The sequence below is a fragment of the Bufo bufo genome, chromosome 2 (genome assembly GCF_905171765.1).
Source record: "Bufo bufo chromosome 2, aBufBuf1.1, whole genome shotgun sequence".
NCBI classification, from domain to species: Eukaryota; Metazoa; Chordata; class Amphibia; order Anura; family Bufonidae; genus Bufo; species Bufo bufo.
This window is the reverse complement of record NC_053390.1, coordinates 550,103,825-550,175,913: the sequence shown is the minus strand read 5'-3', so window position 1 is coordinate 550,175,913 and position 72,089 is coordinate 550,103,825. Positions and strand designations below refer to the sequence as shown.

General features: G+C 43.9%; 1 protein-coding gene across 1 annotated transcript; it reads left to right on the top strand.

Annotated features, from left to right (window-relative positions):
• Window positions 1–19,139: 19,139 nt before the first annotated feature.
• LOC120989782 (integrin binding sialoprotein) lies at window positions 19,140–54,543 on the top strand. The gene is made up of 7 exons (XM_040418101.1): window positions 19,140–19,200; window positions 25,706–25,763; window positions 35,356–35,406; window positions 38,817–38,897; window positions 46,362–46,403; window positions 50,800–50,922; window positions 53,870–54,543. The coding sequence occupies exons 2-7, from the start codon at window positions 25,710–25,712 to the stop codon at window positions 54,269–54,271; spliced, it is 753 nt and encodes a 250-aa protein (XP_040274035.1). The 5' UTR covers window positions 19,140–19,200; window positions 25,706–25,709; the 3' UTR covers window positions 54,272–54,543.
• The last annotated feature ends 17,546 nt before the right edge of the window (window positions 54,544–72,089 follow it).

The following is a 72,089-nucleotide window of genomic DNA, read 5'->3' as shown; positions in this document are numbered from 1 at the left end:
AAAACTTTTGAGAATCCAGTGTATAGGAGTTCAGCTATCCGTTTGTCTGGATAGTAGCTTAGCCATGGGGTTAATTTTGTTAAACTCACTGGTGTCGTGATTTTTTCTGTGAGTATCTTTAGAATTGGCATTTCCCGTAATCCCCATTTTTTTGTAACATTTAAATACTGGGTGGGAACCATTGCAGAAGGTGCATTCGTGTCGATATTTGCAATTGATTGCCCATCTGCATTGGTTCTCATTAAAGGCGAAACAGATGCCTCTTTTTAAAAGTTGTGTGTTAGAAAATTTACGAAATTATGGTTTCTTTGTGTTAGCATTAAATTGAGCTGTAGACCTACATCTTTGGTACCCCACTGAATGTGCGGGTAAACAGCCAATATTTGTCTGAACATTTCATCATATGTATTCCATGCGTTACTGCCAAAATTGCGATAAGCCACGAGAATTCAATCCATATCGTAAAAAAGACCTACATAGTTTGGGGTGTTTTTCACCCATAACCGCTGAATATATAGCAAATGCCTGAATCCAGTTCAAAATAGATCAGTTTTTTATGGTCTCCTCATTGTTTTTTGACTCTTTTTTTTCTTATTTTTTTTAACTATCTTTAGCAGATGGAAGCAAATTATATACATCAATAAATTCCCTCTTCCATATTTTTTTCTTTAATGGAAGGGGTAAGGTAGTTACCCAGAGGAGAAATGTGACAGATCATGGCTTCTTTTAAGCAAGAATCTGATATTCCATCTGTAATTTGAGGTAATTGCTTAACAGTTGAGTCATCTGACCCAGCATAAACTGGATCAGATATGACGTGAATTTTAGGATTTAAAATATTTATTGATTTATCCGAAACATTTTATTCGGAATTTAAGTTCCAAATGTTGGATAAAGGGGTTTCGTTTTTATTCTTTTTTTGTAGACATAAAGTTAATGAATTTGTTAAATAGAGTAATTTTTTCTTTGGAAATTTTTTGAGTGGTAGTGGGAAAAGGTGAGGTGCACGAAACAGTATTGTCACTAGAGATGTCGCGAACATAAAATTTTCTGTTCGCGAACGGCGAACGCGAATTTTCGCAAATGTTCGCGAACTGACGAACCGGGCGAACCGCCATAGACTTCAATAGGCAGGCGAATTTTAAAACCCACAGGGACTCTTTCTGGCCACAATAGTGATGGAAAAGTTGTTTCAAGGGGACTAACACCTGGACTGTGGCATGCCGGAGGGGGATCCATGGCAAAACTCCAATGGAATATTACGTAGTTGACGCAGAGTCTAGTTTTAATCCATAAAGGGCATAAATCACATTCCTAAATTGTTTGGAATAACGTGCTTTAAAACATCAGGTATGATGTTGTATCGATCAGGTAGTGTAACGGTTACGCCCGCTTCACAGTGACAGACCAAACTCCCCGTTTAACGCACCGCAAACAGTCCATTTGCACAACCGCAAACTCCCCATTTGCACAAGGTTGGATACCAAGCTAGCCATGTCACGTTCCTTGTCCTCACTGATGTCATTGAAGGTCTCTTCCTCCACCCAGCCACGTACAACACCAAGGGTCCCCGAAAGGTGACAACAAGCCCCCTGGGACGCCTGCTGTGGTTGGTCTTCCACCTCCTCAAAGCCACCTTCGTCCTCTGACTCCTCTTCTTCAGACTCCTCTCTCTGCGTTGCCTCTCTTTGCGTTATTATAAGGTGTGTTAAGTAGTACTATTCCTATCAGTTTAATCCCTGTTACGTCCCCTATCAGGGCACGTGTATATGGCATTGATTTTAGGAACGGGGAGATGGAAAAAGATGCTTGGTCGGTCCTCCTACTTCAAATTTGGGGCACTGCGCGTGCAATCTAATGTGCCGCCAGATAGTTGTGGTGTGTTATGTTGTTCTATTCTTATCAGTTTAATCCCTGTTACGTCCCCTATCAGGGGACGTGTATATGGCATAGATTTTAGGAACGGGGAGATGGAAAAAGATGCTTGGTCGGTCCTCCTACTTCAAATTTGGGGCACTGCGCGTGCAATCTAATGTGCCCCCAGATAGTTGGGGTGTGTTAGTTGTTCTATTCTTATCAGTTTAATCCCTGTTACGTCCCCTATCAGCTTTCAGGCAAGTCAACCCTAAGACGGCGTGACACTGCCGTATCCGGGATGTGGAATAGCCCCTGGGGAGCTGGGGGGTGCCGTTGATGTGGAGCAAGACGCAGCAGCAGAAGAGGACTCAGCCGAGGAGGTTATAAAAGAGGATGGAGTTGGAGGAGTAGAGGAGGTGGCAGCAGGCCTGCCTGCAAGTCATGGCGGTGTCACCAACTCCTCTGCAGAACCACGCATTCCATGCTTGGCAGCCGTCAGCAGGTTTACCCAATGCGCAGTGTAGGTGATATACCTGCCCTGACCGTGCTTTGCAGACCAGGTATCAGTGGTCAGATGGACCCTTGCCCCAACACTGTGTGACAGACATGCCATGACTTCCTTTTCCACAATAGAGTACAGGTTGGGGATTGCCTTTTGTGAAAATAAATTTAATCCGGGTACCTTCCACTGCGGTGTCCCAATAGCTACAAATTTTTTGAAGGCCTCAGACTCCACCAGCTTGTATAGTAAAAGCAGGCGGGCTAAGAGTTCCGACAAGCCAGCTGTCAGACGCCGGGCAAGGGGGTGACTTTGTGACATTGGCTTCTTACGCTCAAACATTTCCTTGACAGACACCTGACTGTGGGCAGATGAGCAGGAACTGCTGAAGGTGAGAGGCGGAGTGGCGGATGGTTGAGAGGGGGCAAGGAGGACAGCAGTGGTTGACGTGGCTGAAGATGCTGGACCAGGAGGAGGATGGCGGCTTTGAGTTTGTGTGCTGCTTGTACTCATGTGTTGATCCCATAGGCGTTTGTGATGTGCGATCATGTGCCTTCGCAAAGCAGTTGTACCTAGGTGGGTGTTGGACTTCCCACGACTCAGTTTCTTTTGGCACAGGTTGCAAATGGCATCGTTGTTGTCAGAGGCAGACACACAAAAAAAATTCCACACTGCTGAGCTCTGCAATGACGGCATTCTGGTGGTGGCAACAGCATGCGTTGATTGGCGTGCTGTCTGGCTGACCCCGGGTGCCGATGCATGCTGTCTGACTGTGCCACTAGCTCCTTGCGACGACCTCCCCCTGCTTCCAACTCGTCTCCTCCTCTCTGTCTCCCCATCGGAACTTTCCCCCTGTTCTTCTTCTCTTCTAACGGGCACCCACGTGACATCCACGGACACATCGTCATCATCAACCGCTTCACTTGTATCTGAAAACTCAGCAAAGGAAGCAGCAGCGGGTACATTATAATGGTTGCGCATCACTCATTTCTTCCAACTGATGTGTAAATAACTCCTCTGACAGATCAAGTGAAGCGGCTGTGGTGCTAGTGTTGGTGGTGGCGGCAGGCGGGCGAGTGGTAACTTGAGAGGTGCCCGAAGCTAAGCTGGAGGAGGATGGTGCGTCAAGGTTTCGAGCGGAAGCTGTAGAAGATTGGGTGTCCTGTGTTAGCCAGTCAACTATGTCCTCAGAACTTTTCGAGTTCGGGGTACATGGCCTCTGAACACTGGGCATTATTCTAGGGCCAAAGGGAATCACAGCACCACGACCACGACGGCCCCTGCGGGGTGGCCTGCCTGTCATTTTTTTTTAGATTAGTTAAGTTGTACTATGCGTGCAAGCTACTGTGACACCAGATATGAGTGGCACTGTGCACTGGCAGAAGTTGGCAGAGTAGACGCTGTAGGCCTGACACACACGCTTGCAGACAACTAACTGCTATTCAATCTATTACAGTCAAAATTGTATTTTTTTTTTTAAATGTGCACTACTGTTACACCAGATATGAGTTGCACTGGTGTGACACTGTGCCCTGGCAGGCCCTGAAACGCACACGTGTGAAGGAAACTGACTGATATTATTTCACAGTCCAAAAAGTTTATTTTTTTTTTTTAATGTACACCACTGTTACACCAGATATGAGTTGCACTGGTGTGACACTGTGCCCTTGCAGGCCCTGAAACGCACACTTGTGAAGGAAAATGACTGGTGTTAAGGCCGATTCATTGGCCTGTATTTGTGGGAGGGGCTTGGCCACCTACTTCAACGGCCGGCACCCTCCCACATGCGTACGACGTGCAGAGTTTCGCAGGAAGCGTGCGCTCGTACCTGGCAGTCCATTGTCGGCAGACAAGGTGAGTGGACGTCCGTGCGGTGGTCGGCCCTTTGGTGAGTAGGGGCCGCCAGGCGCCGGGTCACTGCGTTGCCAGCAGACAGCAGGGAGCGGGGCCTCTACAGTCTGGGGACCTCTCCTGCTCGTTCACAGCGGCGGTACCTCTTCAGCCGCCGGCGGGGGGGATGGAGCCCACGGATACGGCACTCCCCTCCTCCGCCGCCCAGGTCCGAGCACGGCATCTCTCTCCGGCGGGGGGCGGGGCTAGCGATCACGAGAGGACCTCCCCCCCCGCCCGCCTCCCCGCCCGCTTCCGTCCGCTTCCGCCCCCTTTCGCCCATAAACACAGCCAATGCTGCCCCGCTCCCTCACGTGGTGGGCTGCGCAGTCAGCTGTGGGCCGGCCCCCTAGCTAGGGGAGGCACCCCTGTAACGAGCGCCCTGCCGGGGGGCGGGGCGGCATCACGTGGCTCCGCCCATCAGTTGGGATAAGCGACACAGGCTCCCCCCGTTATCTCAAGTTGGCCAGGGGGCAGCACCGTTTCCCCACGTGGTGGGGGGGCCCAGCCGGCGGTGGGTAGTGGTCTACGTCAATCAAAAACACCTACACTCATCAGTCGACCATACTTTCTACTCACAACTCACGTTCTGTTAATTGAGCCTTACGCATTGACTGGTTCTTTTTGTGTTGTTCTGTCGTTGTTTTCTAGGTTCAAAGCAGTTGTTAGTCAGAGAGGAGTTGGTTGGATCTCAATTGATTTTCCTTGTCAATCAAGGTAGTGGGGGTACACGTTGGGGCACGGGAAGATGCTGCCTTTTTAGGCTTTTGTCTCATGCATTATTTTACGTACAGGTTGTTCTATTTTCATTAATACTTTCGTGGAAATCAGAGTATAGTGCTTCTCAGTTGGTAAGTACGTCAGGTCTCCTTGCATGGACTTCCGGGTGGCGGTTCCTGGCCACTCCTTCACGGCTCTTCTGGTGTTAGTGTGCAATACCTCACGGGGATAGTTCACCCTTTCGTTACATGGTCTAGACAGCTGCACGGATACCAGTGGTCATCTAGGCTAGTCGGTCATGTTACGTTACTGTTTTCACAGCTGCGATGTCACGCGCATCAGACATTGTCGAAGCGTCAGTGGACGAGATCGTAGCAGAGACATCCGAAGGGGGCAGTATACCGTCCCTACGTGCTTGGACCATTCCCAGGCTCATGGCGGAGCTGACAAAGCGGGGCGTCCCTTTCCCGGCATCTGCCAGAAAAGCGGAGCTATATCGGCTGTGGAAAGACTCCCTGGTACCCAGTACCAATGATTCCCCTGCGACCACGATGCAAACATCGCTGACTCAGATACACGTCATGCTAAACAGTCTGAAGTCTGCTGTCACGTCCATGCAGGCGAGGTTGGAGTCTATCGAGGCTCGCAGCGCAGTCTTGCCAGTTTCCTCCCTCGAGGTTCCGGTCGCCTCCACCTCTGCCGCAGCAGACATTCGCTCTGTCCAGTCCGTCCCCAACGTGACTCCCTCCCACTTTGTCCCGATCAACATCAGGAAGGACATCCTGGAGGGTAGGGATGTCAATCTTGCGTCTCTACTGATAGCCTCCAGGGACCTATCTGACAATAAGGTCATAGCTTGCGGGGAAGTGTCAGTGGTACTGAGAAGCCGCGACCACCGGCTCAAACGCAAATTGTCCATTCCGGAGTTCGTCATGGCGTTTAGCCTTTTTAGGGATGTTATTTGCACTGCCAGGCCGGACAGGAGGGAGGAGCTAGACCTGTATCTCTTTAGGGTCACAGAATTGGGTCATAGGTATGGAGGGAACGCATTCTATGACTACCACTGTTCATTTTAAGCTAAGGCGGCAGCGGCTCTCTCCCAATTCCAACACGTTACTGACTGGTCCAACCTGGACACTGAGCTTTTCTGCAGACACTTTGCAGGCCTGAAGGCTCCCTCCTGTTCCGCCTGTCAGTCTATCTTTCACTCTGTCGAGTGGTGCGATAAGTCCGCCGTCAGCACGGCGTCCTACCCCTCCAGCTCTGCAGCTGGTCCACTCGACGTCTTCAGACCCCCCAACTCAGTAGACAAGCTGGGCCGACCCATCGTTCAACTAGGGAGGGCACAGATATGTAACAATTTCAATTACGCGTCTTGTAATTTCGGGCAATGCCGTCTGTTACATATCTGTACCAACTGTTTTAGGGCCCACCCCCGAGTAGCATGCTCATTAAAGTCGGTGAAAAATTACATGATTGTGGTCAATATTAGCCGTCTACAAGAATACTTGCAAGGTCACCACAATCCAGGGTTTGTACAGTTCCTGGTGTCAGGATTTCACGAGGGCTTCCATACGGGGCTGATCACGACTCCAGAGTTCACACATGAGTGCAGGAACCTTCTGTCAGCCGAAAGAAATCCCGCTTCGGTAGACGCACTAATAGAGGCCGAGTTAAACAAGGGGTTCTTAATCGGTCCCTTTGATGTGCCCCCTTTTCAACGCTGGAGAGTCAGTCCCGTAGGGGTAGTCACAGGCAAGTTCAGCAAAAAGGAGAGACTCATTATTGACTTGTCGGCCCCACACGGCTCCCAGGTCCCCAGCCTTAATTCCCTCATTCCTTCGGAGGAAGTGAGCATGAGATATGCTTCGATCGACCAGGCTATCGCCATCATCATGAAAACGGGCCCAGGGTCCATGTTGTCCAAAGCCGACATATCGGATGCCTTCAAGTTGCTTCCCATCATGCCAGCCCTCTGGCAGTGGCACGGCATCAAGTGGAAAGGCCTGTATTATTTCTCCACCAAGCTCACCTTCGGTTCCAAGAGCAGCCCCTGGCTCTTCGATCAGTTGGCTCAGGCCCTCCACTGGGTCTTGGTACACAAGGTCCTCTGTGAGTTTGTCATCCACTACTTGGATGACTTCCTGCTGATTGAGAGGCCAGGGGCAGTCCCCCTAGGGCTGGGGAAGTTGCTGAGGTGTTTTTCCCAGTTAGGTGTCCCGGTTTCCTCCAAGAAGGTAGAGGGCCCGGCCACAGTCATCACCTTTTTGGGCATTGAGTTAGACTCCCACCACATGTTAGCTAGGTTGCCTGCGGATAAGTTAACAAGAATTAGAGAAGTCATCCACAGGTTTACAGTCACAACCGTGGTCACTAAGGCTGACCTTCAGTCTCTACTGGGCATGTTAAACTTCGCCATGCGCATCATTCCGCAGGGCAGAGCGTTCATATCCCGCCTACTGACGCTCTTAAGTTCCGCCCCGGAACAGGACAGCCCAGTATGCCTGGACAGTCAAGCCCTAGCGGATCTCCTCATGTGGGATCATTTCCTGAGCCAGTGGAACGGGGTGTCCTTATTCGTACCTGAGCTGTCCTGTCAGTCGCCTACGGTCTTTTCAGATGCAGCTGCGGGCTCAGGGTTTGCCGCCATTTCCGGCACCCGATGGGTTGCAGGCGAATGGCCTGCCGAGGTGGGACAAAGCCCGGGGTTCCTCCAAACCTCGGCGCTGTTCGAGCTGTACCCCATCGTGGTGGCCGCCCACATATGGGGCAGTCTTTGGGCGCGTCAGTCTGTTCTGTTCGTAACTGACAACACAGCCGTGGTAGACATTCTTAACAGTGGGCTGTCAAAGTCTAGCCAAGTCATGTGTTTTCTCAGACGGTTGGTACAGCTCTCCCTACGTCACCACTTTTATGTTTTCAGTGCACATGTGCCAGGTGCGCAAAACGGGGCTGCTGACGCCTTGTCGAGGGCTAACTTCTCCCGTTTCTTTCAGATCATGCCAGAGGCAGATGCGACAGGCGCCACTGTCCCTCCTCACGAGTCCTTAATGCTAATATAACCGACCACCTTGAGACGGCTCACGCTCTGATACGCAATTCCCTCTCGCCTAACACAACCAGGGCATACAACACCGGGTGGAAGACGTTCTGCAGGTTTCGAGGGGAATGTCCTCAAGGGGACTCCAGTTTTCCAGAGTACATCCTGGCGTTCATTGGTTACTGCCACTCAGTGCGCAGGCTCTCCCACGGTACAGTGAGGTCGTACCTGGCGGGAGTGCAACACTTCCTCTCTATTAGCCATCCCGAACTAGCATCAGTGTTCACCATGCATGCTGTCAAAGCCGCTCTCAAGGGTTTGAGCAAGTGCGGGCCTCAAAGCCAAGTACGTAGGCAAGCGGTCACCGGCCCTCTTTTCCGCAAACTGTCCGACGCCTTGGACGGTAATCCTTTCGGGGTTTTGCCCAGCTTGGTACTTAAATCCGCCATCTATCTAGCCTTTTACGGCTTCCTAAGACCTGGGGAGTTCACCTGTTCGCCAGGCAGTAGCAGGTTCCTCACGGTCAGCCAGCTGGTCCAGAACTCCGACGGGTTCATACTACTGCTCAAAACGTCTAAGACCTCCCAGATGGGCCCCCCTGTCCCGGTATCCTTCTTCCCCACAGCACACCAATGGTGTCCCGTCACGGTGCTTCGTCAGTTACGGTCTGCCTTGTCCGAGGCCGGACCGAATAGTCCATTGTTACCCTTTGGGGTGGTTCCGCTCACCACCCACCAGTTTATATCCCATGTTAGGTCGCTAGTGGCCAGCACGGGCGGTGACCCTGCCACAATTTCGGGACATTCGTTCCGCATAGGTGCGGCATCCGCGGCCTCCAAAAATCGAGTGCCGGCGCATGTCATTCAGAAACTGGGGCGTTGGCACTCGTCTTGTTTCAACTGTTACATATCGCACCCCGTAACTGAAATGTCGGCAGCCTTTCAAACTTTAGCTTTGTAACGACTTTTGCAATAAATTACTTCTGCCTATCAGTATGTCTTTTTGCCCTCTTTCAGGCGTCCCTCCACGACGCGGTTACGGCACAACTCTGACCGCTTAGGGGTAGGGTATCCCAGGTAGGATAGGTACGTACTCGGTTGCCACGACCACAAGTGTTAAGGCCGATTCATTGGCCTGTATTTGTGGGAGGGGCTTGGCCACCTACTTCAACGGCCGGCACCCTCCCACATGCGTACGACGTGCAGAGTTCTCCCTCCCACCCACCCTTTTCTCCTGTTACTCTCAAAGGGGATGCCCTCTTTCAGGCGTCCCTCCACGACGCGGTTATGGCACAACTCTGACCGCTTAGGGGTAGGGTATCCCAGGTAGGATAGGTACGTACTCGGTTGCCACGACAACAACTATTATTTCAGTCCAAAAAGTGCTGTTTTTTTTAAATGTGCACCACTGTTACACCAGATATGAGTTGCACTGGTGTGACACTGTGCCCTTGCAGGCCCTGAAGCGCACACTTGTGAAGGAAAATGACTGATATTATTTCACTCCAAAAGTGCTGTTTTTTTTAAATGTGCAGTGCACCACTGTTACACCAGATATGAGTTGCACTGGTTGACACTGTGCCCTTGCAGGCCCTGAAACGCACACTTGTGAAGGAAAATGACTGATATTATTTCACTCCAAAAAGTGCTGTTTTTTTTAAATGTGCACCACTGTTACACCAGATATGAGTTGCACTGGTGTGACACTGTGCCCTTGCAGGCCCTGAAACACACACTTGTGAAGGAAAATGACTGATATTATTTCACAGTCAAAAAGTTTAGTTTTTTTTTAAAATGCAAGCTATTGTGACACCAGATATGAGTGGTGGCACTGGGCAAGTGGGCACAGTATACGCTGTGAGCCTGACACACACGCTGGCAGCCGCAGGCAGGCAACTGCAATTAGATTACACAGGAAAAAAAAAAAAAAGCAGACTGATGTTCTAGCCTTAAAAAGGGCTTTTTGGGGTGCTGTCCTTACAGCAGAGATCAGATGAGTCCTTCAGGACTGTAGTGGACACTGAATACACTAGCCTAGCTATCGACTTCCCTATTAAATCAGCAGCAGCTACACTGTCCCTCCTCTCACTAAGAATGCAGCTTTCGAATGAATCTAAAATGGATGCTGTCCAGGAGGTGGGAGGGTCTGGAAGGGGGGGTCTGCTGCTGATTGGCTGGAATTGTGTCTGCTGACTGTGAGGTACAGGGTCAAAGTTTACTCAATGATGATGAATAGGGGTGGACCGAACATCGCATACGTTCGCCCGCCGCGGCGAACGCGAACAAGCTATGTTCGCCGGGAACTATTCGCCGGCGAACTATTCGGGACATCTCTAATTGTCACCATAACTGGTTAAATTTATCTCACCCTCTTGTTGAAGTGGTAGGGTGAGTGGTTGGTTCGGCTGGCTCAATCAGATTGTCCTTCTGAGAGGAGGATCTGAGATGATCCATTGGGGATTTGCGGATCCCAGACTTTTTGGATGGTGGAGGAGGTGTATAGAAGATCCTGTCCCGGCGATTCCTCTTTCTTCTGTCTGATAAGCTTAAATCGTCACCGCGCATGTGCACGCCTGTGACATCAGGATTGATCTTCTCTGGGATTGCGCTTTGTACTGCGCAGAAGCCCAAAAGAGAAGATCCTGGAGCATCTTCTGTCGGTTAAGTGGCCTGAGATAAACATTTTATCAGACATTCTTCACCTCCTCCTTCCTCCGCCTTGTATATGAGTTGTTTTAGCAAGTCTTCCATGCTGCCGATTGACATAGTGGTGCTCAGATGATTATCTGCGCCGTGAGTGCGCAGTAACCGTTTGTTTTCTTCTTTTATAAGTCTCCCCCGCCTTGACCGTTAGGCTGCCATTCAATGATGGAGATGATGGTGAAGATGAGGATAACAGCTCCAATTCTTCCGTTGAGCTCCGTGAATGACACCTATTACCCTGCAAGACAACTTTATTGAATATATAACCAATACAATGAACAGAACCATGACACCATGCGTTCCCTTAATTGTATTATGTAATGAGTTAGGGCACTTTCAGAGTCTCTTCAGGCACAGGGGCTGTGATTTGGGGTTTCCTGAAGAGAAATCCACAGATGCTTTTATGGCACTAAGCACGTCAGTCCCCAGTAAATTGTATGGACTATCTGAGCTTACCAACACACGTGTGACAATAGATGCAGCATCATGAATGTTAAGATTAACAGGCTTTGTTAGTGGGAGTTTAACAGATGTTCCTTCAACCCCTTGACAATAGATGTAATCTGAGGAGATAAGCTCCTCAGGCACATATTTTTCTTGTATTAGGGTATGGGCTGCTCCTGTGTCTACCAAAAAGTCAATTAATTTTCCAGTGTCCTCACAAGTGGATGTAATGATTAATTATGGACCTGGGGTTGTGTCAAGGGGGTAGTTAACGTTGAGGGAACTCACAGGATTGCCATCACTTCATTGAGAGGTCTGAGCAGTAGCCTGACCTCTCCGGGGACATTTGACTGAATAATGCCCCTTTTTCCCACAATTCCAACATGCTACTTGGTCCCAGTTACGTACCCTTTTCTGGAACCTACTCTTTGGTTTGAAGGGTTGGTTAGCCATTATTGGCTTCTTTTTATTTTGTAAGTCTAGCTCAGCTCCCTTTGCTATGGCCACTAGGTCAGGGAACTAGCAGGTCCGCCAATCAGGGCGAATCTTTTTTATAGCATCCTGTATGGGTGCTTTTAATCCAGACATTAATGTATGTTTTAGTAGTCTCATGTCCTTACTGTCTCCTGTCTCATACCCATAGTCAAGCCAGAGCTGTTCTAAAGCTGTGGAGTAGTCAGCTACAGTCTGCTTAGAGTCTTGTGTTTGTGTCATAAAGGTATCAGTCTGATTGTCCTGTTGCTCTTTCACCCAGGGTTTAAGGGCCAGGATAAATTCCTGGTCTGACTGGTCTGTGGCCTTATCTATAGGGACAGCACCAGGAGCCTTTGCCAACATTTGATTCTTAAGTACCTCCCCTCCTTTTGTCTCTAGAAGACTCTCCAGATCCACCCAAGTGGCTTTATATGCGCTCTGGATACTTTCCAATTTACGAAGGAAAGTACTGGGGACAGTATGGGGGTCTGGCAAAGTGTTACACATGGCCAGCAACTCACTAGGAGTCCATGGCCGATAAACATTATAATCATGTCTTTCCACTTGCCCAGCTCTGACTGTGGGGAGGGTCTTATTAACCAGTGGGTACAAGCCCACACAGGAGTCCACCCCTCCGGGCCATTATATGGAGGTAGTGCCTTTGGAGAGAGAGATTTTTGTGGGTTTTGGTGGCAAATAGACCGTACTTCATGAGGGATGATTAATTCTTTTGTTGGCAATTTAATCACATCCCATATTTCATACACGGTCCCTTTGTCAGTGTCTTTTGACTTATGGGCAGTCATAGTCATTCCCTGGGCTACATCATACCACATTGTGGCCTGGTCATATTGGTCATGGTCCTCCAACCACCCCTTAAAATTTGTAAGAAATTTCTGCCATACATTCATCCAATGTTCCATTCACACCTGCTCCCAATTTCTTTAGCATTTGTCTACAGTCTTTGGTTGCTTCAGTGCCCTTTGCGCATGCTGCAATATCAATTGCAGAGACCCATTTCTCTGCTCCCTTCTCAGAGGAACGCTTACTCTGTGTAGCCCCCATCCCGTGGGTGCCTCCTTGTAATTCACTATCCAGGTACTCACACACCTGGTGAAGTACAACAATGCTATGGACACACTTCCGAGGCAGCACTATCAGTGGTGCCGTGGACACACTTCCGAGGCGGCACCACTTTTCTCTACTACCAGTGGTGCTGTGGGCACGCTTCCGAGGCAGCAGTATCCACTGGTTGGCAACACTACAGTATAGTCTTGCCCACACACAGAGTAACTCACACGTCCTCTCTGGGGTTACGCCCTGGAAACCCCTAAACCCCTCTACGTTCTTTCTATGGCACAGGAAGCAAACAAACACTGCTATGCAAATTATTATAACTGCAACCACCCAATCCAAACTGGTATCATAATACCCACGCATGTATACACTATACAGCACAGGAGTTAGCAGCAATGCAGTAATTCTTCCTCTCACAATATCTGCAGGCACTCAGTACATGGAAAATCACACAGCATGACAAACATTGGAACAACCCCTGACCTAGGGCGCCTTTTTCAGATACCAACAAAGAACTGCAGGGCCCCTATCCAATTTTGCTGGACAGCTTTATACACTGCCACCTCTCACAGCCTACTCTAGGATAGGTCCGTCAACCTATTTCTCCACCAGAACCAGAGGCCTCCAGAGACAGGGACCGGACAAGCCAGTCAGCTCTGGACTTTTAGCTTGGCTCAGGGGAGGCAGGGTCAGACCCTTCCTAGATTCAGCTTATCTCAGCCACTCACACATTCGTGCATTCATACGCCTAGAGACAGTTTTGCACATATAGAGGAAATAAGCAAACATACACCAGAACACGTTACAGGCACCACGTTCACACACCACACTGCAGAACAGCGAGCAGAGCTCAGGAGACAGGCAGTAACACAATGGGTTACTTACCGCGGTCTTCCAGGGTCCTGGTCTCCATATAGGGGTCTGAAGCTAGGAGCGTTGTTGTAGTGCACGCATTTTCCACCAAAAAATGTTGTGGCAGACCAAGGGTCAGTCACGTGATGATCATTGCCACGTGTTCAGGTGAATGACGTCGACGGAGGAAAATGACAGAGGTAAGCGCATAGTCCAAAATTCTGCCAGGATCCCAAAGAGGAAGTGTCCTTGGCACTTTATTTATACACAGTTCAAAGGGTGTAACCTCTCAAAGTAAAACATGATTGGTTTACAGATATTTCAATAATGGCTTCTGATTGGTACACATATAGTACTTCTAATTGGTTAGAACTGAATCCATCTATTGATCGGTTAATAGCCTGTGGGCTTTTTAATATTCCACTATCGGGTTAATAGCTAAGACTGTGTTTTTAGCAAGGAATACATATTTGGTTATTAGCACGCACACACCTTATCTTATCTCAACACACATGGCTAACTTCTATAGTTTTTAGCTTACAGATCATTGTCATCCTCTTGTTTTTCAGCTATAAGCTGTCGCCATTTTCTATTGCGCACACAGAGAAATGGAAACATAAAGTCCTTTATAATATCCACTTTCAGAATAACTGTATAATTTCTTTAACAACCCATTGATTGCCTAAAGTTAATCTGTATCATTGAAACCTTTTCCTTGCCACATTACATTACGGTTTTTTTCCTTGTCTAGGGACAGTTAGTGATAGGTGGAGGAGGGGCCGGTATTGTAAGTGTGTGTGTGTGTTAGATAACTGTAATTTGGGTAGGAGTATATTTAGAGGGTATTGTGGGTTTTGTATACAGTTGCATAGCATTGTATAGTTGTTGTAGTGATTATATAAATAAATATAAATATATATATATAGTAAAATAATTTACTGTAAAACTTTTTTGTGTTTCAATAAATACATTTTATTAGTACACGCTGTGTAGAGTCTCGGTTGTAGGTGTAGTCCAAGTACGCACACACAATCGGTTCTGTAAGGAAACAGAGCATTAAGGAAGAAGGCGGAGTCACAAGAAGCCTCTCATTTTCATATTGATTATTAATATTCAATATAGATATTAATAATTAATATTTTCCAATAACATAAATGCAGCGGTCTCATTCACTGACGAGCGGGTGCTTGCTGAGAAGGAACACTTCCTTCCCGACAATCGCCTGCTAAATTGTTCAGTGTAAAGGGGCCTTAAGAAGTGATCACCCCTACTATTTCACTGTCCCACACCATATCACCTTATCTGCTTAATGAACTTCCGGTCCACTGTAGAAACCTAGCCTACTGTAAGGGTTGAGGATAAAAAAAGAGATTTGGATCTGCACAATGGAAAGTAGTTCACATTCTGAGCATACAACCCTTGTTCTTTCTCAGCTTCAAGGGAGCAATAGAAACTCATTTGCGACCAGAAAACCACTTGCAGTGTCTACTTCAGTTAAGCGGAGGAGTGCAGTTTGGGAACCTTGGGAATGAGTGGAGTGTGTCTTGAGCTAAAGCATTCTTTGTCTTTGTTTTTTATTTTAGTGTGTGACTTGCGATTAAAGGGAACCTGTCACCGGGATTTTGGGTATAGAGCTGAGGACATGGGTTACTAGATTGCCGCTAGCACATCCGTAATACCCAGTCCCCTTAGCTCTGTGTGCTTTTATTGTGTAAAAAAAACGATTTGATACATATGCAAATTAACATAAAAGAGTCATATCTTACTTGTGTGACCAGAGAAGAGTCATATTTTCAAGCTCTGACTCATCTCAGGTTCCTTTGCATATGTATCAAATAGTTTTTTTCCCACAATAAAAGCACATAGAGCTATGGGGACTGGGTATTGTGGATGTGCTAGCGGCCATCTAGCAACCCATGTCCTCAGCTCTATACCCAAAATCCCGGTGACAGGTTCCCTTTAAGTGTATAGTATAGGCAATGAAATTGCAGGTTTAAGTCCCATAAGGGGACTAAGATTTTTAAAAATATTAAGCATCTGTGTCATTTTTTCCACACCTGCCTTAATCAATTTTTATCACAGTACTGTGTGTGTATATCTATATATGTTTCTCTGTATATATATATATATATATATATATATAGATATATATATATATATATATATATATATAGAGAGAGAGAGAGAGAGAGAGAGAGAGAGAGAAAGGATATACAAAATCCATAGTCCAACGCTGCTCCCATGAATGCTCTAGATATAGTGTAAAGCTGCAAAATAACAGACAGAATGTCCCCCAGAGGTATCTTATAACCTCATGTGGGCATATTATATCATAAATATATTTCTAAGTTTAAAAAACATATAATCTAATATATAAAGCTGAGTGTATGTGTGTATGTATGTATGTCCGCTAAAGGAATCCGTACCGTTGCATTTACTATCACGAAATTTGGCACACATGTACATCAGGTGTCCGGGAAGGTTTTGGACCAGGTCTCAGCTCTCTAGAATGTACCGTTCCTAAGATATTCCCAAAAAATGCATTAGCCAATAGAAGCCTGGTCCCATAACCCTTATCAGCCAATAGAAGCTCGCAGGTCCTCCAACCTCCACATACACAGTTTTACTCCAGGTTTCCATAACAACCCAGCCATTTATCTTCACTGCTGTAGGAGAGCTTTAAAGGAAATCTGTCACCAGGATAATTGCTATTGAAGTAAAGCCATGGCCTAATAGCACTTAGTACCTTATTTCAAGATGTGACTTTGTTCCAGCAATAGATGTTTTTATCCTCTGAAAATCCAGTTTATTTGGTATGCAAATGAGCCAGTAAGGTGCCCAGACACGGCCCCTGCCACAATGTGTCCACCTTCAAAAGACTTAAAACCCCGCCCCCAGGTCCCACTAAGCCACGCCCCTGATCTGGTTAGGCCGCGCTCCTCCCACTCCTAAGCCAACGGGGATTGAAAAAATAAAGGTGACTTTCTCCCTGCAGCTTACACTCAGACAGCACAGTGCTGCTGTCTTAGAGTGAGCTGTTGACAATTACACGCCCCTGATCCTCTTAGCCCATTATTCATCAGCTCAGCTTCTATTTTGCTACAGGTCATTAATATGAGCTCTTATTGGTTGCTATAGGCAACAAAGGATATTCTTAGTATAAGACAGCTTATGTGTGAGTTAATATGATTTCAATTGCGACGCTTAGCCAATGTTATTGTAGAGGCTGATGTAACGCACATTACCTTAAGTGTATACTAATTCTGTGGAGTTATATATACTGTCAATTAAAGACAATAATGCACCGTAAAAAAAGGAATTCGATCTCTTATATATATAAAAATGAATTTCTGTCTCTCTGTTCTTTATTCACGACCAAATGACTGGACCAATCTGCACCAAATTTGGCACATAGGTACATCGGGTGTACAGGAAGGTTTTAGCTCTCTAGGATATACCGTTCCTGAGATATTCCCAAAAATGCAAATATGGCACCATCACATGACCTGCATTAGCCAATAGAAGCCGACAGGTCTTTCACTCATACCCCAGCTGCCACACACATGGTCACATGACCCTTATCAGCCAATAGAAGCTCGCAGGTCCTTCAGTCTCGACATACACACAGTTTTACACCAGGTTTCCATAACAACCCAGCCATTTTTCATCACTGCTGTAGGTCACCTTTAAAGGGGCAGGGCGCTGTGGATGAGACTGTTAAGGGAGTGGAGTGCTGTGGAGGTCACAGTTAAGGGGGAGGTTGATGTGGAGGTCACACTTAAGGGAACAGTCCGCTATGGAGGTCAGTGTTAACAGGGGATGGGTGCTGTGGAGGTCACTGTTAAGGGGCGGGTGTTGTGGAGGTCACATTTTAAGGGAATGGAGCACTGTGGAGGTCACTGTTAAAGGGTTTTATGAAAATCATTGTTAAGGAGACAGGATACTGTGGAAGTCACTAATAAAGGGGCGGCCGCTGTGGAGGTCACTTTTAAAGGGGTGGATGCTGTGGAGGTTACTGTTAAAGGTGTAGGCACTGTGGAGGTTACTGTTAAGGGGGCTGGGGACAGTGGAGGTCACTTAAGGCAGCGGGGTACTGTGAAGGTCACTGTTAAGGGAGCGAGGTACTGTGGAAGTCCCTGTTAAAGGAGTGTGCGCTGTGGAGGTCTCTGTTAAGGGGCAGGGAACCGTGGAGGTCACTGTTAAGGGGGCAGGGTGCTGTGGGGGTCCCTGTTAAGGGAGTGGGATGCTGTGGAGGTCATTGTTAAGAGGGTAGGGTACTGTGAAGGTCACTGTTAAAGGGGCAGTGCTGTGGAGGTCACTGTTAAGGGATCGGAGTGCTGTGGAGGTCACCATTAAAGGGGCGGGGTGGTGTGAGGGTGGTCACTGTTAGGGGGGTGGGGCTCTGTGGAGGTCACAGTTAAGGGGGTGGGGTGCTATGGAGGTCAACATTAAGGGGGCACGACCCTGTGGAGGTCACTGTTAAGGGGTAGATCGCTGTGGAGGGTCACTGTTAAGGAGGCGGTCCGCTGTGGTGGTCTTTGTAAGGGGGACGGGTGGGGTGCTGTGGAGGTCACATTTTAAGGGGGCGGGGCACTAAGGGGGATCAGTGTTAAGGGATGGGCTGCTGCAAAGGTCACTGTTATAGGGGACACTGTGGATATCTTTTAACGACACACACAAACATTAAATGAAATAGTGGAAATATCTTGCATTTATATTTAACTTTTCATAGAATTTCTACCTAACCAAGCTAAAAAAGAATATAACAGGTATGAACCAATATAAAGTGACTGCTATACCCCTCTACCTACACTGTCACAGGATGGATTGGTGGCTCCTCTACCTGCTCCCCCCCCCCACCCCCCAGAATGAAGAGGGAAGGTAATAACATCACCTACTGTTCTCACTAGCTCCTTTCAATACTGTAGATTCTCTTGAAATCTAATCAGCATAGTGTAGGGGCACATCTCAGACTACCACTTCCTTCATCTATCTCATCACTGGAGTGAAGTCAGAGCCTTAAAATCAGCTAGACGTATTAAATTATGACAATGAAGATATTTCAACTGAAAGTGAATATTTTAACGATATTCTTATTAATATAAGTAGTTTATTTGTAGATTTGCCAGAATCATATGAAAGGAAACCCATAGCAACAAAATACATATACAAATGGGACTGTGCTGTTTATATCACTTTGATGAAATGGAGTGTTTTCCCAGAATCGGAATATTTAGATCAAAAATTATTCCTTTAGTGTATAAACTTGGTTCTTAAGCGTTCCTTACTTAAAATAGTTTCGGAGGGAGAACAAGATGAAAGATTTTTTATTGCTCTCTGTTATACTCTGGATCATCATTATATGTTGGCATTGCGGACCAAACCCTTCCAGTAAACTTAGACCTTCAATTATATGGAATGAAACAAACATGCTGGCATTGTAGGGACATTTTTTGTAAACTGTGTGGCCATAGCAAGTATTGACATTACAGGTTCTTATGGTGGGAACGTGCATGATGACGTCACTTCTGTGGTTTGATTGGCTAGAGATGAACAAAGAGGGAGTTTATATTGCAATATATCCAACAAACCCAACAAACTAAATCTGTGCTCTTCACTCTTAGCTTCAGAACACTTTGAAAAAGGTAAGAAGGATTCTGTCTCTTTCTAACTTTATTCACTTATCTTCTATTTCCCTTTTATGTGTTAAATATTTTATCATTGTATATTTTTTTTTACCATGAAGTGGACAAGAAGAAATAGTATTACATATGTGGCTTAAATTGATTATCGATTCCTAATTTCCCCAACTGTATTGATATTTTACAATGTCCTGTCCTAGCTCCCTGACGACCATATGATACTCACGTATATATTTTTTATTCCTTTTATTAAAACACTAATTAAGTTTATATATTTTTTTATTTACTGTGATTTTGGATGTTATTAAAATGTTATTGGCATTCTGAAGAAAAATCTTTGAGGGCTTCTATGGACCAAAGGCCTTTAAGATGTTCTCAGGACACTCAGGGAGGTTGATGAGACTAAAAAGGAGTTCACAGTTTTTTGATCACTTATTTACATCAGTTATTGTGAGTCAAAAACAGCAGTGAAGCCTACTTAGAGATAAGGTATAATGGAAAGATCTGCACCTGTTCTTTGTTTTTGACCCGGACCTAGTTTTGGCTCACAATAACTGATGGAAATAACTGATCAAATAACTGAAGTGTGAACTCAGCCTTATTATTTTTTACCAATGACAAAAGGTGTTAGGGTACTTTCACACTTGTGTTGTTGGATTACGGCAGGCAGTTCTGTTGCCGGAACTGCCTGCCGGACTCGGCAATCTGTATGCAAACAGATACCATTTGTAGACGGATCCGGATGCGGATCCGTCTCACAAATGCATTGCAATACCGGATCCGTCTCTCCAGTTGTCATCTGGAAAAACGGATATAGTATTTATCTTTTTCACATATTTAAATGCATTTCAATGGAAATTAATAATGCCGGATACGGCATTCCGGCAAGTGTTCCGTATAGTGACGGAACTGAAGACATCCTGATGCATACTGAACGGAATGCTCTCCATTCAGAATGCATTAGGATAAAACTGATCAGTTTTTTTCCGGTATTGAGCCCCTAGGACGGAACTCAATACCGGAAAACTTTAATGCCAGTGTGAAAGTACCCTTAGAAGTATAGTAACTGGGTACAAGCTTGATTTTCACTTATTCAAAAAGGTTATTCCAACTAAAACAAGATATTTGGCCTAAATACACACAAACTTGTTCTTCTGAAATGTCTTAGATGCAGTCCATAAGCTGGGACCAGCATACTTTTTAGAAGGCTGGCCCTGAAGAGAACTCTAATACCTAGTAATGTCTGACACAACACTTTAAGAACACAGCCAGACAAATCAATGGACATTTGTTTAGAAAATTGCATAGTAAGTTTTCATTGAGTGGTGCGCTTTGGAGGGTCTAGGCCCCCTGCACACGATCAGGATTGCGTGCGGATTTTCCGCACGGATTTGCGTGCGGAAAATCCGCACCGTAGGTCATGTCCATTGTATTCTATGAGAATTTGAAATTCTCAATGCACACGATGCGGATTTTTTCCGCGCGGATTTTGACCTGCGGTGCGGATTTTAAAATCCGCGACATGTCAATTAATTTTTTTTTTCCTGACCGGATTTTCTTCATTCACTTAGTGAAATCCGCATGCGGAAAATCCGCACCGAATCCGCACCAAATCCGCACGCAAATCCGTATGCAAATCCGCACCAATTAATGCGGATTGACCGCACAGATTTGCCTGCGAACACCTGCGGATTTCAGTGCGGATTCTCCGCACATGAATCCTGAACGTGTGCATGTACCCCTACAGTTTGGGAAATCAGGTACACACCATAAGACTGGATGATCTGAACAGATCTCTATGGTATATCAATATATACATTTAGATTGAGGATTCAAATTAGAGATGTATACATATAGATGTACTATAGTTAATATAATTTTCATATACAAATGCAGTAGAAATTTATAATTGCTCTTTTTTAAGTATAAGTAATCAAGTGGAAAGGCTTCTTGCAGCAATGCAGAGCAAAATTACAAAGTGTCTGGTATGTGCTTGTGCATATCCTACTGTGTGCTTTTTAATGCACAAAATAAATGTTAATGGATTGTATTACAATTTATCTGTAGCTGCTCTTCATAATTTATAAATACTATAGGTTAAAGGGTATTTGTCACCAGAATTACCGTATTTATCGGCGTATAACACACACTTTTTCCCCCTGAAAATAGGGGGCAAATCATGTATGCGTGTTATACGCCGATATTCATTGCGCTGTATGAGCCGGGAGAGAGGAGGGGCTGGAGTCCGTAACTAGGGGCGGGGCCCGGTGCAGTCACTGTACTCTTACACCGGGCCCCGCCGCTCACCAAAGTATTTATAAACGTGAATCCTTATCCTGTTATTAAGCTGCCCTCTCCCATGTTCCCATGTCCCCCCTGTATCCCCATAGCACTTACTAAGGCTTCAATAGCAGGCAGAGCGGACGGCAGCAGTAACGTCACTCACTGACGTTGAGCGCCTGCTCCGCCCCCTTTATGAATGAAGCAGGCGGAGCAGACGCGCGACGTCAGTGAGTGACGTTACTGGTGCTATCCGCTCTGCCTGCTATGGAAGCGTGTGAATCGTAAGTGCTGTGGGGATACAGGGGAACATGGGAAAATGGAAGAGGGCAGCTTAATAACAGGATAAGGATTCACGTTTATAAATACTTCGGTGAGCAGAGGCCCGGTGTATTGGGGGACACTGTTATGAGGGGGATCTGTGGATGACATACACTGCGTGCAGAATTATTAGGCAAATTAGTATTTTGACCACATCATCCTCTTTATGCATGTTGTCTTACTCCAAGCTGTATAGGCTTGAAAGCCTACTACCAATTAAGCATATTAGGTGATGTGCATCTATGTAATGAGAAGGGGTGTGGTCTAATGACATCAACACCCTATATCAGGTGTGCATAATTATTAGGCAACTTCCTTTCCTTTGGCAAAATGGGTCAAAAGAAGGACTTGACGGGCTCAGAAAAGTCAAAAAATGTGAGATATCTTGCAGAGGGATGCAGCACTCTTAAGATTGCAAAGCTTCTGAAGCGTGATCATCGAACAATCAAGCGTTTCATTCAAAATAGTCAACAGGGTCGCAAGAAGCGTGTGGAAAAACCAAGGCGCAAAATAACTGCCCATGAACTGAGAAAAGTCAAGCGTGCAGCTGCCAAGATGCCACTTGCCACCAGTTTGGCCATATTTCAGAGCTGCAACATCACTGGAGTGCCCAAAAGCACAAGGTGTGCAATACTCAGAGACATGGCCAAGGTAAGAAAGGCTGAAAGACGACCACCACTGAACAAGACACACAAGCTGAAACGTCAAGACTGGGCCAAGAAATATCTCAAGACTGATTTTTCTAAGGTTTTATGGACTGATGAAATGAGAGTGAGTCTTGATGGGCCAGATGGATGGGCCCGTGGCTGGATTGGTAAAGGGCAGAAAGCTCCAGTCCGACTCAGACGCCAGCAAGGTGGAAGTGGAGTACTGGTTTGGGATGGTATCATCAAAGATGAGCTTGTGGGGCCTTTTCGGGTTGAGGATGGAGTCAAGCTCAACTCCCAGTCCTACTGCCAGTTTCTGGAAGACACCTTCTTCAAGCAGTGGTACAGGAAGAAGTCTGCATCCTTCAAGAAAAACATGATTTAGATGCAGGACAATGCTCCATCACACGCGTCCAAGTACTCCACAGCGTGGCTGGCAAGAAAGGGTATAAAAGAAGAAAATCTAATGACATGGCCTCCTTGTTCACCTGATCTGAACCCCATTGAGAACCTGTGGTCCATCATCAAATGTGAGATTTACAAGGAGGGAAAACAGTACACCTCTCTGAACAGTGTCTGGGAGGCTGTGGTTGCTGCTGCACGCAATGTTGATGGTGAACAGATCAAAACACTGACAGAATCCATGGATGGCAGGCTTTTGAGTGTCCTTGCAAAGAAAGGTGGCTATATTGGTCACTGATTTGTTTTTGTTTTGTTTTTGAATGTCAGAAATGTATATTTGTGAATGTTGAGATGTTATATTGGTTTCACTGGTAAAAATAAATAATTGAAATGGGTATATATTTGTTTTTTGTTAAGTTGCCTAATAATTATGCACAGTAATAGTCACCTGCACACACAGATATCCCCCTAAAATAGCTAAAACTAAAAACAAACTAAAAACTACTTCCAAAAATATTCAGCTTTGATATTAATGAGTTTTTTGGGTTCATTGAGAACATGGTTGTTGTTCAATAATAAAATTAATCCTCAAAAATACAACTTGCCTAATAATTCTGCACTCCCTGTATAGCAGTGTCATCCACAGATCCCCCCCATAACAGTTCCATCCACAGATCCCCCCACCCCATAGCAGTACAATTTGAAATGGACACTGTTATGAGGGGGATCTGTGGATGACATATAGCAGTGTCATCCACAGATCCCCCCCATAACAGTTCCATCCACAGATCCCCCCACCCCATAGCAGTACAATTTGAAATTTAATTTTTTTTCCTGAAATTTCCCTTAAAATGAAGGGTGCGTGTTAAACGCCAGTGCGTGTTATACGCCGATAAATACGGTAACCTTATTAAACTGGCTGACATTAGCGATGTGCTAATGTCAGCAGACCCTAGCTCTCCTAATCTTATGCTTATGGATGCCTTGGTTACTGCACAATTTTAACTTTGATGATATGGAAATTAGTCTCTAGGATTGGGAAGGGGGGGGGGGGGGGTTGCTCCTGCTCCTAGAGGCTCCGTTCTCCCACCTCAAGTCACGCCCTGCCGTCCTTGATTGATAGGGCCAGGCAGCGTTCGTCTCCTCCTTCCGGCCCTGTGTGCTGGGACTGCGCAGGCGCAAGATTTATCCAGCACACAGGGCCGGCAGGAGAAGACAAACGCTGGCCCTGCCAATCAAGGACAGCAGGGCGTAACTTGAGGTGGGAGAACGGAGCCTCTAGAAGCAGGAGCAATGCCCCCCCCCAATCCTAGAGGCTAATTTCCATATCATGAAAGTTAAAATTGTGCAGTTAACGGGGGAACCCATAAGCATAAAAATAGTACAGTTAGGGTCTGCTGACATTGGCACATCGCTAATGTCAGCCAGTTTAATAGGGTTAATTCTGGAGACAGAAACCCTTTAAGAGGGATAATTATCATTAGAGATGAGCAAATTCATATTTTACTGTTAAAAGGTGAATTGCATTATGGATTCCGTTGCCACGGACTATAACGCAATTGTATGATAGAATACCTTTAGAGGCATTCCGTTATTCATTCTGTCATAATAGAAGTCTATGGCCTGCATAACTGATCCGTCCCGATTCCGTTATGCAGGGGAGTCTCTGAACAGAGATAATTTTACTCATTTTGTGTCGTGAACTTCTTCTTGTGATCAATGGGATTTTGTTCTATACAAAGTAGCACATGTTAGCCATTGAAAAGAACTTGACATCACAACATGCAGTGCAGTATGCAGGCAGCATGTTATAGAGCAGGAGGAGCAGAGCAGATTGATATATAGTTTTGTGGGAAAAGATTCAGTAAAACTTGTAATTTATTCATTTAAATTTCTACTTTTTGGGGATGACCTACACAGAGGTAAAGCAGTACTATATCAAAGGTTTAAATAGTCCCCCCCCTGCCAGTGCAGGTTAAGGGTACAACTCCTCTAATCATCCGAGTCAGCAGAACTTGATGCTTGATACAAACTTGAGTTTGCATCTTACCTCCTTCCAAGACCCTTAAGCTGGCCATACACATAAAGGCCCCCATACACATTAGTGAATAGTTTGGAGAACCGCGAGTTTGGCCGACAGTCTAATGCATATGGGAATCTCCCGACTCTCTCTCGACAGATGATGTAGGGGAGAGAAGGATCAGGTGAAGTGAATATTTGTTCCCAATCCATTTGTTCTCTCTGGAGTTAAGCCACCTTCAGAAATGTTTGGCAGGGACTTTCTCCTATCTACTAGTGTTGAGCGAACTTCTGTTTTAAGTTCGGCGTCTAAAGTTCGGCTTCCGGTTAGCGGCGAATCCCGATATGGATTCCGAATTCCGTTGTGGTCCGTGCTAGCGGAATCTATAATTGGCCATTATTGATTCCGCTACCACGGACCACAACGGAATTCGGAATCCATATCGGGATTCTCCGCTAACCGGAAGCCGAACTTTAAACGCCGAACTTAAAACAGAAGTTCGCTCAACACTACTATCTACCTATTTAATACACACTGGGGCAGATTTATGATGCCTTCATTCCAGAATTATGGCTTCAAAAAGTCACAAAATAGGGCTTTTGTGACTTTTTGCACCATTCACTCCAGTTTTACAATGTGGGTGGGAAAGTGGGCGTGGTTAAGCTGTTAATGAGTTAACATTAAGACTTTTTTATAAAGCCAACAGCTATCGCTCCCAATTCCCTGGTACACATGCCTGCTCAGCTTAGCCGAAAGCATGTGTTCTCAATACCCAAACTCCTTTAAATCTAATAAATTTGAATAATTACAAGTTTGTGCATTTCTTTTTCATTGACAGGAAAATGAAGGCGGCTCTCATATTCATCTTTCTCTGGGGTCTCAGCAGTGCATTTTATGTGAGTATGAAACCTAAAGTGGTAGCCCTTTATATAGATTGTACTGTATCATTATCTCAAATACTACAGAGGTTGTACCAAGATAGAACCATATTACACACCCATAAAGTAAGGGATAAGCATCTAATGAGGGAGGGTTCGACCACTATGACCTCAACAATTATGAGAATGGGAGTCCCGAACTCCCAAATGGAGTGGTGGTTGAGCATGATCATTGCCGCTCAATTCTTTCTGTATGGGAAACTAAATAACTGACCATTATTGAAGAAAAACAATATTATATTCAAGCGCTTGTAGATGGGAATTTACTTTATTGTGTGTCGATACTTACTTCATAAAGTACCAAGTCTCTGACAGGGAGCTTCACTTCCAATTTGTGCTGTCCTCTAGAGACAGGGGCCAGACTGTTGTAGATGACATTCTTCTGGCTGCCTCCAACATTACCTAGACTGTGATTATGTTTCCAAGAGGCTTCAGTAGAGATTATGAAGACAGGTGCTTATTATTTTATCCATATGTACAATGTGGGGAAGTCATGTGGACATCCAATTTTTATAACGATTTTCCAATTAGTTAAGGTAGGCCTGTGACCAGGCAGTACAGGCGATGCTGCAGTCAGGGCCCCCAGGCTCAGCCACCTGGACATCTTCATTTATATTCACTTCACTGCAGTGAATAATACTGAGGCTGCTTGGTCTGACCAGTGGCTTACCACCGAGGTTAGAGAGGGGCATCTGCCAGGACCTGTGAAGACATCATCATAGGTCCTTCAACCCTCAACAGCAATTAGAAAAACTGCAAGATAAGTACTCCAGTGAGTCTAGAATGGAGTGGTAAAAGGAGGTCCTCCCCTTTTTCTTCATTTACCCCCACTCCCATTCTCTTTTTTTTTATACTCAAAATGAGTACCTCATGCCTCATTGATTTTCATACTTCAAAAGAGCCACATTATACATTATAATGATATATATATACACACTGCACATATTAAATGGTATATAGATGCAGTGGGTACATATCATATATCCAGCACTGTACTGATATGTAAGGTACGAGGTATAATAGATTCAGTGTGTACAGATATATAGTATACACAGCAGTGTACTGATATGTGAGGGACAAGGTATAATGGATGCATTGTGTACAGATATATAGTATACACAGCAGTGTACTGATATGTGGGGTGCAATTTATAATAGATGCAGTGGCTACAGATATATCAGTACACTGCTGTATATTTTACATGTGAGGTATGAGGTATAATAGATGCAGTGTTTACAGATATATTATATATATATATATATATATATATATATATTATACACAGCAGTGTACTGATATGTGAGGTACAAGGTATAATAGATGCAGTGGCTACAGATATATTAGTACACTGCTGTATATATGTGAGGTATGAGGTATAATAGATGCAGTGTGAACAGATGTATAGTATATACAGGAGTGTAATGATATGTGAGGTATGAGGTATAATAGATGCACTGTGTACGGATATATATTATATACAGCAGTGTACTGATATGTGAGGTACGAGGTATAATAGATCCAGTGTGTACAGATATATAGTATATACAGCAGTGTACTGATATGTGAGGTACGAGGTATAATAGATGCATTATGTACAAATATATAGTATGTACAGCAGTGTACTGATATGTGAGGTACGAGGTATAATAGATGAAGTGTGTACAAATATATAGTATGTACAGCAGTGTACTGATATGTGAGGTACGAGGTATAATAGAGGAAGTGTGTACAGATGTATAGTATATACAGCAGTGTACTGATATGTGAGGTATGAGGTATAATAGATGCAGTGTGTACAGATATATAGTATGTACAGCAGTGTACTGATATGTGAGGTATGAGGTATAATAGATGCAGTGTGTACAAATATATAGTATGTACAGCAGTGTACTGATATGTGAGGTACGAGGTATAATAGAGGAAGTGTGTACAGATGTATAGTATATACAGCAGTGTACTGATATGTGAGGTATGAGGTATAATAGATGCAGTGTGTACAGATATATAGTATGTACAGCAGTGTACTGATATGTGAGGTATGAGGTATAATAGATGCAGTGTTGTACAGATATATAGTATGTACAGCAGTGTACTGATATGCGAGGTACGAGGTATAATAATCATAGCGGTCACAGATATGTAATATATATAGCAGTGTACTGATATGCGAGGTACGAGATATAATAATCATAGCGGCCACAGATGTGTAATATATATAGCAGTGTGCTGATATGTGAGGTACAAGGTATAATTATCATAGTGGCTACAGATATGTAATATATACAGCGGTGTACTTATATGTGACGTACGAGGTGTAATTTATAACTTGTACCCCATGTCAGTACACTGCTATATATACTATTTGTGGTAGGAGCTAATCGAGGAACAGAGTAGGCATGCCTATGTACTGCCCTGAATCAACTGGCTGGAGTGTGCCCGGTGCCAGTGACGAGGTAAGGCCTAGATAAGTGGGCCACCCAGGAGGAGTGAATGAAAAAGGGGATGGGAGGGAGGGGCAAAGAAACGAGCGCCCTCCTGCTTGGACTAGGGGGTTTAAATGGGGGAGGTCGCTCCACCCACAATTACAGGCTGCACGCAGCCTTAACTATTTGTGGTAGGAGCTAATCGAGGAACAGAGTAGGCATGCCTATGTACTGCCCTGAATCAACTGGCTGGAGTGTGCCCGGTGCCAGTGACGAGGTAAGGCCTAGATAAGTGGGCAAAGAGAACCGGCCCGGAGTATGGTGCAATGTATCTATTGGAGCATCATGGAACCCATAAAGCTCAAAGAACGAAAGGCTCTGACAATCTCAACTCGCGGATTGTGAATGTACCCTGCGTAGCAGGACGACCGCTAACGACCCCCCCTGCAGGTGACGTGTGCCGGTACCTGATGACTGGATTCCGCGGAAGCGGCCCCTACGCGAGAGGAGTGCCAGAATACTGCGCTAGGGTTGAACCCCAACCCTGCCGTCAGGGTGCGGACATTGGAGACAAACTGGGCTGAAGAAGAGGGCCTACCGTTGATTGGGAGCAACGGGTCGACTAACGCGGGAAACTGGAGTGAGGCCAGAAGCTCTTGGAGCGTCTTGACGGGACACCGACAGTTGGCCGAAGGGAAGAACTCTACCTTGGTGGGAGGACCAGCCTGATTGGACTTAGTGGCTGGGATGGACATTCAGGCAATGCGAACCACCTGTGGGAAAAGACCTGAGCGATTCAGGGAATATGCAACCTGAGTGAAACAAGAAAACACACAACCTGGAAATACCGCCAAACTGAAGACAGGAAAACAAAACCTGGGTGATTCCGGAAAATACGTAACCTGGGTGAATCAGGAAAACATACCACCTGGAGATACCGGCAACCTGAAAGACAGGAAAATACAAAACCTGAGCGATTCAGGGAAATACCTAAACCTGAGCGATCCCGGAAATACCCGACCTGAGATTCAGGGAAACGTAAAACCTGAGTGACCTGGGCACATACATAACCCGAGCGACCCAGCAAACATGGACCCGGGCGGTTCTGGAAACATAACCCGAGGAACTCAGGTAAATACATGCATCCGGGCGACCCAGGGAAAAGCATGGACCCGAGCGATCCAGGAAACACGTAAAACCCGCGCGACTCCAGGAATTAGACCTGGGTGAAATGGGCAAAAAAAAAACATGAATTCTGAGCTAATCCGGGAAATACATGAAACCTGAGAATCAGAAGGAAACAGAAATGAACATGGTATGGAAAGGATCGCAACCTAACCGAATCAACGGACAGTGCTGCCAACTCTCCGGCGATACTGAAGACCTAGGAATGGAGGCTTGTGATAAATGAAGGAAGGCTCTGAGCTGCGGAGAAGCGTCACGCCGCCACTCGGCTGGAACTTACCTGAATCCCGGCACCGTGGAGTGACCGGGCATGGGGGAGCCCTGCAATACAAATGAGGATGGATCGACATTCCGGTGGCCTGAGGCCCTGCTCACAGGAAAAAATAAGCTTGCGTCGGTACGAGACCCGGAGAGAGGTGCTATCTGGTGGCACTGGAAAGAGGCGATGGAGAATCGGGATGCAGCCTGGGCGGCATGGCCAACTGCTGGGTGACCCTGGACAGCCAGAATCAGAGCCCGAAGTCGCGCCGCATGCAACAAACCTGCGGAAACAGAAATCCAAACACACAGGACACAAATCGGGTACCCAGGAACCAGCCGGACGCTGCTGAACAAATCCCTGAGCGTTACAGGTTGATGCATAGAACCTGCGTCATTCGGGCGATGCACTGACTCCTGAGCGGTTCAGGCGACATGGAATCCTAAGCAACGCAGGCAATTACATGCACCTTCATGAAGATGACGGACACCTGGGAGGGTCGGGCAGTACCTTGAATCTGGTTGGACCTGGCCACTACCTACTCCCTGGGAGACCAGGGAAACACAGGAGCCTGAGCGAATCAGGCTAACCTGACCTTCGTGAATCAGGGGAATACATAACCAGACTGTTGAGGAAAATATGCAACCTGGGAACAACCGACCTAGAAGAGGAAGGAAAACAAAACCCGAATCAGGGAGAACATGACACCTGAGCGATTTCAGGGAAATACATGACACCTGAGCGATTCAGGGAAATACATGACACCTGAGCGATTCAGGGGACACGCAAGACCCGATCGATTCAGGGAACCTAACCCCTAAGTGACTAAGGGAGGCATAACACCAGAGCGATTCAGGGACCTGGCCCCTGAGTCACTTAGGGAAGAAATGGCACATGCGATTTTGGGAACATGACCCCTGTGAATTGGAGAAAACATAATCCTGAGTGATCCCGGGAAGACATGACACATGCGGTTCTTGGGTAAATGACACCTGCAATTTGGAGAAAACACGACGCCTGAGCGAATCAGAGAAGACAAACCTGAATGATTCAGGGAAGACATGACACCTGTGACTCCGGGAACATGACCCCTGCGATCTGAGGAAAAACATGACACCTGAGTGATTCAGGGAATATTACCCCCGAGCGGCCCAGGGACGACATTACCCCCGAGCGATTCAGGGACGACATTACACCCGAGCGATTCAGGGACGACATTACCCCCGAGCGATTCAGGGACGACATTACACCCGAGCGATTCAGGGACGACATTACACCCGAGCGATTCAGGGACGACATTACACCCGAGCGATTCAGGGACGACATTACACCTGAGCGATTCAGGGAAGACATTACACCTGAGCGATTCAGGGAAGACATTACACCTGAGTGATTCAGGGAAGATATTACACAAGCGCGATTCAGGAAAGACATTACACACGAGCGATTCAGGGAAGACATTACACTAGAGCGATTCAGGGAAGACATTACACTAGCGATCCAGGGAAGACATTACACTAGCGCGATTCAGGGAAGACATTACACTAGCGATCCAGGGAAGACATTACACTAGAGCGATTCAGGGAAGACATTACACTAGAGCGATTCAGGGAAGACATTACACCAGAGCGATTCAGGGAAGACATTACACCAGAGCGATTCAGGGAAGACATTACACCAGAGCGATTCAGGGAAGACATTACACCAGAGCGATTCAGGGAAGACATTACACCTGAGCGATTCAGGGAAGACATTACACCTGAGCGATTCAGGGAAGACATTACACCTGAGCGATTCAGGGAAGACATTACACCTGAGCGATTCAGGGAAGACATTACACCTGAGCGATTCAGGGAAGACCTTACACCTGAGCGATTCAGGGAAGACATTACACCTGAGCGATTCAGGGAAGACATTACACCTGAGCGATTCAGGGAAGGCATTACACCTAAGCGATTCAGGGAACATATGACACCCGGTGGTTACCGGGACGACATAACATCAGAGCGGATCGGGGAACAAGTGACACCTGAGCGGTATCAGGAATGACATCACGCCTGAGCGATTCAGGGAAGACGGGACCCCTGGGCCATTTTAGGGCAGCCGTAACCATGAGAGGTTCAGGGAAAACCTGGCCCCTGAATTCAAGGAATACCACAGCCCCCCAGCCACCCAACGGGTGAAGATTTATAAATGTAATAGCGTGATTGGCATAGAAGCCCAGGGTGACCGGGGCCTGCACCTGGCAGTAAATCACAAACCTCCTTTCCTTCAGCAGTCCGGGGGTTAAGGGCAGCAGGCCAAACAGCCAGGCAGCCAGCGACTCGCCCGCACGGAGAAGCGGCGCCCACTGCAGACAGGGCGGCTGTGCTGCTAGTCCTGCCGCCCGGGACCCCCGCACCGGGGAACATAGTCAGGAAGAAGGCATGACCGCCACAGTGCCAACCTTCCCTGGCAGCCACAACAACCCAAAACTGGTCAACAGATGACTTAACCACAGTAACCACAGTGCCGCATCTGAACTTCCTAACCTTGGTTGGCTTGCAGGCGTCTGAAGTATCGATGTGAATTGTCTTCTTTAGTGCAGGTAGAGGGAAATGAGGAAGGGTACTAAAAATGTTTGTAAGATAACGTACTTACTGTATATAGTAGTGCGTTTGTGGTGTACTTCTACAGCCAATATTAGGTATTATAATGGAGAGACTAACATATGTGCAATATACATAAAATATATAATATAAGGGGGGTGAGTGCATTATAAGCCTGTAAGTAATCTCCCTTTAAGAGTATATTGCCCAGATCATGTTAGAGCCTACAACAACAGCCCCATCATTCATACCAGCGGCGCCTTCCCCGCCTGCCCCCCTTTCCGGGTCGCGCCGCACCAACTTGCGGCGCATGCGCCGGAGGTGCCCGGTACCTGGAGGGGGGAGGCGACTGGGCGATGCAAGCTCCGGCAGCCGGCGTGAGGCAGGGGGCTTGACGTGGAGCTATCGGCTGGGCCGCGAATCGGTGGAACACGAGGTGCCGGTGGCAGGCGCGTCTGCCCGGGCCGCAGAGCGGTGATACTCTGCTAGGCTGCAGGGAGAGAAGCGGGGGTGCGTCCGCACTGCCGACAGGGCTCGGCTACCCAGCCGGGACCAACTTACAGGAGGCGCCGTGGTCTGGATTCCACGAGGACGCGAAACCGGAAGTGACGTCACAGCAGGTAACGAAACCGGAAGTGACGCCACGGGCGGGCGGAACTGCAAAGAAACGAGCGCCCTCCTGCTTGGACTAGGGGGTTTAAATGGGGGAGGTCGCTCCACCCACAATTACAGGCTGCACGCAGCCTTAACTATATATCTGTACACACTGCATTTATTACACCTCTTACTATCTGACCATTGTGACCTGCGACGTCACAACTCCCTTTACCCTCTCTCCCTTCAAATCCAGCTTTAATGCTACTGTCCTGGAAGTCCCAAACAGAGGTGGGGAGAATGGTGCTGCCAATGAGGGGAGGGGTTGTCAGGGAACAATAATCCTGAGCATTCTGTACTTTATGATGGTATTTATTTAGCGCTGTTGGGGAGATATTTTGTGCTGGAATGTTGTATTTATATGGTGAAGTTGGAGAAATATTTTGGGATGCACACTGGTATCAGATGCTGCTTGGAGGTATTTTGAGCTTTATCATGGTATGTGTTGCTGTTGGGGAGACTAACATATGTCCCTGACCACGTGATTAGACATTTTTGTGTTCCACTTTTATTTTCTTTCTTGTATTGATGGTTTACATTGAGACATGGCCAAGTAAAGGAAAATTCACCTCCGCAATATGCATTGTGCACCATTATTTTTATGTATATTCATATGTGGGCTGGTGGGGTTTGTGTGCCGGGGTTGTTTTGTAATCCCAGTCCAGCCCTGATGGCACACTATATAACACGCAGCAGCAAGCACAGTTCATGGAGCGGGGGGGGGGGGGGGGGGGGGGGGAAGAATGGGTAGTGGGTGGGGCTATAATAGGGGCATAGGGGGCCTAATTTAGATTCTTGCTATAGGGTCCAATGATTTCTATTTACGCCCCTGTGTCTGGCTCTTCCCTTCATGTGGGTTGGAAGAGGAGCTCTCTCCCAGCACATATGTATGACAGTAGAAATTTCTGTGGCTAAAAATCAGTAATAGTAATACTATTTATTAGCTTTTTAAGCACAAAAATGCTCTATTCTTTATAAACCACAAGGCTATAGAATTGTGGTAAACTCACTGCCTAACATAAATAAGACCTAGGATTAAATTCCCAGCAGAGACCTATGTGACAGTTTAAAAAATAAAGGTTAAGGCAGGAAATGTAGCTTAATTTTCTTTAATGGTAAAAGTAAATTTTTTCTGCAAAGTTAATGCTAAAAATAAACAAACTAATTAAAGATAACAGAGCAAAAACCATCACAGTGAATGCATTTTTGGAACATACTTACATCTAATACCATTAATAGTGTATGTAAAAAAAAATGTTTGATAATGCCTCTGACTTCTGACTGTTTTAGAATAAAAGAAAAATCTGTGCTGGTCATGTAATGGGCACACAAATGCAAAGCTTGTTATATAGCTCTGAAGAATATTGGAAAATTACATAATTCTGGAGATAATTAGTAGTTGTATTTGCTGAAACTGTATATACCACGTTAACTAGTTCAAGGCCAAGCCCTTTACTTCAATTCCTGTCCCAAACCCTTTTTTTGTAGTTTTTTTAAGAACATGCGTCCTCGAAAGCCATCATTTTTTATGTTTGGTTATTTAAATAATTTTTGTGTCGTTTTTGGTAATACATGTGGCTTTATTTTTGTCATTTTAAATTTTTTGGTTTTATTTTTCATGCATGGGAAAATGTTAAAAAAAGGTAAAGTCTTTTTTATATTTTTTCAATTTCTTTCAACTAAACTACTTTTAAACTTTTTTTCCCCCATATGGTTGTTGTGATATATGGCAGATATATTGTTTGTGGTTGCAGTGTGGCAGGGCTAAAAGCTGCTATTTGAATTAGTGCTGGTGTTTTTTTTAACATTTTGTTTTTATATATATATATATATATTTTTTTTATATTTTTTGTCTTTATTCATTTATTTATTTGCTTTACACTTTGTGCCTCCATAGGGTCATACAAAACTTTAGAAGAGCATTATGACATTCCTTTTTTTTTCTATTCCTGAATTCTCCTCTAGATGACCTATTAGTCCCAGTTACAGGGGAGAATACATCCACCAGAGGCTTTACAAGGCTGTTGAGCCTAACTTCAGAGGCTCTGAGTCTTCTGAAACCCAGCAGCTTGTGTATATACTCAGGACCCATCAATCTCATGATCATTAGAACCTGATCTGTATACACAGTGCTTATTGAGCACAATATATACAGTGATAGGGAAGGCATGGATGGTAAAACAAATGTCTTTCCTTCTCAATGATAAGTACAATGGGCTCCCCGCTACCACATGTGCACAATCTCTGTGTAGCTGCTACCCCTGCAAGGACATTCAGAAATGTCCATGCAAGGTTAAATGTGGAATACCTCAATGTTTGTCACCCACAGGTGGTCCAAAACTGATTAAGAAAGAAAATCAAGCATACAAACAGACATGTAAAGCTGCAAATATTACATAGACAAAAAGAATTTTAGTTAATATGTATGCTTTCTGTTCAAGATAAACCGCTTCCAACAGAAATGGAAAGGGGATGATTCTGAAGAAAAAGGGGTAAGTGATTTGTCTTATTCTCAAAGCTATCATAAAAACTTTATTATATTATATAGGTTTCCATTATTTCATTATTCCAAATGACTTTGTGCACAGTCCATAATATGGTACACAAAACAGGATCATATTGCACATTAGATTGCGGATGGTACAGTATGGATTTTGGTGACCATTTGAAATATAGGAAAGTCATCCTAGCCTCAGGTTGTAATCGGATGAGAACACCTCCATCTATATGTAGTCTGTGACAAACTCTTTAAAATTGGTACAGTATATAAAAAAACACAAGTAGCAGCATTGTATAAAAGGTGGATGTCTTGGCTGATGGATATGATTGTGATGGATTATGTTATTTTAAAGCCTGTGTTCCAATGCCGGAAGTGTATGTGTGGGATCACAGCTATATATGTTTTGGCAGAGAATACCTGCAATTACATAATTATAGAGGAACACCACATAAACGTCCTTTCGCACAGTAAATTATCATTAAAGTGAATACATAGCCTGGTAAAAATGTGATGGTGCTTATTTTGTAGGCATGCAAAATCTATTTTCAAAGCCAAGCCTTTTTGATAGACTAGACCTTTATTTCACCCCAAACACTGCTTTACTTGCTATATAACTTGTTAATGTTATATGGTTAGATAACTATCCCTTTCTCTACATAGCCAGCTGATGATTGTGTCATAATCACTGAAATTGATCATTCTGTCTACATAAAACCAGGCATAGACAGAAAGCAGCAATGAACCTTGAGCACATACTCGGATACATACAGAATACATTTACTGTACCAAGAGAAACACGGATTTAGGCCTCATTCGCACGACTGTATTTTTGGCTCGCATCCGTTCTGCATTTTTTTCTCCATTCATTTCAATGGGTCAGCAAAAACTGTGGACAGCACACCATGTGCTGTCCGTATCCGTATGTCCGTTCAGTAGCCCCACAAAAAAGATAGAACATGTCCTATTCTTGTCCGTTTGTGGACAAGGATAGGCATTCTTACAATTATTCCGCAAAAAAAATGATGCAACAAGGACGTCATCAGTATTTTTTGCAGATCCGCATTTTGCAGACTGCAAAACACATAAGGTCGTGTGAATGCATGCTTACTAATAAGCTAAATGCACCAGAATTCTGGCCAAACTTAGCACTACAGTACATTTAAAATGTGTTTAAGATTAAGACACTTTATGAGCCCTCATGAAAAGGGAGTGTGGTGCAGCATCAAAAGGGCAATGCTGCACCAACATGTACCAAAATCTCATAAACAATTTGGAGCAATGTTAGATAACCATTAGTTAGTGTAAAATTAGACAATGGGGGAGATTTACTAAACTGGTGTAAATTAGAACTGACTTAGTTGTCCATAGCAACCAATCAGATTCTACCTTTCATTTTTCAGAGCTCCTTTGGAAAATGAAAGGTGGAATCTAATAGGTTGCTACATGCAACTAAGTCATTCTTTTCCAGTTTTAATAAATCTTCTCCATTGTGTCTAAAGATTCATCAAATTTATTTGATATATTTGGTGCATCTTTAGACTGTCTGGTCTGAGTTTTTGCTTAGTTTAAATATTAGATATATGCCCCATTTTGTATTGAGCTACATTACTTAGTAGTCGCTCTATATGTTTTGTACATTGACTTAGTATAGCAATATACAGTATTACTACATTACTATAGCATGGTATGGCACTTTCAACACTGTTACTCAACATAATTATTTAGCCATTCACAATCTGTAGCTCTACTGGCAGAGAAGAAAAAGGTATCCCATTGGGCCTCTCTGGCACCTGACTCTAACTTTTGCCAGAGTACCAAGAAAAGAGGATTCCTCAAAGACAACTGCTCAATGATCATAAACATCATAAACATCACCTCCAGTGGTAATCTGCGGATGCAATAAAGGTCTGTTTTTGGAATACCCCATAAAAAGATGGCATTGAAACAGACATCTGAAAAAACAAATGTGAGGTCAAATATGATATACAACACAATATAGGATAGGCTGTCATGCCTGACAGACTATCTGATTACTCAGTGGTCTAGACAATTTTTGTATGCTGAACTGAGTATACCTTCATAAGAAATAATAATACGTAACTTTTATTTTTTCTAGTTAAAATAAATGAGACAAAATTAATGTTAAGATTCTTCTGAACACACTGCTGTGTGCCTTGCTTTTGGAAGGGGGGAGGGAGGGGTTTTGATGGTCTTGTACCCTACTCAAATGTTGTTGGTTTGTTGGCAAATGCTTCTATTAACACAGAAACTCTGCCACTGCACAGACACTCTGCAATGCACAGATCGCTCCCTGAACGCGTTGGATGGTGCTTTTAGTCAGTTGAAGGAGAGGGACGACTAGGTCAGGCCCGAGGTTAATGCGGCTGGGGGTCGCTCTTTTCAGGGTGAGTGCTCCGACTACAGCCAGTCAGCCATTCCCCCCGTTATAGACTAGACGATGAGGGTCAGAAAAAATTAGGCTGAGCTGAGAAGACAGTAGGGAGCACTCTACGCAATACTTACCCTAAGAAGCTACCCCCACTGCAAACCAACAACATTTGAGTAGGGCACAAGAACATCAAAACCCCTCCCTCCCCCTTCCAAAAGCAAGGCGCACAGCAGTGCGTTCAGAAGAATCTTAACATAAATTTTGTCTCATTTATTTTAAGGAGAAAAAATAAAAGTTACATATTATTATTTCTCATGAAGGTACACTCAGTTCAGCATACAAAAATTGACCTAAAAAAAGTTGCTGATGATATGCAATTCTCTAATATATTCTATAAAGTGGCTACAAGTGGGAGCTTTCTTTTCAAAATGCCGCAAAATGTAATCCCTTTAACAGTTTCAGAATTTACAGTTAGTTAAAGAGGACCTTTCACTTGTATAAACTATGTGAACTGAGTATGCTGCCATATAGAGCGGCGCCCGGGGATCTCACTGCACTTACTATTATCCCCGAGCGCCGCTCCATTCTCCCATTATAGGCTCCGGTACCTTTGCTCCTAAAGTTATTGTAGGCGGGTCTTCCCTTGTCCTGTGGGCGTCTCCTTCTCCTAGGCTGCAGCGCTGGCCAATCGCAGCGCACAGCTCACAGCCTGGGAGGTTTTTTTCTCCCAGGCTGTGAGCTGTGCGCTGTGATTGGCCAGCGCTGCAGTCTAGGAGAAGGAGACGCCCACAGGACAAGGGAAGACCCGCCTACTATAACTTAAGGAGCAATGGTACTGGAGCCTATAACGGGAGAACGGAGCGGCGCCCGGGGATAATAGTAAGTGCAGTGAGAACCCCGGGCGCCGCTCTATATGGCAGCATACTCAGTTCACATAGTTTATACAAGTGAAAGGTCCTCTTTAAACACACTCAGTTACTCACATTTACAGTATTTTCTTTTTCATTCTTCAGGCAATAAGAAATAGATATAGCAATACCTTTTTCCGAAATGTTTTCTTCCACGCACCTTCAAAATACATAAATCATGCTAAGGTAAGAACATGCTCTCCTAGGTATCTTATTTCAGCAGTGTTGCATTAAAAGGGTTGTCTCACTTCAGCAAGTGGGATTTATCATGCAGAGAAAGTTACTACAAGGCACTTCCTAATGTATCGTTATTCTCCATATTGCCTCCTTTGCTGGCTAGACTCATTTTCCCATCACATTATACACTTCTTGATTCCATGATTATGACCACCCTGAAATCCAGCAGTGGTGGTCGTGCTTGCACACTATAGAAAAAAACGCCAGCTTCTCAGGTCGCCAGGACCGTAGGAGCATACATAGGCCACTGCTTTTTCCTATAGTCGGCAAGCATGGCCACCGAAGCTGGATTGCAGGGTGGTCATCTCATCACCATGGAAACGAGCAGTGTATAATGTGATGGAAAAATGAGTCTAGCCAGCAAAGGAGGTAATATGGTCAATAACGATACATTAGGAAGTGCCTTGTGTGTCCAAGGTGCAGGAGGGATGATCCCTCCTGGTTTCATAATACAGCTGACACCCAGCAGCAATGACCTGGATCAGAGATAACGCCATACTGGTCATTTAACGCCTCAGAAGTCATGGTCACTAGTCTGAGGGGTTGGATAGAGAGAGGAGGCTCCCTCTGTCCTTCAATCTCAGCCCTCACAACAAAATTGCAGGGTTCTATTTGGTTACTATGGCAGCCTGGGGTCTTGTAATGGCTTCCAGACCTGCCACAACAAACTGCCTGTTAAGCATTGCCTGCAGCAGGGTTTAAAGGGAACTCGTCACATTGAACATGGTGTTTGAGCTGCAGGCAGGATATTTTAGAGCAAGAGGAGCTGAGAAAGATCCAGCATAATTTTTATAATTTATACATTTAAATTCCTGCTCATTCTGGGCTTTCAAGTCAAGGAGGAGGTCCAGTGATTGACAGCTCTCTCTGTATACACAGCCATAGAGGGAAGGCTGTCATCACTGATAGGACCGTCTCCTTGTCTTCAGTCAGTGACTGACAGCCATCTCTGTATACACAGTTATAGAGGGAAGGCTGTCAATCACTGATAGGACCGTCTCCTTGTCTTCAGTCAGTGACTGACAGCTATTTCTGTATACACAGTCATAGAGGGAAGGATGTCAATCACTGATAGGACCGTCTCCTTGTCTTCAGTCAGTGACTGACAGCTATCTCTGTATTCACAGTCATAGAGGGAAGCCTGTCAATCACTGATAGGACCTCCTCCTTGTCTTCAAAGCCCAGAATGAGCAGGAATTTGAAAATATGAAATACAAGTATAAAATCTTTTCCCATAAAACTATACATCAATCTGCTCTGCTCCTCCTGCTCTATAACATGATTAGAAAAAAAGAGACCAAAGGATGGCCTAATGGTAGGGGTGGAGAAAAGTGTCCACCCAACAAAACCATGGGTCACCTATACAAATGACTCGGTACCAGCTCCCAAGTATAACAAGGGAATAAACAGAAAACGGAGCTCCCAGTACCGTTATAAAAATATAATTTTTATTGTGACATGATTAAAATATATATAATATATATAGTAAGCCATTAAAAAGTAAAGGCGAGGGACAGAAAAAGCGCCATCGTGGCGCTGCACACATGTCAAAAGAATAACAGGCGTATCCAAATGTAATATCATTACCAAATGTTTAAATATTTAGTAAGTTGTACATATAGGGGATATACAAGATGAGTCTCAATAACAATGGCTGCATGGCTGAGGGATTAGGAACCACATGCATGTGCTAAAGTGCATAAACTGGAATGAATTCACAGTGATGACCAGGTATAAAAAATCACCTATATCCAATGCCAGTAGGGCCAAAAAATAGAGACTCACCTAATAGTGACAGCGTGCTGTACCAACCAGGAAGGCGCTACCCCGACGTCTGGGGGTAACGCCATCACTGTGAATCACATATTTAAATGCTTCTTCCACCAATTGGATGTTAAAAAATAATTATGCTTATCCCCACCTGTGTGTGTGTATCGGCGCACAGAGCCCCAGTCAGGCCATGCCCAGCTCTCCTCCCAGCCGGCGTCCCGCCAACACGCCCACAAGCACATGACCTAGTCATGTGATGGGACAGTCTCGGCTCTATAACATGCTGCATTCAGCTCAGACATCATGCTTAATGCGACAGGTTCGCTTTAATAGGAAGCCTGTCAAAATTCCATAGACTATAATAGTATTCTATTGCAGTCTATAGTACAAGCTATCAGAAAATTACATATTGAAATACCTGAGATGACTAAAAAAAGGAAAAGTTTTTAAAATGATAAAACACTATACAGTTGCAAGAAAAAGTATGTGAACCCTTTGGAATGATATGGATTTCTGCACAAATTGGTCATAAAGTGTTATCTGATCTTCATCTAAGTCACAACAATAGACAATCACAGTCTGCTTAAACTGATAACACACAAAGAATTAAATGTTACCATGTTTTTATTGAACACACCATGTAAACATTCACAGTGCAGGTGGAAAAAATATGTGAACCCTTAGACTAATGACATCTCCAAGAGCTAATTGGAGTGAGGTGTCAGTCAACTGGAGTCCAATCAATGAGATGAGATTGGAGGTGTTGTTTACAGCTGCCCTGCCCTATAAAACACACACACACCAGTTCTGGGTTTGCTTTTCACAAGAAGCATTGCTTGATGTGAATTATGCTTTGCACAAAAGAGCTCTCAGAAGACCTACGATTAAGAATTGTTGACTTGCATAAATCTGGAAAGGGTTATAAAAGTATCTCCAAAAGCCTTGCCGTTCATCAGTCCACGGTAAGACAAATTATCTATAAATGGAGAAAGTTCAGCACTGCTGCTACTCTCCCTAGGAGTGGCCACCCTGTAATGAGCAGACTGCTAAATGAGGTGAAGAAGAATCCTAGAGTGTCATCTAAAGACTTACAAAAGTCTCTGGCATCTGCCAACATCCCTGTTAGCGAATCTACAATACGCAAAACACTAAACAAGAATGGATTTCATGGGAGGATACCACAGAGGAAGCCACTGCTGTCCAAAAAAAACATTGCTGCACATTTACAGTTTGCACAAGAGCACCTGGATGTTCCACAGCAGTACTGGCAAAATATTCTGTGGACAGATAAAACCAAAGTTGAGTTGTTTGGAAGAAACACACAACACTATGTGTGGGGAAAAAGAGGCACAGCACACCAACATCAAAACCTCATCCCAACTGTGAAGTATGGTGGTGGGGGCATCATGGTTTGGGGCTGCTTTGCTGCATCAGGACCTGGACAGATTGCTATCATCGAAGGAAAAATTAATTCCCAAGTTTATCAAGACATTTTGCAGGAGAACTTGAGGCCATCTGTCCACTAACTGAAACTCAACAGAAGATGGGTGTTGCAACAGGAGAACGAAGCAAAGCATAGAAGTAAATCAACAACAGAATGGCCTAAACATAAGAAAATATGCCTTCTGGAGTGACCCAGTCAGAGTCCTGACCTCAACCCGATTGAGATGCTGTGGCATGACCTCAAGAAAGTGATTCACACCAGACATCCCAAGAATATTGCTGAACTGAAACAGTTCTGTAAAGAGGAATGGTCAAGAATTACTCCTGACTGTTGTGCACGTCTGATCTGCAACTACAGGAAACGTTTGGTTGAAGTTATTGCTGCCAAAGGAGGTTCCACCAGTGATTAAATCCAAGGGTTCACATACTTTTTCCACCTGCACTGTGAATGTTTACATGGTGTGTTCAATAAAAACATGGTAACATTTAATTCTTTGTGTGTTATTAGTTTAGGCAGACTGTGATTGTCTATTGTTGTGACTTAGATGAAGATCAGATCACATTTTATGACCATCTTGTGCAGAAATCCATATCATTCCAAAGGGTTCACATACTTTTTCTTACATACTTTTTCTTGCAACATAAATATAGAGTCATAATATAAAAACAATTCCAATCACCTCTTTCCCAATTTTACATATAAAACAGTAAACAATAAAGATAACGAGTATCGCCATGTCCAAAAATGGTCGAACGGTTAAAATATAAAAATGTTTATGGTGAGCGCCTTAAAGGGGTTCTGTCACCCCCCCAAACACCAATTTTCCGTTTTTGACTTAATATATTTGCTAATGTAAGCAGATTCCATATATACCCCTCTTACCTCGGTCTGTGCAGTAATTTCAATAAAAAACGTACTTTTGTGATATGTAAATTTCTTCACTACCAGCAAGTTGGGCGGACTTGCTGGTAGCGGCCGCATCCTCTGTCTGAAAAAACGCCCCTTCCTCCACTTGATTGACAGGGCCAGCGAGCGCTCTCATCCTCCAGCTGGCCCTGCCTGCAGCTCAAATCTCCCGCCTGCGCCATACAAGTCCTCATTCGGCGCAGGCGCTCTGAGAGAAGGACGCTCACTTGGCCGCTCCTTCCTCAGTGCGCCTGCGTCGATGACGTCAGCCGTACACCAGGAAGAGAAGACGCCGGCATCGCTGATAAGGAGGCGGAGAGTCCGGTGACGTCGCTGGATGCTTGATTTAGGTAAGTATTTGCCTAATAATCATGCAACCACCAACGAAATGGGGTGCCAATATTAAAAATATATATATATTTAGACACACTATACCACCAACGCTTATAAAAAATATAGACCCAGAATAAATATATATATATATATATATACACTCACCTAAAGAATTATTAGGAACACCATACTAATACGGTTTTGGACCCACTTTTGCCTTCAGAACTGCCTTAATTCTACGTGGCATTGATTCAAGAAGGTGCTGATAGCATTCTTTAGAAATGTTGGCCCATATTGATAGGATAGCATCTTGCAGTTGATGGAGATTTGAGGGATGCACATCGAGGGCACGAAGCTCCCGTTCCACCACATCCCAAAGATGCTCTATTGGGTTGAGATCTGGTGACTGTGGGGGCCATTTTAGTACAGTGAACTCATTGTCATGTTCAAGAAACCAATTTGAAATGATTCCAGCTTTGTGACATGGTGCATTATCCTGCTGGAAGTAGCCATCAGAGGATGGATACATGTTCTCATTCTGTTTACGCCAAATTCGGACTCTACCATTTGAATGTCTCAACAGAAATCGAGACTCATCAGACCAGGCAACATTTTTCCAGTCTTCAACAGTCCAATTTTGGTGAGCTCGTGCAAATTGTAGCCTCTTTTTCCTATTTGTAGGGGAGATGAGTGGTACCCGGTGGGGTCTTCTGCTGTTGTAGCCCATCCGCCTCAAGGTTGTGCGTGTTGTGGCTTCACAAATGCTTTGCTGCATACCTCGGTTGTAACGAGTGGTTATTTCAGTCAACGTTGCTCTTCTATCAGCTTGAATCAGTCGGCCCATTCTCCTCTGACCTCTAGCATCCACAAGGCATTTTTGCCCACAGGACTGCCACATACTGGATGTTTTTCCCTTTTCACACTATTCTTTGTAAACCCTAGAAATGGTTGTGCGTGAAAAATCCCAGTAACTGAGCAGATTGTGAAATACTCAGACCGGCCCGTCTGGCACCAACAACCATGCCATGCTCAAAATTCCTTAAATCACCTTTCTTTCCCATTCTGACATTCAGTTTGGAGTTCAGGAGATTGTCTTGACCAGGAGCACACCCCTAAATGCATTGAAGCAACTGCCATGTGATTGGTTGACTAGATATTTGCATTAATGAGAAATAGAACAGGTGTTCCTAATAATTCTTTAGGTGAGTGTGTATATATATATATATATATATATATATATTAATTCTGGGTCTATGTTTTTTTATAAGCGTTGGTGGTATAGTGTGTCTAAATATAATTTTTTTTTAAATATTGGCACCCCATTTCGTTGGTGGTTGTAGTGGCTGCTTGATTATTAGGCAAACACTTACCTAAATAAAGCATCCAGCGACGTCACCGGACTCTCCGCCTCCTTACCAGCGATGCCGGCGTCTTCTCTACCGGGTGTAGGGCTGACGTCATCGGCGCAGGCGCACTGAGGAAGGAGCGGCCAAGCGAGCGTCCTTCTCTCAGAGCGTCTGCGCCGAATGAGGACTGGTACGGCGCAGGCGCAAGATTTGAGCTGCAGGCAGGGCCAGCTAGAGGATGAGAGCGCTCGCTGGCCCTGTCAATCAAGTGGAGGAGGGGGCGTTTTTTCAGACAGAGGAATTTACATATCACAAAAGTACGTTTTTTACTGAAATTACTGCACAGCCCGAGGTAAGAGGGGTATATATGGAATCTGCTTACATTAGCAAATATATTAAGTCCAAAACTGAAGATTGGTGTTTGGGGGGTGACAGAAGCCCTTTAACAGAAAAAATGTTTTACTAAAAGTTATCAAAAATTCATATGTACCCAAAATGGTAGCAATAAAAAACTACTGCTTGTCCTACATAGAACAAGCCCTCACACTGCTCTGTAGAAGGAAATATAAAAAAGTTATGCGTGTCAGAATGCGCCAAAAACAATAATGAAAATTGGCCTGGTCCTGAAGGGGTTAATATCATAACAACCAAGTGTAGTAAGTTGAGGGCATTGGATAGCTGCATGGTCTTTGCAGACCCTGATCAGCTCTATGTACAAATCTCCCCAGAGGGGGCTGTTTTCCCCTGTAACTTGGACTCCATTAGATGCCCTAGTTACAGTGGAAAAAGAGGAAATCACAAATCAAAGTGTCAGTGTCCCCCAGAGGTCTTTGAAGGACATCTGTCAGCAGATTTGTACCTATGATTCTGGCTGACCTGTTACATGTGCACTTGGCAGCTGAAGGCATCGGTGTTGGTCCCATGTTCAAATTATGTTTCAATATATGCAAATGAGCCTTTAGGAGCAACAGGGCCGTTGAAATTACTCCTAGAGGCTCAGCTCACTCTGCAACTGCCACTCCTCTGCACTTTGATTGACAGAGCCTGGCAGTGTAAAAGTCATCACTCCTGACCCTGACTGCAGAGGACGCGACAGTAGCAGAGAGAGCTGAGCCTAGGAGTAACAACCACGTCCCCTGTTGCTCCTAAAGGGTTTTGCATATAATAAAACAGCAATGCGGCCCCATATGAACATTGGACCAGCACAGATGCCTTCAGATGCCAAGTGCACATGTAACAGGTCAGCCAGTTTTATAGTTACAAATCTGCTGACAGAGGCCCTTTAATGAACTATTGATGGGCATATTATGTGTGATAAATACAGTACATTTAAAAAATAATTTCAAAAATAATAAAATAGAAATGATAAAAATACCCGCACCAACCAAAACCATTGCCACAAAATAGAGAACTCAGTTCAAACTCTCATTTTGGTGTCAGTTTGAATATTTAAAGATGACTTTTTAATATTATTATTTTTGAAGTTTTACCAAAATAAAACTACAAATCGATATTAATTTCTTTAATAAAAAGCCCTAGGTGTCACATTTTTGCAAAAATGATGCATTTTTAATACAAAAAAAACAATATTACAAAATGTGCTTTATATTTTAGGCAAGTGATTCTTCAGAGGAAAATGAGGATAGCTCTGATGAGGTAAGAAAATTCCATAACCTACAGTTTTTCATTTTAGGATGCATCTAATATTCAAATAAACATGTAAAGACATGATTTCATGATGAAGCTGTATTATTTAAGCAAAGGGGAGTCTGCACTACTCATTAAATGGTTGGTGCTATTGAAGGTGTCACGAGGGTGTCAAGAGCCACGTCTGACTCCGTTATACCCGGGGTCAGGAAGTCGCAGAGGGTGGCTGCGCACTCTATGTCTAAAGATAGCGCTGTTACTTAATGGTAGCTTCCTGTGTTTGCCTTGCAGTCCTTTTTGTCTCACTCAGGGATCCGTAGCTTGTCTCCTCAGCTGTTTCTTGTCCAGCACTCCCAACCTCCTTATATTCCCATCTCCCACTTCTCTGGTTGCCAGATATAGAGCTTCCTGCCTGGACTTCTATACTGACCCACTGGAGCTGAGTTGCTGTTATCCCTGGTTGTCGTACCAGGGCATTACCCTCCGGATCCCTGTTGGTTGTTTGTTGTCCCCCAACTGGGACTATTTTTGTCAGTATTGTCTGTCCTCTCCCTAGTGTTTTCCTTTAGTGTTAGTGGTGCGGACTAGTGATCCCACCGCCCTGTTCACTACATAGGGCTCATCTTAGGGAAAACCAGGGTTTAGGCATGTGATCGGTGTACGGGTGAGAAACCCGTCTAGGGACGTCAGGGCAGTCAGGTGCCAGCCTCAAGGTGAGCTAGGGGTCACCACCTTGGACAGGGCCTTCCTTTTCCCTCCCTTTTCGTCACGTATGTGATCGGCACGCCGGTCGTGATAGAAAGATTTTGTAGTCAGTGTCAGAGTTGAAAAATTCGCTGCAATTCGATGCAATTAAAGTGTCAATTTATTGTACACATGACATCCAACGTTCTGATCCAGACATATGTATAATAGCTTGAAATATCCACAATCTAAGACACAGGATGTTTCGGTCCAACAGGACCTTCTTCAGCGGTATTATCTGTGGTGTGACCCAGTGCCCAATTTCCACACCACAGATAATACCGCTGAAGAAGGTCCTGTTGGACCGAAACATTCGGAGTCTTAAATTGGAGATATTTCAAGTCATTATTCATACTATATGTCTGGAAGGATCAAAACCTTGTATACAATAAATGAACACTTTAATTTCATCATACTATCTGAGTGCAGCAAATTTTTTGACCGATTAAGTTTTATGCTTCTAGAATAAAATTATTGGTTTATATAGTATGTTGTCATAGCCACTTATAATATTCTCTTTCCCATAGACTACTGAACACTAATGAGACGATTTTATAGAATGTTAATAAGGGCTGGTTTAACAGCTATACTTTTAGGCCAGGTTACCACAGTTATTTTTTATAACCTTTATATATACCGTAGTTTTTAATTCATGTTCTCATGAAAGTAAAAAATAGTGAAATCCTACACATTTACACTTTTTAAAATAATTTTAATTTTTTTAGTCATTAGTGGAATTTACTTGCCATTCATTATGTTCATTTTCAGATATACAGTGGTGCTTGAAAGTTTATGAACCCTTCAGAATTTTCTATATTTCTGTATAAATTTGAGCTAAAACTAATTTTCACTAACACTAAAAGCAAATAAAGATAACCAAATCAAATGCGAGTAAAAAACTTTAGATATTTATTTATTCAGGAAAATGATCCAATGTCACATGTCTGTGAGTGGTAAAAGTATGTGTACCTTTGCTTTCAGTCTCAGGTGTGACCCTTGTACAGCAGTAACTGCAACTAAACATTTCTGGTAATTGTTGATTAGTCTTGCACATTGGCTTGGAGGAACTTTAGCTCATTCCTCCATACAAAACAGCTTCATCTCTATTATGTTGACGGGTTTCCTCCCATGAACGGCTCATTTCAGGTTCTTTCACAACATTTGAATTGGATTAAGGTCAGGACTTTGACTTGGCCACTCCAAAACTTTAACGTTATTCTTCTTTAGCTATTGTGTGGTAAAACGACTTGTGTGCTTAGGGTTGTTTTCTTGCTGCATGAAGCACGTTCTTTTGGGATTAAACTCACAGACTGATGTCCTCACATTTTCCTTTACAATTTGCTGACATAATTCAGAATTCATTGTTCCATCAATGATGGCAAGCCATCCTGGGCCACATACGGCAAAACAGGCCTAAACTAAGATATTATCACCACCATGTTTCACAGATGAGATGAGTTTTTTATGCAGAAATGCAGTGTTTTCGTTTCTCTAAACATAAAACTTTGCATTTAAACCAAAAAGTTCTAATTAGTCTCATCCGTCCACAAAACATTGCTCCTATAACATGTGATCAGTGATATATAGTGATTATAGACCACCATTGTTGTAATCATAGAAAACCTATTTAACACCCATAATGACCTCTACTTGGCATCTTGAAATTAAACATTTGACTCCCCTAAAAAAAACAGGCAGGAATCCTTACATTCACTGCCCAAAAACACTAGGGATACTGAAATGAATTTGATCACTGTACTAGACCACATGGTATAGTGTCATTAACCACTTCCCTGCCATAGGCCACCAGGAATACAAGAATAAACACTTTCACTGTCCTAGAATACTAGGTGTACTAAAATGAACTCCTTCCCTGCAATCGACAACCAGGGATTCGGGCATTAACCTCTTTAGTACGCTAGACCATCAGGAATATTGACATTAATACTTTCACTCTCTTAGATCAGTAGGCACAAGCTCTGTAACCCCATCACTGCCTAGATCAACAGGGATACAAACAATAATTCATTTAGTTAGACCTAAAAGTCGTTTCATACTATTATCCTGTATGCTGTATGGCCATGTATTTCTGGCTACTTTATAGCTATTACAATGCTGTACATATGATATTCCTGGCATGTGACCGCAGTAGCCAGTCACTGGCCTCAGCAGTGTTGCCAGTATGTATTGCACATGATCAGCTGGAATGTCCCCCTTTAAAATTCTGCATTTCCCCTTGGGCTACTAATGATTTTTGTATCTGTTTTTATATGTACAATGCATTTGCAAACAACATCGAATAACCTTAACAATAATTGCACAAGATAATCTGGACCATTGATGCAATTCAAGGTGATACATGTTTTAAATGTATCAAGTAATTTACTCCCATGATAAAACTTTTTTTTAATTTACAAAATTTGTATGCCCAGTATACAAAATGTACGTGTGCAATCTTCCAGCATACAAAACAATGTAGTGTGCAATCTTCTATCCTGTTTTTAAATCTTGTGGTTTTATGACTCATTTAAGAATCTTTTCCCAGCAATGTATTCTTGCTTCTAAACCACCATAGAGGGTAACCTCAAACACAACAAAAGGCACAGAGATACACTGTCCTGGCTGTATAGATTCCAGATGACTCTGCTAAGCTAATATGAAATACTTATATCTGGTGTAATATTAAACGCTTAATAAATAGTAGTGCAAATATAATTGTAAATGCAGAAGTAAAAGGACATGGTAAAAAAGGCAAAATAGGAACAGGTGGAAACTGAAATTGGGGGGTACTATCTCTCCTTGGGGAGAGAGCGCCTTAATCGGCATGAGGAGACTTATAGGCTATACATGCTGCTCTGGAATTCTGGGAAGAAACGGATGCAAATAAGCTCCTGACAAGCTCTTCCTCTAAGGCCTCATACACACGCACGTATATTCTTTCTGTGTCCGTTCCGTTTTTTTTGCAGGCCGTATACGGAACCATTCATTTCAATGGGTCCGCATTACGGACAAGGATAGTACTGTTCTAACAGGGGCCAACTGTTCCGTTCTGCAAATACGGAATGCACACAGACGTCATCCGTATTTTTTGCGGATCCGTTTTTTGTGGACCGCAAAATACATGCGGTCGTGTGCATGAGGCCTAATGCCACCAGATGTAGGGCAGCTATCCTATGAGTCAATGTTCAACCTTTTAAATAGGCCTTGAGACATGACTCTGATATTAAATAAGCCAGCACCCCATCTGCAGACAGCTGTTTCGGTGTGATTGTCCCTCATGAGTGCAGAGCAGAGAGTACTGGCTTAACTGGGTAAGAGGCCTAAGTCAGGATTTGGGGGGTACTATCTCTCCTTGGGGGAGAGAGAGCATTAATCGGGGTGAGGAGATTTACAGGCCATACATGCTCCTCTGGAACTCTGGTAATAAAGGGATACAAATGAGTTCTTAACAAGCTCTGCCTCTAATGCCACCAGATGTAAGGCAGCTATCCTATAAGTGGAAATGGAAGAATATGCCATGATATTTCTTCTGCACATATATATCATGTTGTATCACAGTTTACCAGTTTTGCTAAAGGGGTTTTCCGATCTCAGAAATCCCTTTTAATTACAGTAGTATTTTTCTGGTTTTATATCAGTATTTTGACATATTTGATTATAGCAGGAGGAATCAGTGGATGCTAGCAAAAATGGAAACAATACTGCGTCAGAAGAAACAGGAGCAGAGGAAGAGGAAGAGTCTGAAGGTGCCGAAGAGGAGAACGAAGGAACTTCTGCTCCAGAGGTAGTAACAGCTTATTAAAGGGGTTGTCTCATCTTAGCTGTTCCTAAGGCGAGATGAGACTAACCCCCGGCCACCAGGTGATTGCAGCACTTGTAGTACATGGGAGCCACATTACGGAAACAGCAGAGATGGATGTGCTATGCTGCTCCTGTAACTCTCATGCACTGCAATGGGAGCCACTGAAACAGCGGAGCATCAGACCGCTTCTCTGTTTCCCGGCCACATGGTGGTCGGTAGGGATTAGCGAATCGACTTCGGATGAAACATCCAAAGTCTATTCGCATAAAACTTCATTCTAATACTGTACAGAGCAGGATTTCCGTACAGTATTAGAATGTATTGGCTCCGATGAGCTGAAGTTATTGTACTGTAAAAAAACATTTCCCGAACTCCGGTTCGGTTCCAAGGTACCACTTTTTACAGTACAAATCAATTTCTGAAGTTATTATGAGAAGTCTCGCGAGACTTCACAAAGTAATAACTTCGGCTCATCGGAGCCAATACATTCTAATACTGTACGGAACTCCTGCTCTGTACAGTATTAGAATGAAGTTTTATGTGAATCGACTTTGGATGCTTAATCTGAAGTCGATTCGCTCATCCCTAGTGGTCGGGCTTAGTCTGATCTCATATTAATAACGGCGAGATGAGACAACCTGTACAAGCAAGTGGGACAAGTGTCCGTAATAACCAATCAAGTTGCTGGTTTCATTTTCCAATAAGATTTTAAAAGATATAAGAAAGAGTCTGATTTGCTGCAACAAGCAACTGCTACATTTTACCTATGCACAGCATTTAATACTGCCTCACAGTGAAAGCGTGCATGACTACATTTTCTTATATTTATGCACATTTGTATACTAACTGTTTATATCAATTTTATAGACTCGTTAAGGGTACATTCACACGGCAGTTTTCAGAACCGTTGCAAGTCTATGGGGGATCTTTATCAAAATGGGTACAAAGGAAAACTGGCTTATTTGCCCCTAGCAACCAATCAGATTAAACCTTTAATTTTACAAAGGAGCTTTGAAAAATGAAAGGTGGAATCTGATTGCTTGCTATGGGCAACTAAGTCAGTTTTCCTTAGCACCAGTTTTGATAAATGTCCCCCAATAGATCTATTCACATGACTTTTTTTTTTTATGGATCGTAAATAATGTTTATCAAAAACTGGAAATGTCCTATTTTTTACCTTTTTTTTAATAATAGACAGCCCCTATTACAATGCAATAGGGCCGTTTTCAATGGCCTTTTTTTTAGAAAGGCATTTGTTAGAAAACAGCTGAAAAAGGACTGTTTTTCAGTTTTTAAAGGCCATCTTTTTTCACGGTTGTGTGAATGTACCCTAAGATCAATGACAACGAATGCAAAACAATATGGAGGTAGAGTAATTACTTATATCACATATATGTAAAGTCAGCTTTGACAAGACTATCATGCTCTACAGTCTTTGCTCTATACACAGTTCCCTGTCAGTTCATCCTTCATATTAGTGTATGAAAGAGGACTTGTCTGCTCCCCTGACATGTCTATTATAGAAAATTTTTGCATTCCCCATAATATAACAGTTGTGGAGCATCTTTTTGTTGATATACACATTGTGCTGTTCCCCTGTTATTCCCCATAATATATTTATAGATAAATTGACAACAGGATGTTACTAGTGGGAGGTGTATTCTTTGACACTGTTAAGCCTGTATTAGATTATGCAGGCGATTGTTGAGGAGGAAAGCGTTCCTTCCCAGCAATCGCCTGCTCCTCAGCTGCAATTACATTCAGCGATCGCCTCCACAGTATGGGGATGAGCGATCGCTAATGCCATCACTCGTCCCCTTACTGAAACATTGTTTGCCGGAAGCAGAGTGTGATTAGACGCCACAATCTATCGCCATTAAACAATGCTAAAAGACTACGATTTCCCGATGAATGATGCTCATTTGCCGGATAATCGGCGGCAGTATTACACTGCCAGATCATCCCTAATGAGCATTCCTACAAACGCTCGTTAGCGAAGATCTGGCAAACTATCTGCCATCTAATACACCCAGATTGTGAAAGAAAAAAACGGGAAAAGGGGTGTGGTAACACCCAGTTGCCAATATATTTATAAGTTCCTAAGAGGAATAACAGAGGCATGGCACAATGCATATGCATTCCCCTGTTCCTAGCAGCACTGCATCCTGGCAGGATGTATACATGTGGAACTTCCTGTTCTATCAGCTTCCTGTTGGCTTTGGTAACCCATCCTAGCATGCTTTGCACTGTAATATTTCTCAGGTCTTGCTCCGCCAGCCACACTGTTCTCTGTGCAGTAGCTACTCCCCCCTATATGTTCGCTAGGTGGAGCAAGACCTGAAAAACATTACAGAGCAAAGCATTCTGGGTTTAGTTAGCAAATAAAAGCCAATAAAACAGGAAGTTTCACATGTAAACATCCTGCCAGGATGCAGTGATACTGAAAACAGGGAAAGGAAAGTGTTAACAGGATAAACAGGTACTGCATATGGGACAGAAATATGCAGTGTGTACGGTACTCTGGGGACATGAAAAACATGTCATTATCAAACCAGAGAACCCCTTTAAGTGATTAAAGAGCAAAACCATGCAAGCTAGATTTCTTTAGTAATGGAATCTGTATTTAGGCATAAATAGTAGTTAGAGATAATTAAAATAATTGGAACCATAGTGCAATTAGTTGCTAAAATTAGACTTTGGCACTTCACTACAGTAGCATCCGTTCACCATTGTAAAAAAAGTATACTTTCTTTTTTTACCAGACTGTGCAGGATACCACAATGTGGTGTGCTGCGTTTTTGTCTCCTTTGTTTTGTAATGTATATGTCGAACGGAGGCAGAAACCCGCCCTAAATGATGGCTCTCCAACATGATAGAGCAGATTGTGCAGTGGGATTTTAATTTTTATTGTTTTCTTCCTTGTTAATAGGTAGAAGATAGTACTGCAAGCCAGAATGAGACGACTACTGATAACGGAGAGCAGTCGAGCACGGCCCAGGAAAGCAGTACTGAAGTACAACCTACACAAGTCGCTACCATTGAATCTGCAACTCAGCAACTTGAAGAAACAGCTAGCATTCCCAATGAGCTCCCTAACCGTAATGACTATGATAACGTAGGTACTGAGGAAGGTAGCAATGCAAGCACTGCGCCTGTATATGAACCAGAAAGCAACGGGTATTATGATGAACATGGATATTATTATCATGGGAATGAAGTGGACCCTAGAGGAGTCAAAGGAGAAACTCACGGAAGGTATGAGGATGATTATCACTACAGAAACCACCTGTATCAAATCTACGCCCAACAATACTATCAGCATTATCAATAGACAAACCAATGGAAATGAACACATTTCATGATGAGTTTTATGATGTGTTAATATGTTCTTTTTAATTATTGAATTGAGTTTTAGCACTTCGGAAAGATCCTAAGCTTTCATCATACACCAACACTACTCTGTTTATATTAATGTTTTTATATTAATAACTAGCCATTGGATCAGTCTAGTCTAATTGCCCAACTCAGGTATCTCCCTTTTCTTTCTCTTGACTATTACTGGTGCCTATCACTGGAAGTCTGTTTCAGAGGCTAGAAAGCCATGATTTCATATGAAAATGTATATGCATTTTTACATGTGTAACATTGATAGAAAACTTCAGTATATTGATTTTTTTTTTCTTATAAAATAACAGGATTATTATAATATTTTCATTGACATACAGTGAATAAAAACATTCTGCAAATTCTTTCCATATTGTGAAGACATCTTGGTGAATCACATATTGAAAATGAACCAATTGATATTTCTGTGGTGAACCATTCTGTGCCGTAACTATTAGCAAGCACATCACTCACATGACATCTGGTACTTATCTATTGATAACTTAAAGCTCAGAGTGACTTTGCCTTCACCTCCTTGAAACCTAATGATGTGTCATATAAACATTTAAATTTACATTTGCTGCTTCAAGTACATTCTATAAAATATGTAATAATAATAATAATAATAATAATAATAATAAAAAAAAAAAATTCTCTGTATTCAAAAGTTGTGTTTCCATCTAAATGCAATCAAAGGAAGAAATCTTGGAATAAATATGGTTCAATTTAATTCTATTTCAGAGCAGGAAAAAGATGTCCCATAAATTAAAATTAGATGTAATAATGCTTTTTTTTTTTTTTTTAATCTTTTGGATCCATGGAGAATAAGTGATAATTCAGCGAAATATGAACTGAAAATATAAATATATTGTGACTTATTATATTTTGAAAAATAAAAGTTTGGCATAGGTTTCCGTGTTCTGTATGTCACCATGTTTTCTATATTACGTATCAATTATTAACGGAAAAATCAATAGGTAGAACAATTACGATGAACATATTAAGAGAAGACATCCAGCAGTGATGGTTAGAGATGAGTGAAGCTTTGAAAAATTTGATTCGGCAGTTTTGCCGAAGTTCGTCAAGAAATTAGATTTTTTTGCGAATTAATTTGGTATATCCAGCCCAATCTGACTAATAATATTCTTCCCACTTGGTGGCCCAATCTCAGTGTGAAGGCTAGGAAGTTAAACTGCAGGGAGAGTGAATGAGACTGCTGAACTACAATTTATTGCCATGTACATAACTGTGCAGTGCACCAATATTCAAGTAGTGGCCACATGACAGATCGGGGAGGGTGCAAGCAGCAGTAATGGCAGCAACAGTGACAATAGTGGCCCCATGACAGAGTGGTGAGGGTGGCAGCAGCAGTGGCAGTAACAGTGACAATAGTGGCCCCATGACTAACTGAGAAGGGTGAAGCAGCAGCAGTGGCACTAATAGTGACAATAGTAGCCCCATGACAGAGTGGGGAGGGTGGCAGCAGCAGCAGTGGCAGTAACAGTGACAGCAGTGACCCCATCACAGAGTGTGGAGGGTGGCGGCAGCAGCAGTGGCAGTAACAGTGACAATAGTGGTGCCATGACAGAGTGGGGAGGGTGGCAGCAGTGACAGTTACAGTAATAATAATGGCGCCATGACAGAGTGGGGAGGGTGGCATCAACAGCAGTGGCAGTTACAGTAACAATAGTGGCACCATGACAGAGTGGGGAGAGTGGCGGCAGCAGCAGTCACAGTAACAGTGACAATGGTGGTGACATGACAGAGTGCCCCTTGACAGAATGGGGAGGGTTGGAGCAGCGGCAGTAGCGGTGACAATGGTGGCCCCATGACAGAGTGGGGAAGGTGGCAGCAGCAGTTGCAGTAACAATAGTGGCGCCATGACAGAGTTGTGATGGTGGCATCGGCAGCAGTGGCAGTAAGAGTGACAATAGTAGCCCCATGACAGAGTGGGGTGGGTGGCAGCATCACCAGTGGGAGTAGCAGTGAAAACAGTGGCACCATGACAGAGTGGGGAGGGTTGGAGCAGTGGCAGTGACAGTAGTGGCCCCATGACAGAGTGGGGAAGGTGGCAGCAGCAGCAGTGGCAATAACAGTGACAATAGTGGCCCCATGACAGAGTGGTGAGGGGGGCAGCAGCAGTAGCTTAGAGCACAAGATGGTGGCAGATCACAGTAGTAGCAGAACCAACAACAGCAGTGTGATAGCAAGGACCAGAGGTAAGCATATACTTGTTGTAACATGTATGTATCAGTAGGCCAAAAAGCCCTATTGCATGAATGGCAGTAGTGGCAGCAGGCGGGTGGCATCAGGTGGGAGGCAGCATCAGAATTGTGGCAGCAGCACGTGGTCAGAAGTAACGGCCTATTTTGCACAATATTCCGGTGTGGCTATACTGTTGAATCAGGGACTGGTGTTTGGAAATCCTAGTTAATTCACCCCTGATTTATCTTTATGAAGGTTAGTCTCTGAACATTTTGGGAGGAAAGATGAGTTCTCTTAGGGTTAAGTATGCCCCGTCTCACTGAACACCTGCTCTGATGCCACACTACTGGCCGGGCAGGAAAGCATGCCCATGGCAAACTCGACTAGTTGCGGCCCAGTAGTTCAGGGGATCTTGGATCATGGGTGACAGGGTGCAGTCCAAGTATGTCACCCCCTGCTGGTTGAGGTTCTGCTACATGTCATGCTGCTGCTGGGTGGTTTCTTCAGAAGGTGGCTTAAGAAAACTGCTCATCAGAGACTCAAGACTTAAAGGGATTCTGTCACCAGGATTAACGATATGTAGATATTTATATGTGCCCATTAGTCTTCATGCAGTGTTTACAATGATCCCTCTGTTTATGCTCTGTGTGCGTTATATTCTTATAAAAAGCGATCTTATTCATATGTAAATCACCTCTGTCAGGAGCCCAAGGGGTTGTCCCACGATCTCCTGAAAAAATCCAGAAAATCACATTGTATGATTTTTAAGTAATTAATTAGCATTTTATTGCATGAAATAAGTATTTGATCACCTACTAACCAGCAATAATTCTGGCTCTGACAGACCTGTTAGTTTTTCTTTAAGAAGTATTCCTATGCTGCACTCATTACCTGTATTAATTGCACCTGTTTGAACGCGTTACCTGTATAAAAGACACCTGTCCACACACTAAATCAATCACACTCCAACCTCTCCACCATGGTCAAGACCAAAGATATGTCTAAGGACACCAGGGACAAATTTGTAGACCTGTACACGGCTGGGATTTGCTACAGAACAATAGGCAAGCAGCTTGGTGAGAAGGCAACAACTGTTGGCACAGTTATTAGAAAGTGGAATAAACACAATCTTCCTCGGTCTGGGGCTCCATGCAAGATTTCGCCTCGTGGGGTAAGAATAATTCTGAGAAAGGTCAGGAATCATCCCAGAACTACACGGGAGGACCTGGTCAATGATCTGAAGAGAGCTGGGACCACAGTCTCAAAGATTACCATTAGTAATGTACCGTAAGTTAGAAGTTTGCCAGTGACCATCTGGATGATCCAGAGAAGGCAGGGGAGAAGGTCATTTGAGACCAAAATAGAACTTCTTGGTATCAACTCCACTCGTCGTGTTTGGAGGAAAGAGAAGGATGAGGACAACCCCAAGAACACCGTCCCAACCGTGAATAATGGGGGTGCAAACATCATACTTTGGGGGTTATTTTCTGCAAAGGGGACAGGATCACTGCACCGTATTAAATGAAGCATGGATGGGGCCATGTATCGTGAGATTTTAGCCAACAACTTCCCTCAGTAAGAGCATTGAAGAAGTGGTGCCTTAAGAAGCATTTCAAGGTCCTGGAGTGGCCTAGCCAGTCTCCAGACCTGAACCCAATTGAAAATCTATGAAGGTAGCTGAAACTCAATGTAGCCCAGGGACAGCCCCGAAACCTTAAAGATCTGGAGAAGATCTGTATGGAGGAGTGGGCCAGAATCCCTGCTGCAGTGTGTGCAAACTTGGTCAAGAACAACAGTAAACATCTGACCTCTGTAGTTACAAACCAATGTTTCTGTACCAAATATTAAGTTCTGTTTTTCTATTATATCAAATACTTATTTCATGCAATAAAATGCATATTCATTATTTTAATATCATACAATGCGATTTTCTGGATTGTATTTTAGATTCTGTCTCTCACAGTTGAAGTGTACCTATGATAAAAATTACAGACCTCTCTATTCTTTGTAGGTGGGAAAACTTGCAAAATACTTATTTTCTCCACTGTACATGTAACTCTTTAAATCTTTTCATGCATCCAGGACTCAGTTTCAGTGGTGCTCAACTATATTAGCAAAGTTCGATACAATTTCAACCACAAGATAAATTGCAGCATTCACTAATAATAAGCTGTTTACCTAGTGAACAGGCTAGTGGTGAACGGGACTGGTCACAAGACCTTCCATCAGTGCCCATTTTGGGATTGCAGCACTAGCGTGCAGGTAAGTGGAACTGCTATTAAACACACATTATGTACTGTATATTACAGTACTGGACTTTGGCGCTGATGGCTGTTTATTATATAGTGGCCAACCTGTTTAATGCTCCAAGAAAGTAACAATTACATAGATATTTACTGAGGATACTACTTTGCATTTTAATTGTGTTTGGAATAAAGGGTAAACCGAACCTGCCTAGTCATTTCTGCCTTATCTGAGAACAGGATATGATAGAGCGAGAGAAGCCAAGTTCTGTGATATGCAAGTTTATATCATTTGGAGCAACATTTCTGAGTAAAAAGCAGAGAAAATCCTGACAGGACTCCTAGGAGAGTCTGTGAGTGTCCTGATAACCCTGCCCACATCAGATGATTGACAGCTCTCCCTCTATCAGTGTGTGTACAATCATCCTGTGGGGTAATCAGGACTCTTTCCATCTCTCCTAGGAGTCCTGTCAGTATTTACTCTGCTTTTTACACAGAAATCTTGCTCCAAATTAAATATACACGTATATCACAGAGCTCAGTATTCTGCTCCCAAGCAACAGAACTCACATGACAAGTTGATTTTAAGATTTTACAGTGGGTTATATGCCATGATTGATGTAAAAAATAAAAATCAAACATCATACAGAACATGACAATACCTTTCTAACAAAGCTAGAACCGCCTTGTACTTCACTTGGATTCAGAGATCTCCCCATTCATTGGTCCAGTTGACCTGCTACATTAATTTCACACTGGCAACTCAGGGGGCATGTCCTTACTCTGGGGGCGTGTCTTTTCTGCTACAGCTCTCTCCCCATAACTTTCATACCTATTACAATCTGTGGATGTGGATCCACTGTGCCAACCACCCTGGCCCACAAGGATCAGGGAGACCAGAACGGAGTACCAGAGGAATCAGGCTAACTCATAGTCAAGAACAGGCTGAGATCAAAGTCTATTAAGGCAACTGTCAGTATATTGACAGGTAAACAGATTATAGCTTAGATAGGAAGGAAAAGCAGACTAGCAGAATCTAGCAGGACTTGTATTGATCAAGCCAGGGAAGCACCCAGAAATTTTGTCTAGGGGGGCCTGAAAGAAACAAATATGCGGTGTGCAGAGCGCACCACGTAAAGTTTTTGGCCCCACCCATCGTTATAAGCCCCTCCAACATATAATAGGCCACTCCCAACAAACACTGTACAGCTGGAATTATATTGTTGAGGATGAAGGTAGGAGTCTCACCTTCATCCTACATAGCCACAGGGGGCGTGTCTTTTCTGCTGCAGCTCTCTTCCCGTAACTTACATAGCTATTACAATCTGTGGGCTGTGGGCCCCACATAAAGCTCCTGTACTCAAACTCTTCTTCTTCCCTCCCTGTGACTGGAATCCAGTTCTGTTTCACACACAGGCCACCATGTGGCTCCGTGGCAGGAGGTATTGTAGTTTCACTTCCTCCCTCCTAGTACTGAAGGCGCCAAGAGAGGAGTGGAGGAAGAGCTGCGTGATATTTAAGGTGTGTAGGTCTGGATGGAGGAGCCCGGCTCTACACATCATACGGAGAGGGGGGCCTGGCCTGGCTGCACTGCCTGCTTCACATTATACAATAGACAACAGCAGGCTACAGCCAGGAAGCTCCTCCCCTCCCTCCCCGGATCCTGCTCACAGCCTGTGGTTCCCGCCACCATCCACCACCCGCCCATGGCCTGCTGCCCCCTCGGCCGTCCTCACCAAGCCGAAGCCCCCTGCCCCATTTGCAACTACCACCATGCTTATAGCTGCCCAGCTCTGAATCCTCCTTCTGCAAATGGCAGGAGGAGGAGCCGAGCATCTCCTCTCCTACATAGCGCCACATACCTCTTTCATCCAGTGATATCATCTTTGATGCAGACATTTTCTTTCCTCATCTTCTCCATTCAGACTAGACCGCTGTGATGATTTTTCAGCCATCTCTTGTCTCTGCAGAAATTAACAAACAGACATTAGTTTCCCACATTTCCATCATCTTCACATCTTCTGAACACCACTTTGCCATCATCCTCACATCTTCTGAACACCCCATCCTGTTACCCCCAATACTGTGCTCCCCAATACTATACTGCATAAACAGTCCCCCTGAAAATACTAGTACCACACAGATAGTGTCCCCTTCAACAATTATTGGCACACAGTGCTCTAAAAAAAAAACTGCGCCCAGTAAATAGTATCCCAGACTAATAGTATAAACATTATGTCCCCCAAAATAATTGTGCTAAGCTGATACTGTGCCAAGGTGCCCCCAACAGTAACAGTGCTCCCCCAAATCCCACCAATAGAAATAATTCTCTGCCAGAGCACACTTAGTAGTAATAATGCCCCCATAGTGCTCATACTAGTAATCATGTTCCCCATAACCTCCCAGTAGTAATAATGCTCACCATAATACCCCCTAGTAGTAATAATTCTCCTTATAATATGACAGTACAAGAACTACCCCCATTTAGTGCCTGTAGTTGAGCTAATGTCCCCATATGCCAGTATAAAATACCTCTATATAGTGCCCCCAGTAAATTCCCCCATAGTGCTCCTCTCACCCTTCGCCATAGTGCCCCCCATAATGTGCCAGTATAAAATCCCCCTTCTTAGTTCCACCAGATGCCCCCATAATGTGCCAGTAAAAATGCCCCTTTAATGCCACCAGATGCCCCCATAGTGCTCCTCTCCACCATAGTGCCCCCATAATGTGCCAGTAGAAAATGCCCTTTCTTAGTGCGACCAGATGCTCCCAAAGTGCTCCTCTCCCTCATAAAGTGCCTGTAAAAAATGCCCCTTTAGTGCCACCAGATGCGACCATAGTGCCCCCATAATGTGCCAGTAAAAAATGCCCCTTTAGTGCCACCAGATACCCCATAGTGCTGCTCTCCCCCATAGTGCCTCCCATAATGTGCCAGTAAATAATGCTCCTATAGTGCCACCAGATGCCCCATAATGCTCCTCTCCCCCATAGTGCCCCCCATAATGTGCCAATAAGAAATGCCCTCAGATGCCCCCATATTGCCCCCCCATAATGTGCCAGTAAGAAACGATGATAATGACGTCATCACGCCGCCTAAGCCGGCCTCTGATAGGCTGTAGGCACTAGTGCATGCAGCCTATCTGTCACGGCTGTATGTGAGCAACAAGAGTAACACAGTAAAAAGAGCTACTGACCGGACCCAAACTAGGGAGGATAAAGGGTGACCCCTGTCAGACCCTCAAAGCTCTCCCTATGCTGCTAAAGCACATGCCCAGATCCAAATGGCGGAACGAGGCATGCCCACGTACCTAAGACTGATGACCACTGTAACCCCTACAATAGTGGAAGGGGCACGGCCACCGGTGCCCTGCTCAGTATATGGAGGGAACCGTGGCCACCTCAGATCCAGTCAGAAAATAACCAGGTACACAACAATGTCTGCACACTTAGCTGAAGGTGCTGCAGCCGCAGAGAAGACGGATCCAAGGACAGCTGGCAATATCCGGAGTGCTTGCTGCAGCAGAACACAGGTCCAGTGAATTGATAGCTACAAGTGAAGATACTCAAGCAAGAGCTACAACTGAAATGAGAAATATAATCCACGCCCTACAATAGGAGGAGGGGTGATTTAAAGGCAGGGAAATCAACTGCAGGAGGAACAGCTGGGAGGAAGGAAACAGAGAGTAAAGACTTCATCACAGGGGCGGAGAAACAGAGCAGTGAGAACTCCTCCTTACTCTAGTAGTGACATCATCACAGGGGTGGAGAAACAGAGCTGTGAGAACGTCTCAAAGCTCTGGTAGTGACACTATCAGAGGAACAGGGAAGGTAGACGCCTCTTCCTCTCCTGCCCTGCGGCAGCACAGCCATACAGATGAATATGGTGATGAGTGCTTCCACAATGGAAGTGCTCATCTCCTACTGCCACAGCCCGGCCACCACCGCCACCTAGATCCAGGGCCACGCCGCCTGAGGCAATCGGCGGTGCGGCCCTGACTGATAAAAAAATAATAATAAAATGAATGCTTCGGGGGGGGGGGGGGGGGGAGGGGGCTTCCAGACGCGTTGGGTTTCCCCCCTTTCCTGTCGGTGCGCCCCTGGATCAAGCAAAGAGTAAGAGGGACAAGCCGTTATTTATTGGGGATCTGATGAACTAGTTAGTCAGCAACTGGACAGTAGCATACAGAGCAAGGAGAGAAAGGGTGTAACTCCTGCATTGCTGAATATCAGGTGAGATACGCTGAACTAAGCTCCTGTTCACACTTACACACCAGACACATAGTGAGTGGAGCGATGGACACAGCCAACCAGCATAAGAACAGCTTAGGGGCCTGTCCTTTCTCACTGTTCTATTATTTCTGCTGCAGCTCTCTCCCTGTAACTGGAAAAGCTTCTAACAGGAGATATGACTGGTGGCAGTTGAAGGATGGAACTGAGCATGTGCGACCATGCTCATCCAGCTCAGTAGGTGGACATGCACATTAATATACAGATTAAACAGCAGGCAGTGCCATTATAATAAAGTACAATGAATATCACAACCGGAGCATTTATGTAACAGAAAGTAAATAAAAAAGGGAACTAGTTTTTTTATGATGAATTATATTAAAATATATTTTTATGTTGGCTCAACTCATTTAATGCTCAATAGAACTCTTTATACAGTGACACGTTTTTTATTGAGTAAGTACCATATTCTTTGCCTTTTTTCCACCCCAAAGTTGGGGGAAAATGTCAGTGCGTTTTATGGGGCAAATAATAATGAGCACTTCCATTATGGAATTGCTCAAGTACAGTAGGACTGGGGAGTGGTGAATACAGAGCTCCTTGTGCTGGCTATGTACTCACCACTTCCTGGTCTTCTTCAAGCTCCACATTCTGTGCTGTGACCCGCGCACAGCGTGAGGATGTAGGCGCACTCTGTGACCTCACACTGTGCAATGTCAGGTCACAGCACAGAACAGCGGCGTGAAGAGTTGAGTTGTTGTTTTTTTGTTTGCTTTGAGGTCTGAATGGGGGTCTTCTTAACATTGGGGGACCTGATCTGAGTTCTAATTAGGGGTCTTATTAACATTAGGTATCTAAGCTAGGGTCTGGTCTGGTTAACATTGGGGGTCTGATTAGGGCACTGAGCTGAGGTTTGATCAACACTGGGGGTCTGAGCTGAGGTCTGATCGGGGGTCTTATTAACATTGGGGGTCTGATCTGAGTTCTAATTAGGGGTCTTATTAACATTAGGTATCTAAGCTAGGGTCTGGTCTGGTTAACATTGGGGGTCTGATTAGGGCACTGAGCTGAGGTTTGATCAACACTGAGGGTCTGAGCTGAGGTCTGATTGGGGGTCTTATTAACATTGGGGGTCTGATCTGAGGTCTGATTAATATTGAGGGTCTGATTGGGGCTCTAGGCTGAGGTCTCATTGGGCTCTGAGCTGAGGTCTTATTAACATTGGGGGTCTGATCAGAGGTATGATTGGAGGTCTTATTAACATTGGGGGTCTGTTCTGAGTAATGAGCTGAGGTCTGATTAACATTAGCAGTCTGACTCGGGCTCTAAGCTGAGGTCTTATTAACATTGGGGGTCTGAGCTGAGGTCTGATTAACATTGGCAGTCTGACTTGGGCTCTAAGCTGAGGTCTTATTAACATTGGGGGTCAGAGCCGAGGTCTAATTAAAAATATGTTTTCTTATTTTCCTCCTCTGAAACCTAGGTGCTTCTTATAGGGCGAAAAATATGGTAATTTGATCTGCAAATCAAGAATATACATAGAGACACACATACACAGATCTATCTAGGAATAATGGCTTGTCTTTACTGTGCTGGCCCTGGTGCTCACTAGACATGTACCTGCTTTCCCTACCTCTGAATGGTGTCCAGCTTTCTTAGCTGTCGCCTCCATACACTGCGATAAGACAAATGAAGTAAAGCTGCTTCATTAATATACTATGGAACTATTGTATGTATTTAGGGAGATAAGAGACACACACCACATATGTAGGTAAGATCAATTTCAGCTCATAAGTATACACACCTCAGGCAGAAATAGTAAGATTTACCACTTTTAGAAAACACCAGTGTTGGTGAGATATGGGGTACAAGGCAGGTAGATGAGGTCAGCAGAGGGAGGCAACGATCAGGCTAGCTCGGGGAAACAAGAAACAGTTCTTTACTGAAGAGAACTGTGACAAAGTGTAAATACACATACTTTTTTAGAAGTAGGCACAGTTTGTCCTGAGACTGTAAATATGGGGTAGCAGACTATATGCTCTGCATCACTCTTTTAATATATCCATGTTTTCTCTTTAATCTAGCCAAATTTTAATTATGGTGCATCTCTCGCCAGTGCAGAACAGATTGAGTCCTGCATACAAAATGCCACCCCTCCCCACCTTATCTTCCAGCGACTTGGAAGAAATCAGTTACTATACTAGTAGTAAGCTACTGTTATATTGCTTATTAATAGTTTTTTTGTTGTTTTTCCCCCTGCTACATACCTCTATCTCTTTTCTCTCTGACTTTGATTCCTCCCTCCACCCCCCCCCCCTCTCTTACTCTCCCTATTGAACAGCTTAAAAACTTTCTGCTCTAGTGGACAAGTGTAAAGTACCTATATCCAGCAGGACATGGCGGAGATTAAGGTGACAACTTACAATGTTAAGGGCCTCAATTCACCTCAAAAGAGAGGTCAGGTAATGCTTGCCCTAAGAAAAATGGGCTCACATATTGTCTTTTTACAAGAGACACATCTGCGCCAGAAAAAGATACCAAAGCTGTCTTCTAGACCATTTAATCAGTGGTTTCACAGCGCTCACCCTGCCTCAGCCTCCAAGGGTGTCTCCATAGCTATACACCAGTCCATACCTTTCTCACTCTCTCAACAGCTCACAGATGCGGAAGGGAGACTCCTGATCTTGAAAGGAGAGATTGCCTCAAGAAAATACACCCTAGCGAATCTGTATGCACCGAATACAGCCACCATACAATGGCTTCTTAAGACACTAGACACCGTAAAACATTTTTCAGAGGGTCAGGTAATTCTGGGGGCAGACCTTAACCTGGTACTAAACCCAAACCTTGACTCCTCCACATCTAGGTCACACATAGCGCAAAAACATATCAGTAGACTGCATAGAAGGTTGCAGGATCTTCAGCTGATAGACGTCTGGAGAAATAACAATCCGACAACTAGGGACTACTCCTTCTTCTCTAACCCACATAGATCATATCAGAGACTTGACCACATCTTAACATCTTCTTCTCTTTTGCCTGTCTCCAGCGATGCCGAGATTGGGAATATCACTATTTCCGACCACGCACCATGTCACCTGACTCTCACCCTGGCCTCACTACCAAGGAGGGAATGGAATTGAAAACTCAACGAATCCCTGCTGAACAACAGAATTCGCCTCGATCAGGTCAGATCTCAACTAGAGATGTATTTTGAGATCAACTCCTCCGCACACAGCACCTCACCTATTGAATGGGAAGCGCATAAGGCATATGTGAGAGGGTGCCTCATCTCTATTGGTACCAGGGTAAAAAAGGAATATCAGAATAAGGTAGACTCCATACTATCCCAGATAATGTCGTTAGAGAAATTAGACAAACTATCCGCATGTAAACAGAAACAAGGGGAATTAGCAGAACTTAGACTCCAACTCAAAAATCTCTTAGCTCAGAAAATAAAGAAACAGATATTAAATTTTCAACATAAAGTGTACGCGCATGGAGACAAGGGGGGCAAGTTGATGACCTCTTTGCTAAAAAAGACGAAAAATGTAACATATATACCCAAGATAAAACTACCCGATGATAGGGTTACTCAAGATACGCCGGAGATAGCAAGAGCCTTTCAAAAATTTTATGAGGGTCTATATAACCTTAACAAATCAATGTCTCCAAATCAATCTGATACCAGACAGACACATATTAGAGAATTTCTAAGCTACCTCAAGCTTCCAACAGTTCACCAAACAGATTTAGATCTATTATCCGCACCAATCACTCAGGAGGAAGTGTCCACTATTATAAGAAGTTTCCCGCCTGGTAAGAGCCCAGGACCAGACGGTCTGCCCTTACTTTACTATAGAAGCTTTCAGGACATCCTAATTCCACGACTTACAGATGTTTGTAACGCACTGCTACAGGGAGGGTCATTGCCTAGACAGACACAGGAATCGTACGTAACTCTTATCCATAAAGATGGCAAGGACCCCCAGAACTGTGGAAGTTATAGGCCAATCTCCCTCTTGAACTTAGATTTGAAAATCTGGGCCAAAATACTTGCAACAAGATTAAATAAAATACTCCCTTATCTGATAGGCCCGGAACAATCAGGATTTATTAAGAGCAGAGAGGGGAAAGATAACACACACAGGATCTTCCATGCTATTCAAGCAGCCAAAACAAAGAGGTTCCCGCTGGCCCTGTTGAGCATAGATGCCGAGAAGGCGTTTGACAGGGTCAACTGGAACTTCATGAAGCTAACTTTAGAAAAATTTGCCTTTCCTGAACCCTTCATACACTCAATTCTCACACTATACCAACAGCCGCATGCCAGACTAAAAGTCAACGGAACACTATCCCCAGTCTTCGAAATATCAAATGGAACAAGACAAGGATGTCCATTGTCACCCTCTTTATTCATACTAGTGATAGAGACATTAATCCAGCTGATCAGACAGACCCAAGAAATTGAAGGAGTCAAACATAACAAGGGAGAACTAAAATGCACTGCTTTTGCAGATGATCTTTTATTCCTGGTGACTAACCCGGATAAAGGATTAGATCAACTGGTCAAAAAGATCGAGCTATTTAGCCAGATATCAGACTTCAAGGTCAATCACTCTAAGTCCGAAATATTAAATATCTCACTTCCTGACTCCAGAGCAACCTCTCTACAGAATAACCTCCCTTTTCACTGGACCAAAGGAACAATAAAATACCTAGGAATAAAGATCCCTAAGAATCTGGATGACCTATTTAAATGTAACTACACTCCCCTTAAAAAGGACATCACACAACTTCTACTGAAGTACAACTTACCTTATCTGTCTTGGATGGGCAGAAAAAATGTGATAAAAACATACGTCTTCCCCAAGATTCTATATGTTATGCAACTGGTCCCGATACACCTACCAAAAACATTCTTCCTAGAGATTAGGAGACTTTTTCTGAGATTCCTATGGAATGGGAAGAAACCCAGGTTAGCTCATGATCTTCTAACAAGGAGTAGAACAGGTGGTGGTCTGGGACTCCCAGACGTCTAGAGGTATTATCAAGCAACACAACTAAATAGATGGCTGGAGCTAGTAGACCCTCAAAGACAACCAGACGTATTAGAACTAATGCGACAAAGTGTAGGGCCCACACTCCAACAGCTTCTCTGGTTAACTGACAAAAGTCAAACTAAGAATAAAGATATAGACCCCTTATTGAAAGGGATAAGAGAGACATGGAAAGAACTAAACAAAAAATTAGCACCCGACCCGTCACCCTTATTGCCGGCAAACCTCATTCCTGACCTTCTAGGAAATAATAGAGATATTCACCAGGAAGTTTGGTCGTCATTAAAGCAAGTCAGACTGGGGGAACTAACCCCTGACATAGAATCATCTATAATAAGCAAGTTACCAGAACGAATAAAAAACTCTGCTAGTTTTTTTCTCACTAGAGCATATATAGGAGCTGTGTGCGGAGGATTGAGAGAGAGATCCAACTCGGTGAGACAACTGACAGAGTTTGAAAAACTCTTTGATCCCCACTTCGCAAGCAGAGGAAAATTACAGCATTATACGCTTTATTGGGAGCAGAGATTGAAAAAAAAAAACTACTATATATTAGAGACTGGGAGAGAGAGCTTGACATCATTTTCTCAGACCAGGAACTCAAAAAGCTTCTAGCTTTCTCGCATGGATCATCGCCATGTATACGACTGCAAGAAAATCATTTCAAGCTTCTTTCCAGATGGTACAGAACTCCAGAGTTCTTACACAAATGTGGTATGGCCGGTGACCGGCTTTGCTGGAGATGCGGCATTGGAGAGGGATCTTTATCCCATATATGGTGGTCATGCCCTCTAATCATCCCATTCTGGGAAGGCGTTAATAAGATAATAAATACAGTCTCGGCTACAGAGCTAAAGATCACACTTGAAATGGTGTTCTTCTCACTTCCAACTGAACTTTACAGACCATCCAGACGCAATTTAGTAACCCACCTTATAGCGGCTGCCAAATCTATCATATCTCTCCACTGGAGAGACGCAAACGCCCCCTCAATAAAGGAATGGATTACCAAGGTAAATCAAATTTGTAGTTTAGAAGAAATGACAAGTTGGATCAACAGAAACCACGAGAAATTTCTGAAAACCTGGCACCCTTGGAGGTCATGGAGTGATGGGCAGTGATGTGAAATTAGCTGATAACCCCATATCATAACAAACCACAGATGAGCTAGAGTCATCTAACTGACACCCTGATCTTAAGCTTAGTTCCTCAACTCACAGTTCTACTGAGCACTGAAATAGCTTAAACCTCGCTTACCATCTATCCCCCCCTTCACCCCCTCTCCTCTCCTTCATCTTTCTTCTCCTTCTATCTCCTTTCTCCCCCTTTTCTTTCTTTTTCAATTTCTTTTTCTATCTTACCTTTTTTATGTATAAATGGCATATGGTCCAGACAACCATGTTCCCCCTAGATACTTTGATACACTTTGCTATCCAATTATTAGGTCTTTACTTAACACCTCTAGGAGTTATATAGGGGACTGTGATCATTGCTTTACCGCATGATATTACTTATGGATCTATAAAGATACGTCAAGTAGTTAATATATGTAATATATATGACCTGTGATATTAACTCTGTATACTACTATATATGGCCAAATGGTCATTGTTTGTTTATATCTAAATTGAAATATTCTAAAAATAAAGAATTTACAAAATGCCAGCCTTAATAAATTTACCCCTTTGTCTACAAATGCTACCTTAGTTTTTTACACCACGCCATTACTTAAGTGAGTTTGTGACTTTTTTGTTACTTTTTGAAAAAGTTGCATTGATAAACCTGAACTGAAAATAATAAACATATGAGGCAAGCCCAGCAGGAGCAGAGCAGAGGATGGGAGTAGTAGCGGCTCTGGCTGTAACAGTTAGGCCTCTTGCACACAAACGTTTTTTTTTTCCGTTTCCGTTCCATTTTTCGCGTTCCGTATACGGACCGTATACAGAACTGACTCATTTCAATGGATCTGCAAAATTTACGGAAGGTACTCCGTATTCCTTCCGTTTCCGTATTTCCATATTTTCGTTCTGTTCATAGAACATGTCCTATTATTAAAAGCTACATGCACACGACCGTATGTGTTTTGTGGTCTGCAAATTGCGGATCTGCAAAAAAAAACGGATGACATCCGTGTGCCATCCTTTTTTTTTGCGGATCCATTGTAACAATGCCTAAAACGTACAAGAATAGGACATCTTCTATTTTTTTTGTGGGGCTACGGAACGGATATACTGATGTGAATCCGTTGAAATGAATGGGTCCGCATCCTACCTGCTAAAAAAATGGGACGGACACGGAAACAAACAATGTTCATGTGCATGTAGCCAAACGGACAAGGATAGTACTGTTCTATTAGGGGCCAGATGTTCCGTTCCGCAGACCGGAAAATACTGAAAAAGACATACGGTCATGCGCAAGAGACCTTATTCACAGTGGCAATCCTCACATCGATGATCTCCTAGGGCCGTGCAGTGGTAGGAGGGCACACCCTTTCTTCACTCAGAGCACACGCTGATGCTGGGTCTTCTGCCTGATGGTAATTGTGGTCTGGTGTTAGTATTATAAGTGTTGTACGAATGCAAGGCAGGAGATGTAGGTGCCATGGCCAGCACACGGTGCTGTAGTCAGTAACCAAGCCAGTGGTAGAAGACAAACAAGGTTCTTTTTACTAAAGTGAAGAATGGGAGCTGTCGTACATTCAACAGTATCAAACACGGTTTTAAACAATTCACAGTGGAAATCTTACCACATAGTGATGTATAAATACCTTACTGACTGGCTCCAGTGCTTGGCCTTGAAGATTCTGCACCGTCTAGACTATTTTCTCTTTCCTTCTCTCTGGAGTACTGTGAATTAGAGATGTTTTTCTCTCTGTGGATCTTTCAGAGATAGTGATTCTCTGGGGTGTAGGCCTAGGCCTCTGTAGAGTGAACACATGTAGCTTCTCTCACCTCCTCAGCTAGAAAACTTACTGACTGAACTAGGGGCACATCTAAGTCCAACATCTAACCTCCTACAAGGGCAGGGTCAAATTATTAACCCGGACTAATTCATACAAAACTATTGTGGTGCCTCACAATGCATTAGAACATTAAATAATATGACGCAACAAAAACAATTTGGCTTTATTCTGGGCCACTGCACATAGCTAACCACCCCCCATTTTCCCAAAAAGTCACAAAAGCCTTTTTTGAGATTTTCTGAAGCCCAAACTCTGTTAAATTCTCTCCGTTCTTAGCTCTTGAAAAGCTCTTGTGCATTTCATCCAGACTTCACTGGTTACCTAAATATGAGTAAAACAAAAGTATTGTCAAAAGATGTGGAAGCAAAAGTAGTATAACTTTATAAAGCAGGAGAAGGATAGAAAAGGAAAATAATAGAAAAATTGGAAATGTGAATCTGTTGAACCAGTAAAATTAATTCTGGGGGCCCACTGTACAGCTATATACAAATATTATCTGCTCATACAGCGACAGGCAGCATCAAGATGGTACAAGATGGCTGATTATAGGGGTCCCGCAGCGACTTTGATAGGGCAGGTCCCTGGGCAAAGAGGATGCTGTCTGGCATACCTCTGTACCTAGAAGTCAACTTAGCAAACCGATGCTTCTATAATAATAATACACTGGGTAGTCTGTTAACCTACCCACATTTTTATAAGAACATAGGCTGGTTGAGGTGCTGTATGCTGCCTATCTATATGTAGTTAAGTCAGTATACTGTGTCATGTGGAGGAGATGGAGGACTAGGGACCCACTTTGCTTAGGGGCCCACTGGGGATTCACCTGTTCTTGTGTGGGCCAGACTGAGCCTGAACTTGATCAAGAAATAAAAACACAAAGCCATGATCAGACTCCAGTTGGCAGAAAGAATTGTCATTATTCAAAGAAATCCCCACAAGCAATTTCTACTAAAACCTATCTTCTCTAAACCAAGTTTTGTCAAAACTAATAGCAAGATGAATGCAGCACCTTATCAGAAATACTAAAGGAAAATCTTCATTTTTTCAGCCAAGGACATGGGAGCCCCA

What these genes read in the sequence shown, in the direction of transcription:
- LOC120989782 (XM_040418101.1), top strand. Translation starts at nt 25,710, where the DNA reads ATGAAGGCGGCTCTCATATTCATCTTTCTCTGGGGTCTCAGCAGTGCA. An exon ending in GTCTCAGCAGTGCATTTTAT is followed by an intron (nt 25,764 to 35,355) that starts GTGAGTATGAAA and finishes TTTCTGTTCAAG; the next exon opens with ATAAACCGCTTCCAACAGAA. An exon ending in AAGGAACTTCTGCTCCAGAG is followed by an intron (nt 50,923 to 53,869) that starts GTAGTAACAGCT and finishes CCTTGTTAATAG; the next exon opens with GTAGAAGATAGTACTGCAAG.